The sequence below is a fragment of the Hemiscyllium ocellatum genome, chromosome 31, assembly GCF_020745735.1.
Source record: "Hemiscyllium ocellatum isolate sHemOce1 chromosome 31, sHemOce1.pat.X.cur, whole genome shotgun sequence".
Taxonomy (NCBI): Eukaryota; Metazoa; Chordata; class Chondrichthyes; order Orectolobiformes; family Hemiscylliidae; genus Hemiscyllium; species Hemiscyllium ocellatum.
This window is the reverse complement of record NC_083431.1, coordinates 29,509,656-29,581,744: the sequence shown is the minus strand read 5'-3', so window position 1 is coordinate 29,581,744 and position 72,089 is coordinate 29,509,656. Positions and strand designations below refer to the sequence as shown.

At 40.6% G+C, this 72,089-nt stretch overlaps 1 protein-coding gene across 1 annotated transcript; it reads right to left on the bottom strand.

The window, feature by feature from the left end:
- Positions 1 to 33,396: 33,396 nt before the first annotated feature.
- Positions 33,397 to 67,223, bottom strand: ca4a (carbonic anhydrase IV a). Its single transcript, XM_060848293.1, has 8 exons — positions 66,983 to 67,223; positions 53,643 to 53,678; positions 51,169 to 51,333; positions 48,864 to 49,009; positions 44,214 to 44,306; positions 43,375 to 43,441; positions 38,645 to 38,808; positions 33,397 to 35,167 (listed from the first exon to the last, which is right to left on the bottom strand). The coding sequence occupies exons 1-8, from the start codon at positions 67,041 to 67,043 to the stop codon at positions 34,988 to 34,990; spliced, it is 912 nt and encodes a 303-aa protein (XP_060704276.1). The 5' UTR covers positions 67,044 to 67,223; the 3' UTR covers positions 33,397 to 34,987.
- Positions 67,224 to 72,089: the final 4,866 nt, after the last annotated feature.

Here is a 72,089-nt window from a genome sequence, read left to right as displayed (position 1 = left end):
TTCCTTAAACAATATCATTCAGTTTTCTGCCACAAACTTTCTTTAGTTTCATTCTTTGTTAGGCTTGATTGCTTAATGAGCAATTCTCGGCATTCAAAATAATAAAATTATCATATATCAAAACCAAAATGTAGCTTGGGAGCGAATGAAAAGTACCATGTTGCATAAATACATTTCCAAATGCCATAATTTGTCAATATGACTCAGTGCTAAATTAGTAATGTTCTTCACACAGTGAAATTTAACCATAAATCACAGTGAAAGGAAAAAAAAACATATTTGAATTGGGAAGATGGTCAACCATATGCCTTAGATGACTCTCTGATTTAGATCCCAATAATGTTGTCAAATTGTCAAAGAACCTTTGGAAACACAGCACTTGTCAAATGGAACTGGGTTTATCAGATTAGAGAAATTGAAATATTTTAGTTAATGTAAAGATATAAACACTTCAGCAGTATTTGACAACATTTGGCTAAAGGAGGGCACATTCTGAATATCATGAGGTTTGTTAAAAAGTTGGCTGACCCTGGTTGGAAAACAACACTAGTGTTTAGTTTTATTGGCAACCTATGGAGAATTGATTGAGTTCCAAATGATGGGTCTGTGAGCTGTTTTGATTCTCAGCTAAATAAATGACCGAGATACTAATGCCAAATGCAAGATTGTCAAGGTTGCAAATCATTCTGAAATCCAGAACAATGCCTTCTCCCATCATCTCAGTAGCTGGCCAAGAACTCATATTACTCTGCATGCTTTTCTTTAATGCATAGCTTGTCAGCATAGAATTATCTTCTACCCATATGCTAAAGACACCTAGCTCTATCCTTGCTATTTGGCCTTACAAATGCCTCCATGTTGGAAGACTCCTACCTGACATGAAGTTTGGATAAGACAACAATGCAATTCCTATGCCATTGAATTCATGCTTATCTTTACTTGTTCCTTGGTGTTAGTCCGGGGGTATCTAGCCACAATATCCTAATTGAGCATGTGCTGGTCTTTGATCTTGACGTAATAGCAATTCCCCACGACCACAATTCCGTGCTTATAATTTTCAACTTTTATTTAATCTGCAGAAATGCTGTATTTCAATTCCACACCTTCATCACATGTACTTTCATTCTCTCCAATCTCTCCTTGCTGGGCTCCTGATTCCAATAGGTTCTAACTCCAGTCTTGTCCAACCTTTCCTAAGCCTCACATCCATGTGTTTGCTGAATTCTCCTGCTATAAATGCATGCAGATTTGTGAGAATTTTACTGAGACTGGAAGGTTTGAATTATAAGGAGAGGCTAGATGGGCCTGTAGGAGTTCAAGGGATGACTTTGTAGAGCTTTATAAAATCATGAGGATTATAGATAAGGTAAATAGCAATTTTCCCCAGGGTAGAGGTGTTCAGAACTTTAAGGTGAGAGGAGAAAGATTTAAAAGGGACCTGAGGTGTAACTTTTCGCACAGAGGGTGGCTCTGACGGGGAATGAGCTGCCAGAGGAGGACGGCGACACAGGTAAAGTTAAACCGTTTGAAAGATATTTGGGCAAGTACATGAGTAGGAAAAGTTTAGAGGGATATGGGCCAAGTGAAGGCAAATGGGACTGGTTTGGTTTGGGAAATTTGGTCAGCATGGATGAGTTGGACTGAAGGGTCTCTTTTCTTGCTGTTTGATTCTATAAGTAGATTATTCGCCTTTTCCACATTGCTTCATCGTGTAATAAAATAATGGCAAATTTGTTTAATTCTGAATTCCATAATGTCCATATTCCCATAATCTCCGAATTCCTTGTCTAATCAGAATCCATCCACTAAAATAAAACAAAGAACTGAGGAAGCTGGAGATCTGAAACAGAAACAGAATTGTTGGAGAAACTCAGCAGCTCTGGCTGCATCTGTGGAAAGAAAAACTGAATGAACATTTCAATTCTGATGAGGTAAAAACAATGACTGCAGATGCTGGAAACCAGATTCTGGATTAGTGGTGCTGGAAGAGCACAGCAGTTCAGGCAGCATCCAAAGTGCAGCAAAATCGACGTTTGAAACATCGATTTCGCTGCTCTTCCAGCACCACTAATCCAGATTACAATTATGATGACTGTTTTGTTTGTTGAAGAGTCAACAGACTTGAACTGTTCACTCTGTTTCTCTCTTCTCTGATGCTGCCAGACCTTCTGAGTTTCTCCAGCAATTTCTGCTTTTGTTTAAGAATCTATAACCTCTGTCTTAAAAAATATTTAATGACCCTCTCTTCATCACCTTCTAAGGCAAAGATTTCCAAATTCATACAAACCTCTGAAAGAAAGTTCTGATCTCTGCCCTTAAAAGGGGATCTTTAACTTCAAAACAATCCTTCTTAGTTCTCATACTGACCCGTGGATCTCATATACTTCAATCAACACACCCCTCAATCTTCTATGTTCTAATGGAAACAAATCCAAACTGTCCAATGTATCCTTATAAACAATCTACTCATTCTAGGTATAAGTCTAGTAGATCTCCTCTGAATTGAATTTAAAATTACTGTTCACATTTTTAGCTTCTTCTAAAGCCTAGAGCTCTGCAGTCTTACCTAACTTGACATATCTGTCTGAACTTCGCCTCAAGCTGGGTTCAATTCCAGCCTCGGGTGAGTATCAATGTGGTGTTTGCACATTCTTCTCACGTCTGCGTGGGTTTCTCTGGGTGCTCCAGTTTCCTCCCACAATCCAAAGATGTGCAAGTTAGGTGAATTGGCCATGCTCAATTGCCTATAGTGCTAGGTGCATTAGTCAGAGAGAAATGGGTCTGGGTGGGTTACTTGTTGGAGGGTCGGTGTGGACTGGTTGGGCCAAAGGGTCTGCTTCCACTCTGTAGGGAATCTAATCTAATCTAATCTAATCAAAGCTGTTTCATCCTTACTGCTTCCCCATCAGTGACAGAAATTGATACCTGTTCTCTCAAATTCCCTCTAAATCTAAAACCTGTGTATTTATCATCCCCTATTCTTTGAAGACCCTCTTAAATGTTGTCACTACCCAAGCTTCTGTCACCTCTCCTTCCTATCCACAAATAATTGATGTCATCCATTCTTTACTTCCTCTGTTAAGAATTTTGGAATATCTTCGACATCAAATGTTTTTGCTATGATACAAAACGCTTTCAGTGCCGTAAAATCTATGGAAAGGCTTGGAAATGAGAAATATTGCTGTGTATGCCGATGCTTGCTTAAGAGATATTATTTTCCCCAACCAGCCCACACTGGATTGACCAAACAAAGGCAGATGAAGGAAGATTTCACTGTAGGAATGGGTTACTATTTTGCTTGGATTCAAACCAATGGCTATTCACTAGCTATGTCCAGTCAATTGTTTAATTGTATACACATCATTACTTCTCCAAATTAAACTCCAAGCTGTGGTACTGCAGATGGTGAGGACAGAAGGATGACGGTACTAGCTCTCCAAAAGACAGTGACTGGCAACTGCTACATAAATTAGACAGAAGAGTAGTACTAAGCTTGAAAGATGTTTGTTGCCCTGAATAATTCAGCCAAAGTAAACCTACTCATTAGACTAAATGTATGGGCATGGCAAGTGTATGAGCAAGAATTCCTTACAGACATTGATCACTGCCAATTGTTGATGGTGATATTCGGCTTATGTTAATGGCCAATTGTTAATGGTCACAAACTGCACCCGCTCCATATATAAGGCCCTTTTAACAAGCCCCAAGACTTCCACTGTACATTAACTTCATCCAAAATCTAAATGTTAAATTTTTAAAATCCTCCAGGCCTCTTTTTCTCCAAACTACACACCATCCTGACTTGGAAATATATTGCTGTTTCTTTGTTATCACAAGATCAAAATTCAGGAACTTCCTCCCCAATGATATTCTGGGCCTATCCACACCTAATGGACTGCGGTGATTCAAGACGGCAGTTCAATTCTGCATTCTCTAGGGCAAATAGGAATGAGCAATAAGTTGTGGCCCAACCAGCAAAGTTCACATTCAGTGAATGAATAAAAATGCTATACGATATGTTCTTATCAGTTACATCATGGTACTTTTGTGTTAATACATGTGCATAGGATATTTCCAACATCTAAGCAATACAGTGGGAAGTCAAAGAGTTGACATATCTACTGTCAGGATTAGAGTTTGGGACACAAAACCCAAATGCACTGGTTTTCCAACCTGTTTAACTGGAGCACCCAAATTCCAGTCACAGTAGATAATGTTGTCTTCAAGAGCACACCAATTAAGCTTGACTTTTCAATCAACTCCATCAAGTGCAGAAAATTGCTGTTAACAATTACCAAGTCATGATTGCTGCTTGAAAAGCCAGTATTCATCAATCAGATTCTGCACCACCTGAATAACTCTGTACAGACGTTGCTGAATTCATCCAGTTGATGAATTATAACTAGAGGCCCTTAATTACCTTTTGGTGTTGGGGAGTCATAGAGTCATAGAGATGTACAGCATGGAAACAGACCCTTCAGTCCAACCCGTCCATGCCGATCAGATATCCCAACCCAAATTAGTCCCACCTGCCAGCACCCGGCCCATATCCCTCCAAACCCTTTCTATTCATATACCCATTCAAATGCCTCTTAAATGTTGCAATTGTACCAGCCTCCACCACATCCTCTGGCAGCTCATTCCATACATGTACCATCCTCTGCGTGAAAAAGTTGCCCCTTAGGTCTCTTTTATATCTTTCCCCCCTCACCCTAAACCTATGCTCTCTAGTTCTGGACTCCCCAACCCCAGGGAAAAGACTTTGTTTATTTATCCCACCCATGCCCCTCATAATTTTGTAAACCTCTATAAGGTCACCCTTCAGCCTCCGATGCTCCAGGGAAAACAGTCCCAGCCTGTTCAGCCTCTCCCTGTAGCTCAGATCCTCCAACCCTGGCAACTTCTTTGTAAATCTTTTCTGAACCATTCAAGTTTCACAACATCTTTCTGATAGGAAGGAGACCAGAATTGCACACAATATTCCAACAGTGGCCTTACCAATGTCCTGTACAGCCGCAACATGACCTCCCAACTCCTGTACACAATACTCTGACCAATAAAGGAAAGCATACCAAACACCTTCTTACACTATCCTACCCACCTGCGACTCCACTTTCAAGGTGCTATGAACCTGCACTCCAAGGTCTCTTTGTTCAGCAACACTCCCTCGGACCTTACCATTAAGTGCATAAGTCCTGCTAAGATTTGCTTGCTCAAAATGCAGGACCTTGCATTTATCTGAATTAAACTCCATCTGCCACTTCTCAGCCCATTGGCCCACCTGGTCCAGATCCTATTGTAATCTGAGGTAACCCCATTCGCTGTCCACTACACCTCCAATTTTGATGTCAGCTGCAAACTTACTAACTATACCTCTTATGTTTGCATCCAAATCATTTATATAAATGACAAAAAGTAGAGGACCCAGCACTGATCATTGTGGCACTCCACTGGTCATTGGCCTCCAGTCTGAAAAACAACCCTCTACAACCACCCTCTGTCTGCTACCTTTGAACCAGTTCTGTACCCAAATGGCTAGTTCTCTCTGTATTCAATGAGATCTAACTTTGCTCACCAGTCTCCCATGGGGAACCTTGTCGAACGCCTTACTGAAGTTCATATAGATCACATCTATCCCTCTGCCCTCATCAATCTTCTTTGTTACTTCTTGAAAAAACTCAATCAAGTTTGTGAGACATGATTTCCCACGCACAAAGCCATGTTGACTATCCCTATTCAGTCCTTGCCTTTCCAAATACATGTACATCCTGTCCCTCAAGATTCCCTCCAACTTGCCCACCACCGAGGTCAGGCTCACCGGTCTATAGTTCCCTAGCTTGTCTTTACCGCCCTTCTTAAACAGTGGCACCACGTTTGCCAACCTCCAGTCTTCCGGCACCTCACCTGTGACTATCGAAGATACAAATATATCAGCAAGAGGTCCAGCAATCACTTCTCTAGCTTCCCACAGAGTTCTCAGGTACACCTGATCAAATCCTGGGGATTTATCCAGCTTTACCCGTTTCAAGACATCCAGCACTTCCTCCTCTGTAATCTGGACATTTTGCAAGTCCTACATCCTGAGAGAATTTTGTTGCTTTCATATGAGGAGTTACTTATCTATTGGGAACATAAGCTGGTTCTTCTTAAATAAAGCCCAAGGTGGACTAAGGATTTAACAAAATGAGCCGAAGATTGATGTGGGAGGGAGAGCAGTTTCAGAGTCAGAGCCTAATAAAAGCAAAATTCTGCAGATGTTGGCAATCTGAAATAAACACAGAAAGTGCTGGAGCAACTCAATGGAACTGGCAGCATTTTTTCGGAGAGAAACAGAGTTAACGTTTTGAGTGCAGTATGAGTTTTCTTTATTAACAGTAAACAGTAAATAAGAATAGGTCATTTGGCCCTTTGAGCATGTTCCACTATTCACTATGACCATAGTTGCTCATCCAAGTCAATACCCTGTCCCTGCCCTCAGCCCTTATCCTTTGGTCCCTTTATCCCTAAGAACTATGTCTGACTCCTTCTTGAAAGCAGTGAATGCTTTGGCCTCAACCACTTTCTGTGGCAGAGATGTCCACAAGCTCAGCATTGTCTGGGTGAAGAAATTTCTCCTCATCTCAGTCCTAAGTGGTCTACCCTGTATTGTTATTCTGTGACCCTAGTTGTGGACTCCCCTGTCATCACATACATCCTTCCTGCGTTTTACCTGGTCTTGTCCTATTAGAATTTTTGAGGTTTCTATGCAATCTCCCCTCATTCTTCTCAACTCTGGTGAATAGTGTCCTCTTCAGTGTCTCTTCCTACATCAGCGCTGCCATCCCAGGAATTAGTCTGGTAAAACTATTGCTGCGCTCGATCCATGACCAGAACATCCTTCTTCAGATAAGGTGACCAAAATTACACACAACACTGCAGGTGTGGCCTCAACAAGGCCCTAAACAATTGCAGCATGACATCCCTGTTCCTGTACTCGAACCCTTTTGCTATGAAGGTCAATAAACTTTTTTGCCTATTTCACTGCCTGCTTGCATTCACGAGGACACCCAGGTTTTGTTGCTCTTCACTATTCCAAGTCTAACACTATTAGATAATTATCTGCTGGTCTGTTTTTGCGACCAAAGTGAACAACCTCGCTATCATCCACATTACATTTCATTTGCCAATGCTTTTTCCACTCACCGAACCTTTCCAAATCACACTCTAGCATTTCTTCATCCTCCTCACAGCGTGCCCTCTCGGCCTTTGGTTAAAACCAAATCTAACTTGTTTGCTCATTCTAAAAGAATGGCCTTTTTCTATCTTTTTAAACTTCTTTGGCAAATTTGTGAATTGTCTTCAAATCCCAGAACCTCTTTAGTAATTTGAAGAGCCACTTCTCTCACTTTTAATCTAATCAACCACAAGTCACTGAAAGTATAAAAATTGCCTCACCTAAGTTTTATTTAAAGATCCAGGACACTAACCTACAAGTGCCTAAATCTGCTGGAATTTTTTGTACCCCCAAATCTATTTAAATCTACCTAAACCAATTCAAATCCTGCACGGGTCCCCCAAACTGTTACAACATGGGGTAAACCCTGCTGCTTAATGTAAACCAGCAACACAGAAAGGATTTATCCCATGCAGTAATCTGTGACAATTCAAGAGGCCAAGAATTATTGAAAGTAAAAATGAACAACTTTATTGTTTATAGTATAACAGAGAACAATTAATTAATAACTACTTAAAACTCCTTCCTCTAATCTATCTTTTACTTTCCCTTCTATAATACTAGTCCGATAAAAGTCCTGATTAAGATTTACCAAAATTCAACTTTTCAAAACCAGCCAGGTTTCAAATCTTCTCGTGATGTCTTCCTCTGTCGTCTTTTCTTCTTAGGGATTTCTGCTTCACATCGATAAAGGTACCTTTAAGAGAGCTATTCTCCAGGCAGTCTGCAGATGCTGGTGGCTTGGCAGATCTCCTCCCAACTGTTCAAGTCTTCCCGGTCTTATACCACCTACCCCCCCCCCCCCCAAGCATTGGATTGTGCCATTGGCTTTTAAGATTGTCAATATGCTAAATTCAAACTGGGTTGGAGTTTGGTAATTTTTGGGGTATAATTTAAACTGATTGCCCAAAGTCAAATCTGTTTTGTCATCTCCAGGCAGCTAGCTAGTCGAGTTGTTCAACTAAATTTACATTATATCTTGTTCAGAATACTTGGTGCTTTGTCAGATATTTCTGCTAGCTTTTAATTCTCTTAAAGATATAGTACACCCACATCTGCATAATAAGGGCCTAAATGGAAAATGAAGAGTTGTTCCTCGAGCTTGCATTGTGCTTCATTGGAACGTTGCAGCAGGTCCAGGACAGAAATGTGACCGTGACAACAACATGGTTTATTGAAATGGTAAACAATTGTGAGGTCAGGGTCATTCCTACAGATAGAGGGAAGATGTTCCTCAAAGTGGTCACCCAGTCTCCATTTGGTCTTGCCAATGTACAAGAAACTGCACTGAGCAGTGAATGCAGTAGTAGACTGGGTTGAAATATGCACAAGTGAAATGCTGCCTCACTTGGAAGGTATATCTGGGGCCCAGGACAGTGAGGAGGGTACAGGTGAATGGGCAAGTGTTTCATCTTCTGTGAGAGTGTGGGAAGGTGTCATGGCTGAGTAAGTAGTGATAGGACCGAAGGAGAACAGGACCAGGGTCACCTGGAGGGAATGGTTCCTGCAGAATGCTGTCTATCGGGAAGAGAAGAAGATATGATAAGTGATGATGTCCTGTTGGAGGTGTTGGCAATGGCAAAGTAAAATAGGGACAACTTATATTCCACCCACTAGTCTCCACATTCGAAGGAGCACCGTTTTCAACATCAATTGATTTGATTGTGTCACGTGTGGTTTGTTCTGCTGCATTGGTGTTGCATGAGTCTCATGAACTGTGACTATATCTAGGTCTGTGTTTATTGGTACTCCTGCCACTGCTGGATAGTTGGTAACTAACAAGTAGAGGATTTAATGGAGCTAAGATAAACTTGTGTAATAAGACTGCAATATGATTCTGCTAATACACAGATTTGGTGATCCATTACACATTATAGATAATCTCTCCTAGTTTCTACATAGACTGTAACTTGCTAAGATACATGTCTTTCAGGATGCATATGGTATATGTTAGCACTGGCTCCTATGTTGATTTTAACTTTAAAAATGTGTGGTCTTGTATTTTTAGGACATATGATATTAACATGATGAAAGCTGATCAGCTTTTACTATCGATATGCTGCAGGAGGTAAACGAAGTTGACCACCGTCTGAGATTTACTTTCTGCTTCATTGCCATTGAATCTCATTAACGGTGTTAGCATTTTTGCAACTCCCTAACAATTTTGTTGCTGTTGATGTTGTGGTGCTGTAATGCCATGTTGCTCTCCCATGTTTTATTCTGGGCCTGACCTAGATGTTTGAGCCAGATTTCCTGCACAAGTCTGACATCCCTCGGTGCACATGCTTTACAGATATTGTATTAAACTTCACAGCTTTTGGGCAGTTGCAATAAACCACATTGATTGCTGATTTTGTTTATTGGGTGTGTTTTACTGGTCATAACAAGAGTGTTGGCTGCACATAAAGTATATAATTGTTCTTGGCCGACCGCCATGGCGTTGTACTTGTGGCCATCTTTAATCATCACCATCTCTTTCACTTGTGGCTCTTTTACTTATCCAAAAAAGCCTTCCTAAAGAACTAAATGGTACAATGGTAATGCCTTAATGAGCCGCTCTGACAGTTCCTCTTTACAAAAGTCACACTCAAGCCCTTCACTGATGAATCTTCCCGAAAGCTGGTCACAAAAGACTCTCTCTTTGCTGTCTATGTGACAATTTGGAATCTGTTAATCCCGAAGCAGGTCACTGGAGGCCCACTGATGATGAAAGCTAGCATGGTGACAAAACGCCTGATAATGAACCTTCCAGCTCAATGAGCAAACTTACATCTAGAACCTCAAGCTGAGCTACAAATCTTCTCAAAACTCACTAACATGGGGAGAACATGCAAACCCCACACAGACAGTCGCCTAAGCTGGAATGTTCATTTTCAGGTGTTTCATCACCATACTGGGTAACATTATCAATGAGCCTCCAGTGAAGCACTGGCGCTAGTGATCCACTTTATATTAATATGTCTAGGTTTCCTTGGGTTGGTGATGTAATTCCCTGCAGTGATGTCATTTCCTGTGATTATGTCATTTTTTTGTCATTTTTCTATGAAGGTGGTAAATGGGTTCCAAGTCGATGTGTCTTTTGGTAGAGTTCCACTTGGAATGTTATGCTTCTAGGAATTCTCGTGCATGTCTCTGGTTGGCTAATGCTAGGATGGATGTATTGCCTCAGTCAAATTGGTGTCCTTCCTCATCCAAATGTAAGGATACTAGTGAGAGTGGGTCATATCTTTTTGTGGCTAGTTGATGTTCATGTAGCCTGGTGGCTAGTTTTCTGCCTGTTTGTTGAATGCAGCATTTCTTACAGTTCTTGCAAGGCATTTTGTAAATCTCATTAGTTTTTCTTGTTGTCTGTATGGGGTCTTTCAAGTTCATTAGCTGCTGTTTTATTGTGTTGGTGGGTTGTGGGCTATCATGAGGCTAAGAGGTCTGAGATGTCTTTGATGTAGGGGAGAGTGGCTAGGGTTTCTGAATGTGTTTTGTCTGCTTTTTTGGGTTTGTTACTGAGAAAATGACAGACTGTGTACATCGGGTACACGTTCTTTTTGAAAAAGCTATCCCACTCTCACTAGTATCTTGACATACGGATGAGGTAGGACACTACTTCGACTGGCACAACACATCCATCCTAGCTCATGCCGAACAGAGACGCGCACAAGAATTCCTAGAAGCAAACAACCCCATTGACTTGGACCCCATTTACCACTGTCTGAGAAAAAGAACAGGAAATGACATCACCACAGAAAATTCCATCGCCACTGGAAATTACATCACCAACCAAAGGAAACCTAAGCACATAAATAGAAAGCAGGTCACTAACACCAGTGCTTCACCGAAGGCTCACTGAACACTTTACCTAGTATAGTGACAAAACATCTGTGTCTGGGCAGATTTCTTTCAGATATTCTGGGTCTCCTCCCATTGTCCAAAGATATGCAGGATAGGTGGATTTGTCATGATACATTGCACATAGTGTCCAGGGATATGTAGGCTAGATGGGTTAACCATGGGAAATGTGGAGTTATAGGGCTGGGATCAGGGTAGGATGCTCCTCAGAGGGTTGATGAAAACTTAGTGGGCCAAATGGCCTCTTTCTGTACTGCAGGGATTCTATGATTCTTCGATTCTATGATTATCAGATCAACCATGATCTCATTGAATACTAGAACAGAGTCAGTCCCTCTCTCCTATTCACCATATCAATGAAATCTTCTGCTTGAGTGAAGCTTCTGTACAGGAAAACAGCTATTGAATTTGCATTGCCTCCAGTCCAGAATGAAAACCACCTGAACCTCTGTCAGTGAGCTGCACTGCTCAGACAATGATTGCACACACTGAGGCCAGGCTCCAAGCTATTGTCAATGCATCCACCAAAGCATAAGATAATAGCCCTTGGGTAAAATACTTGCAAGAGAAAGGTCCTCCATCAGCTTGTTCCAATTAGATAGCATTGCTCCCTGCTATCAGGATCCTGGGCAAGCCATAGGGTGACACAGATCAGCTCTCATACCTTGGCAGCCTCCACTCAGTGAGGGCAGACACTAATGAAAAAATTCAACTCTGCCCTCAGTGTGCCTGTGCAACCTTTGACACTCTGTGCAGCAGACAAAAACCTCAAACCTAACATAAAGTTCATGGTCCACATGGCAGTACCTTCACATGCAATTCTGCTTGTATCAGAGACATCGACAATGTACAGTAAACACCTCAAATCCTAGAGAACTATCACCAGCAATGCCTCTGTAAATCCTATATGCTCTTGTATCCATGTCTTTCTCAGGTGAGTGACTCCAACATTGTAGCACTGGTTCCGGTCAATCAGCTGCGAAGGCGAGGGGGGAGCCACACATTCATGTGTCTGACAGAAGGTTTCCAGACTCTGTGCTGTGTCAAAGCAAGTGGTCACCAGGAGGGCAATGGAAACACTTCCACGAACATCAAGAATAAGTCCAATTTTGCCTTCCCTGATCTAATTCAGTCCAATTTAACCCTTTCTTGTTCTCTGGGCTTCCACTGAATCCCATACCACCTTCTCTTTCTCGTCCTCCTCTTGTCTCCCAAACTACAGCAGGAATACTGAAAGGTACATGGTACACAGATAACATGAGTGCACTGCATGATTTGAGATTTAAGCTGAGATGTTCCAGGGAAATTCATTACCATCTTCTGACTTTCTACGATAGGATCATAGAAACCCTACAGTGTGGAAACAGGCCCTTTGGCCCATCAAGTCCACACCGACTCTCCAAAGAGTAACCCACCCAGACCCATTCCCCTACCCAATTACTTTACGTTTGACCCTAACAAACACACCCCTGAACACATAGGAATTTTAGCATGGCCAATTCACCTAACCTGCAGACACGGGAGAATGTGCAAACTCCACACAGGTCGTCACCTGAGGCTGGCATCAAACCTTGGTCCCTGGCGCTGTGAGGCAGCAGGGCTAACCACTGAGCCACCATCTAGAAATTAAACAGTGCCTGTCTGTATTAACGGTCTCCTCACAAAGTGGGCAGCAGGTGAAATGTGACATCACTTTACCTGCTGACTTCGCAGCTCTAATTTCTGCCTGTGAGCATGATTCGAAAGGCAAAAATACCGCCCCAGCACTGCACTGAGTGCCCATGTTTTCCACCACACCTGCATTCAAATCAAATCTCGAGCTACCTTGCAAAGCATTGGAGCAGTTTCTCAGAAGGAGACTCAAATGTTTCTCGTGTGTACTCTGCTTGATTCTTGATTTATGATGAAATTATTAGCTGATAGTCAAAGTCCAAAATGACCAGCAATAAGTATGCAAACCTGTAAAAACAAGGTTTATTGGGCAGTACCTGAATATGGTATCTGGGGTAGATAGCCAATTGGATACAAAATTGGCTTTAAGTTAGGGGATAGGTGTGTTGTTAGAGGGTTGCTTTTTGCACTGGAGGCCTGTGACCACCAGCATGTGACAAGGATTGGTGCTGGGTTCACTGCCTTTCACTATTAATATAAATGATTTGGATGTGAATATAGGAGGTATGGTTGGTACATTTGCATTTGACAATAAAAAAGGTGATACAGTGGTCTATGAAGGAGATGACCTCAGAGTACAACAGCACTTTGATCAGACGAGCGAATGAGCTGAGGAGCAGAGGATGGAGTTTAATTTAGATAACCGTGTGGTGTTGCATTTTGGTAAGGCAAATGAGGGCAGGACCTTTACAGTCAATGGTAGGGTCCTGGGGAGTGTTGGCAAACAAAGAGACCAAAGAGCATGTTACCAGGGTTGGAGGGTTTCAGTGAAAGGGTGAGGCTGAATAGACTAGGACTTTTCTCCCTGGAGCATTGGAGGCTGAATGGTGACCTTATAGAGGTTTATAAAATCATGAGGGGCATGGATAGGGTCAATAGCAAACATCTTTTTCCTATGGTGGGGATGTTCAAAACTATAGGGCATAGTTTAAAATGAGAGGGGAGAGGTTTAAAAGGACCTGGGAGGTAACATGTTCACGCAGACGGTGGTGCATGTATGGAACGAGCTGCCACAGGAAGTGGTGGAAGGCTGGTACAATTGCAATATTTAAAAGGCATCTGGTGGGTACATGAACAGGAAGGGTTTAGAGGGATATGGGCCATGCCGGCAAATAGGACTAGGTCAGATTGGGATGTCTGGTCGGCATGGACGAATTGAACTGAAGGGCTTTCCCATTTTCTATGACTTTATGACTTTATGTGTCTAAATACAGAACAAGAAACGCCATCAGAGTTGATGAGTCCTAGAAGTTCCAAAATCTATTACATGGATCCTTAAGACCATTAGATTTATATCTTGCTGGAGCATATTGATTTCTGGAAACACAAAGCTAAAAAACTTCTGACTCTTTTTGTCTTTGTCCATTCGGCTGTGAAACATTTACAGTTGATGATAGTCATCCAACTAATTTCTGTTAAAACCATCAGCGGTGACAGTTTTGGCCTTTGGAGGACATCGAAGGTGAGAAGATATGACCAGACATGGAATCAAACCTGGGGCAAGAGAACAGCAAGTGTAAAGATCAAAGTGGAATCTGCAAGTGTGGAAAACATGTCAATATGAGGCATGGAGCTTTGATTGTAGGAGACAAGAGGGAGTGGGTCAGCTACAAAACACAATTTAAATCTACTCATCACGTTTACTTATGAAAGCGATGTAAAAATTCCAAGCACATTTGCAGGCTTTGTTCGATTTTTGAATGCCATTTGCTTCAAGTAATGTCAAAAAGGAGGAAGAAAAGTAGAGCCATGGTCTTACCAGGTCATAGGGCTGTTCTCCATTTACAGGTGGTGGTTTAACCTGAGGGTCACCAGGTTATGAGAGAAGAGGATGAGAAGGAGAGTGTTTCATGGTAACCTCAGTAAGAATGAAGAATATGGGCAACAACATTTTAGTTGATTGATGCTATGCTACTGATCCTGTGGTAACCTCCCACTATCACTCCCTGCAGCCATCTGCCTTCATCACTGCTACCGATAAGAGAAAGCAAAAATAGTGCCAATGAAGATGTTTAATTTTCATGGAACCCAGAAACTAGCATCCAGAAAATACAGGCAATTTTAGTCACTTATACTTCTGACCGATGGCTGGGAAAGTAGGCCTCAGGACCATTGAATTCATGAACGCAAACTTCAGGAGTAATCACAATAAAAACTCAGCCTAGGTAAACAGCTTTGTGATTCCTAAGTGACCAAAATTTCCTATAAACCAGCTGTGGAGTGCGGATGCAGGAAAACCTTTCCTATACGGTAATCCGCCTAATTCAGGAAGATAAGTCAGATATTGTAATGTGGATGTCCTTGTTGATGGAGCAGTTACAAAAGGACCAGTTGTTTTTTTTGAGGTGTGGGACAATCTGCTATTACTATATGTGAACAATGAGCTTCACTTAGAACACAAAAAAGCTTCAGGTCAGTTTGCAGCAGTACTGTTAGAAAAGTAAAGGCTCCATTTGGGTAAGTATTCAGTTCTTTCAGATTGTAACTTCACAATGCAGCTAAAAGTGTCTCCAAACCCCTCAATTTGTTCATTTTATATGGATGTGATATTCAATGTTTTTAATGCGCGAATGTAAATACGTTTGTAACTGCCATGCAGCATGGACAATGCAGGGGCAATGATTACCAAGAACTCAAATAACTTGGTAATCAACTTGACCAATAGTTTTATGATGATATCCAATTACTTCATGTGGGCACTTTATTCACTCAGATTATATAATACCCAATACAGAGGAATTTCCATTATCTGGCATTCGATTATTTGCTTTTTGGATTATCTGGACAAGATCGCAAGGTCCTGATGCTTGGCTAAACTGTGTTACCTGGCATTCAATTATCTGAACATCTGATTAACTGAACATTCAATTATCTGAACAAAATACTCCCTGCCTAAGATGTTCAGATGATTGAGGTTCCTCTGTATATTAGAACATAGAACATAGAATAGTACAGCACAGTACAGGTCCTTCAGACATCAATGTTGTGCTGACCTTTTATCCTGCTCTAAGATCAGACTAACCTACATACCCTTCGTGTTACTAACATCCATGTGCCTATGCAAGAGTTGCTCAAATCTCCCTAATGTATATGACTTTACTATCACTGCTGGCAGTGCATTTCACATACCCACCACTCTCTGTGTAAAGAACCTACCTCTGACATCTCTCCTAAACCTTTGTCCAATCTTCTTAAAATTATGCCCCCAGAGATCCAATATATCCTTGCCTCTCGTCATCCCGTATACCTCTATCAAATCATCTCTCATTCTTCTTCACTCCAATGAGAAAAGCCCTAGCTTCCTCAACCTCTCTTCATAAGACATGCGCTCCAGTCCAGGCAGCATCCTGGTAAATCTCCTCTGCACCCTCTTGAAAGCTTCCACATCCTTCCTATAATGGGGCGACCAGAACCGAACACTATATTCTAATGTGGTTTAACTGGGGCTCCCTAGAGCTGCAGCGTAACCTCATGGTTCTTAAACTCAATCTCCCTGCTAATGAAAGCCAACAAAACATACGCCTTCTTAACAACCCTATCAACTTTGAGGAATCTATTATTCTGCTTCAATACATTTGAACTGATTTTCTAGAGATAGCACTAACTATTAACATCAAGGGAGAACATATTCAAGCAATGGGCTTTGCCCTTATTCCCGTCTATTTCATTCAATCTGTGCTCAAAGGCAGGTTCATGGCTATTGTCAACTGAGGCCTGAACGTGAGTCATTTTTCTTGTCAGTTATTTTCATCAAAGGTGGTTTGTCATTGTCTTTCACTGCCAGAGACAAGTCCTGAGTCCATCTGAGCAGGAATGGGAATTGTACCCATAGTTGTCATTAATCTGAACTATATGCTAATCACTCAAATTAACCAGCTCCTTCTGCCCCACAGTGTTAGGTTGCTTCAGGTTAATATGAAAAATCACACAACACCAGGTTATAGTCCAACAGGTTTATTTGAAAGTACAAGCTTTCGGAGCGCTGCTCCTTCATCTGGTATCCAGAAAGAGAGAGACAGCTTAGTGTGTGACCACACTATGTCTTTTGTCCTGGTTTTTTTTTGTGAAGTGAGCTTGAGACATTGGTGTAGAGCTGTCTGTTCCATGTCAATAAAGTGAACAGCTTATGAGGCCTTGGGGTGTTTTGTTAAATTTGGAACAATAGAAGCAGCCTGAATATGTGAGGTCAAGCTCCCCAGAACCAGGATTTTAGTTTAATTTTCTGTTGTTGTTGGGGTCTTGAAGCTGGAAGTGGAAGCTTTTCTTCCTCTCTCTGTTACAGCTAAAAGCTGGGGTCTACAATTGCATGTGAGATAATCTATTTTACTGAATTTGCCTTTGCCAAGGGTCTGTTAATGGAATGTTATTATAATGGAATAGTTAAGTAGTAGTTAATAAATACTTAACTACTTTTTTATAAGACATTTCAATAGAGTTACAGTTAAATTAAGTATTTTAGTTTTATTTTGTCTGTATTTTAACTCGTGTAAAAATAAAGTATGCTTTGTTTAAAGCCAAGTAATTGACCAATTCATTTACATATGGACACCTTGCACTTATTTTTAAAATAAGAAAAAAGTTAGGGTATAAGCTATCTTCTTAATATGTGTTAAGGGGGGTGGGGGCGGGGTTGGTCTGATCTATAGCAAGTGGCATGGTGTAAAGGCAACAATCTCTCCCTCAATGTCAGCAAAGTGAAGGAGCTGGTCATTGACTTCAGGAAGCGACGTGGAGGACACACCCTTGTCTGCATCAGTGGTGCTGAGATGGAGATGGTTGACAGCTTCAAGTTCCCAGGAGTAAATATGATCAGCAATCTATCCTGGTCCATCCACATTGATGCTACAGTCAAGGTAGCACGCCAATATCTCTACTTCCTCAGGAGGCTAAGGAAATTCAGCATGTCCACAATGACCCTTACCAAGTTTTATAGATGTGCCACAGAAAGCACCCTGTGGAGATGTATCATAGCATGGTATGGCAACTGCTTTGCCCAAGACTGCCAAAAAATTACAGAGACTTGTGAACATAGCCTAGTTCATCACAAAAGCTAACCTTCCTTCCATTGACTCCATTTATACTTCCCACTGCCTTGGGAAATCAATCAACATAATCAAAGATCCCTCCCATCCAAGTTATACTCTCTTCTACCCTCTTCCATCAAGCAGAAGATACAGAAGTTTTAAAACACATACCAACAGATTCAAGAACAACTTTTTCCCTGCTGTTAACTGACTTATGAACGGACTTCTGATTAGAGTTGATCTTTCTCTGCACCTTCTCTGTAGCTGTAACACTATATTTTGTATTCCGTTTTGTTATCCTGTTATAATTATGTAAGGTGTGAATTGACTGGTTAATACATAGAACAATACTTTTCACTATATCTCCGTACTCGTGACAATAATAAATCAAATCAAATCGAAAATTCTTAAAAGAGACCTAAACTGTACTAATTACTATGTGTACCCATTTGTGCAACTACAGCAAAACATTTTTACTTTTATATTCCCTCTCCCTTGTAATAAATAACATTCCATTTGTCTTTGAATCACTTGTATTAACCAATTAGCTAACATTTTTGTGATTCATCTTAGAGGTCTGCCAAATCATTCTGTTTTGCAGAGTTCTGTAATATCTCTCCAGTTAAGTAATATGCTGCCTTTGTATTTTCCTACAAGAGGTCAGGATTACATTTTCCACATAATGTTCCATCTGTCAAATTTTTGTCCACACACTTAATTTCTATACAGACTCCTTATCATCTCTTCATACCTTACTTTCCCCTACCCTTGGTGTCATCAGGAAGGTTAGCTATCATATATTTGATCCCTTCCTCTGAGTGTTAAAATGGATTGCATATACAATAAACTTTTTATTATGCATCATGTATGGGATCAGGGAAAGTAACTAAGAATATTGATGAGGGCAGAGCAGTAGACTTTGGTAAGGCGTTCAACAAGGTTCCCCATGGGAGATTGGTTAGCAAAGTTAGACCTCATGGAATACAGGGAGAGCTAGCCATTTGGATACAAAATAGGCTCAAAGGTAGAAGACAGAGGGCGATGGTGAGGGTTGTTTTTCAGACTGGAGGCCTGTGACTAGTGCCACAAGGATTGGTGCTGAGTCCACTACTTTTCATCATTTATATAAATGCTTTGGATATGAACATAGGAGGTATATTTAGTAAGTTTGCAGATGACACCAAAATTGGAGGTGTAGTGGACAGCAAAGAAGGTTACCTCAGGTTACAATGGGATCTTGATCAGATGGAAATGTGTTGCTGGTTAAAGCACAGCAGGTTAGGCAGCATCCAAGGAACAGGAAATTCAACGTTTCGGGCCAGAGCCCTTCATCAGGATTGCGGAGATGAAGGGCTCTGGCCCGAAACGTCGAATTTCCTGTTCCTTGGATGCTGCCTAACCTGCTGTGTTTTAACCAGCAATACATTTTCAGCTCTGATCTCCAGCATCTGCAGACCTCACTTTTTACTCTTGAACAGATGGGCCAATGGGCTGAGGAGTGGCAGATGGAGTTTAAGTTAGGTGCTGTATTTTGGGAAAGCAAATCTTAGCAGGATTTATACACTTAATGATAAGGTCCTAGGGAATGTTGCTGAACAAAGAGACCTTGGAGTGCAGGTTCACAACTCCTTGAAAGTGGAGTCACAGGTGGATAGGATAGTGAAGAAGACGATTGGTTCGCTTTCCTTGATTGGTCAGAGTATTGAGTATAGGAGTTGGGAGGTCATTTCCCCCTTTACAGGATGTTGGTTAGGTCACTGTTGGAATATTGCGTGCAATTCTGGTCTCCTTCCTATCAGAAGGATGTTGTGAAACTTGAAAGGGTTCAGAAAAGATTTACAAGGATGATGCCAGGGTCAGAGGATTCGAGCTATAAGGGGAGGTTGAATAGGCTGGGGCTATTTTCCCTGGTGCATCGAAGGCTGAGAGGTGACCTCATAGAGGTTTATAAGATCATGAGGGGCATGGATAGGGTAAATAGACAAGAACTTTTCCCCTGGGGTGCAGGAGTCCACAACTGGAGGGCATAGGCTTAGGGTGAGAGGGAAAAGATATGAAAGGTATTTAAGGGGCAACTTTTGCATGCAGAGGGTGGTCTGTGTTAATGGAATGAGCTACCAGCAGAAGTGAGGGAGGCTGGTACACTTACAACATTTAAAAGGCATCTGGAGAGGTATATGGATAGTATGAATTTCGAGGAATATGGGCCAGGTGCTGGCAAATAGGATTAGATTAGGTTGGGGATTAGGTTGCGATATCTGGTCAGCATGGATGAGTTTGACCGAAGTGTTTCTGCGCTGTACATCTCTATGATTCTATGACTCTATGAGGGATGTGCCATTTGATAAATATTCCATATAATTAAGAGGTCACAGAATCAATGTAAAAATGCACACAAAGTAATAGAAATGTAATGCAAGGGATAGGCACATCACTGTTATACCTAATTTGCAGCATAATTCTTGTAAATAATAATGCAACTTTACCTTAACCTTTCTCGAAACTAAAACTTACTGGCACTCTTGACAAACTAGCAAAAATTATATATCTCAATTACCAAGTCATTTGCTGTATTATTCTGACTAGTTATTGCAGTGTTTTTATTCATTTATCTCAATGTAAATATACTTGTTGTTAAATTGAATGGCTATATGAAATACAACAGTTGATTCAAATTTGAGACAATTCTCCTCAAATACCATGATCTACCGGGATGTCCGAGTCATCAGTTGAGGGTCTGAGTGAGCAGAGAGCCTTCTGAGATAAATTAATAAAAAAACTATCATTACTGGACAGAATAATATAGTAAACTTCTTGGTAGTTGAGATATATAATTTTTGCCAGTATATCAAGAGTGCCAGTTAAAACAAAGTTTGCTGTAATGGAGACCCCAGCACTGATCCGTGTGCTACTCCACTTGTTGCATCATTCTAAGTCAAAAATGTCAAGGTGATGTTGACTCTTTGTTTCCTAAGAGCTAAACGATCTTCTATTCATGTTAATGCATTACCTTCCTCATCATGTGCTCTTATTTTCTGAATTAACCTCTGACACAACACCTTATCAATTGGACCACATTTCATAGAATCATGGAATCCCTACAAGTATGGAAGCAGGCCATTTGATCCATCGAGTCCACATCAACCTTCCATTCCACTCAGACCCACTCCCCCTATTCTATCCCGGTGTTAGACTGGGGTGTACAAAGTAAAAAAATCACACAACACCAGGTTATAATCCAACAGGTTTAATTGGAAGCACACTAACTCTCAGAGCGACGCTCCTTCACCTGATGAAGGAGCGTCGCTCTGAAAGCTAGTGTGCTTCCAATTACACCTGTTGGTCTATAACCTGGTGTTGTTTGATTTTTAACTTTAGACTATCCCTGTACACCATGGATTCTCCATGGCTATCCACCTATCCTGCACATCCCTGGACATTGTGGGCAACTTATCATGGCCAGGCCTGCTAACCTGCACATCTTTGGATTGTGGGAGGAAACCAGGGCAACTGAAGGAAACTCACACAGATGCAGAGAGAACGTGCAAACTCCACACAGACAGTCACCTGAGAGTGAAATCCAGCATTGGTTTATGTTAGCTGTCAGCTACCTGTTTTTAACAGGTAGTGGGCGGCACGGTGGCGCAGTGGGCGGCACGGTGGCACAGTGGTTAGCACTGCTGCCTCACAGCGCCTGGAGACCCGGGTTCAATTCCCGACTCAGGCAACTGACTGTGTGGAGTTTGCACGTTCTCCCCGTGTCTGCGTGGGTTTCCTCCGGGTGCTCCGGTTTCCTCCCACAGTCCAAAGATGTGCAGGTCAGGTGAATTGGCCATTCTAAATTGCCCATAGTGGTAAGGGTTGCAAATGTGTTGCTGGTCAAAGCACAGCAGGTTAGGCAGCATCTCAGGAATAGAGAATTCGACGTTTCGAGCATAAGCCCTTCATCAGGAATGTGATGAAGGGCTTATGCTCGAAACGTCGAATTCTCTATTCCTGAGATGCTGCCTAACCTGCTGTGCTTTGACCAGCAACACATTTGCAGCTGTGATCTCCAGCATCTGCAGACCTCATTTTTTACTCATAGTGGTAAGGGGTAAGGGGTAAATGTAGGGGTATGGGTGGGTTGCGCTTCGGCGGGTCGGTGTGGACTTGTTGGGCCGAAGGGCCTGTTTCCACACTGTAAGTAATCTAAAAAAAAACTTTCTCGAAGGTCTCTAAAATAAATGTCTAGATTAGAGTGGTGCTGAAAAAGCACAGCAGGTCAGGCAACATCCTAGAAGCAGGAAAATTGACATTTCAGGCAAAAGCCCTTCATCAGGATTAGAGGCCGGGTGTCTGCAGGGCGGCTTCTCTCCACTCTGCAACCTTCCGGCCTCTATTCCTGATGAAGGGCTGTTGCCCGAAACGTCGATTTTCCTGCTCCTCAGATGCTGCCTGACCTGCTGTGCTTTTCCAGCACCACTCTAATCTAGACTCTGGTTTCCAGCATCTGCAGTCCTTGTTTTTATCCTTTTTATCTAAAATAAATGTGTCAAATGCTATTTCTCTTTCATAAGACCATGTTTAATTGCATTGAGGTTTTCTAAATGCCCTGCTTTAACATCCTTAATAATAAGATTCCAGCATTTTCCCATGACAGTTGTTACCTACTGGCCAGAGGGTTTCTGCTTCCTGCCTCTCTCCTTTCTGGAACACAGAAGTTACATGTGATACTCTGTAATCTAATGGAACTTTCCAGTACAGAACTACCTATCTCAGATTTTAAAATTCGTCAGTACATCTGTTGCCACTTTATCTATTGGACTCTTATTTTGTTAATGTGTGCAAGAGATTGCTTCACTTATGACTGTCAAATCATAAATATCATTGTTTGGAATGCAATTTCCTCCACTGTCATGTTTGAAATATACTATTTATTGTCATCTCGTTGTGTCATCACAGGCAGCACTTTGTACAGATCATTCATTGTAGAATAAGTTTTGAAATGTTTGTTGGGGAGTAGACTAACTAAGCTCCACTTTATTTGAAATTCGAAATAGATTCCTCTCGAACAAAGTACAGGTCATAAAACAAAAACACAAGTTGCTGGTGAAACTTAGCAGTTCGGGCAGCATCTGTTTCAGGGTGGGAGGTGGGGTTGGAAACTGTGTTGGCATTTCAGTCAACATGCCGTCATTCTTCATCATGCAGTCACCAGATGCAAAACATTAACTCTGGTTCTCCCCACAGTCCCCTGCTGAGTTTTGCCAGCAGTTTCCGTTTTGGGGTCCAATCTCCAGCGTCCACAGTTCTTTGTTTTATGCTAAGGCACAAGTCATAGTTAGACAGTTAATTTGAAATTAAGCACATTCACCCAGAAGGGGATGTTAACTTACAACATAAAAGAAAATCAAGTTAATTATCCTCACAACAGCAACAGCAACCTTTGGCAATTTGAACTGTCAACCTCATTTTAATGCAGCTTGTCATTGCCTTCCTCTTGCCTAAGTGCCGGAGGTCTAAGATGAACCATGTCTGCAGGGACATCATGTACAAAGCTATGGGTAAAATGTGGAAGAACGTACTCAATGTTGCCCTCATCCTGATGACCACCTTTGTGCATGGCTTCATCACGCTGTGCGTAAACCCTTGGTATGTGAAGACCAGTGTCACTACAAACAGTAGTACTACCTGTCCCCAATGTTGCGAAGGATGGGACTGGCCTCGTTGCCGTTGAATGCTCCAAGTGGTTGGACTATTTGGTATCATTTGTCTATCATGGAGAAATAAAAAAAACAACTTTGACCACAAGTCCATCAGGAAGTGGTCAGCAAGCAGCGTCCTCCTGAACCCTATGTGAAAAGGAAAGAGTGAATTTGCGGTTGTGCCCTAAACAGACCATAACCAGAACCTTCCAACAAACCGGTCCAGAGAAGGACGTTACTTGTGAGATCATCCATGTACACCCAGACTCTCTGCAACACTGCAAACTGTGCTCGAAGTGGTTGTGAGGGAGGGGAGGGACTGTCACACTGCTCCTTCTGGAATGTGCCTTGGCAAAGGAAGTCTGGAGGGAAATGCAGTTGAGGTTCATCCCCAGCAGCTCTGTGACTGCACTTGGAGGACCATCAATGGTAAAAGATGCACTTTGATCTGCCTAAAACGTATTGGTCTTTCAGAGCGAGGAATTGAGTTTGACCTTGGAGACTGGCACATTCAGGTCCAGGCCTAGGTGCTGAGGGACCCAATAAAGCCTGGGGCAGCTGCTTCCAAGGTGCAGTGAGGAAAGACCATTGTTTGAGATTGTTTAATTTTCGTATTACCCCACCCCCACTGCTGTTTGAAATATATATAAATATAGTCGTGTACAAGTAAGAAATAACTTTGGGTTTTTTTCTGGATAGAGCCAAACTCTACTGTTTGTTCTTTTTTAGAAAGCATCCCTACAGTGTGGATCCCTACAGGCCTTTCGGTCCAACAAGTCCACATCAATCCTCCAAACAGTAATCCACTCAGACCTATTCCCCTACCCCATACTTACCCCTGACATAACCTACGCATCCCGGGACACTATGGGCAATGTATCATGGTCAATTCACCCAACCTGCACATCTTTTGGACTGTGGAAGGAAACCAGAGGAAACCCACACAGACATGAGGAGAATGTGTAAACTCCACACAGAGAGTTGCCCGTGGCTGAAATCGAACCCGAGTCCCTGGCACTGTGAGGCAGCAGTACTACCCACTAAGCCACCATGCCACCCACACTGAGCCACCCTGCCATCCACACTGAGCCACTATGCCACCCACACTGAGCCACCGTGCCACCCACACTGAGCCACTGTGCCACTCACGCTGAGCCACTGTGCCACCCACACTGAACCACCGTGCCACCCACACTGAGCCACTGTGCCACCCATGCTGAGCCACTGTGCCACTCACACTGAGGCACCATGTTTCCCACACTGAGCCACTGTGCCACCCACGCTGAGCCACTGTGCCACCCACGCTGAGCCACTGTGCCACCCACGCTGAGCCACCATGCCACCCACACTGAGGCACCATGTTAGCCACCGTGCCACCCACACTGAGCCACTGTGCCACCCACACTGAGGCACCATGTTGCGCACACTGAGCCACCATTTTGCCCACTGAGCCACCATGCCACCCACACTGAGGCACCATGTTAGCCACCGTGTTGCCCATACTGAGCCACCGTGCTGCCCACACTGAGCCACTGTGCCACCCACTGTGTTTATTTCTTCATATGCTACTGTACAGGACCAAATGCTTTAGTGACCAGGGATGTACATCAAGATATTTTATGAATAAAGTATAGTTTTGAAATAAAATAAGGGAGTGGGTTTCAGGGCTGGCTTGCCTGAGGGAAGCAGGGCAATCCCTGGGTCAGGTGAAGCCATGATTTTCCCAGTGGGTGGTTGCTGTGCACTCTCACAGAGGAGGTCTGTTGAGATGCTTTCGACTTGCTTGCCCGTCCCAGCAGCTGCATACACGCTACCAGCTGGTGGAAAAGGTCTGGTGTTTCTTTGCTTTCATCAGGATTACTCGATCACGACATCACTGCAAGCCTGTTTGTAAACAAGGGACCTTCCCCCCTGTGTAAAATGGCTGAAATATTATCACCAGTATATTCAGAAACGTAATGTCACAGCATAATTCTGAAATATCCAATTGAACAATTGTTAGCCCACACGTATAAAACTTCACTAGATCAGCATCTTCAACAAATGGTACAGCATTCCCTGAAGTAAAAAAAAACATAAAAACAGTCCAACGATGTGCAGGTCAGGTGAATTGGCCATACTAAATTGCCCATAGTGTTAGGTTCATTAGTCAGAGGGAAATGGGTCTGGTGGGTTACTTTTTGGAGGGTTGGTGTGGACTGGTTGGGCTGAAGGGCCTGTTTCCACACTGTAGGGAATCTAATCTAATCTAAAATACAAGTTATCATCTCTTTAAAATGTCTTGCCTTGCAGGTATGCTGGGTAAAAGTTTTGATATCTGCCTTGTGCTCATTCTCTGAAGTTTTCCTCAGAACCCTTCAATGAATTTGGTAAATCAGTGCCTGATCAATACCTTCTCAGATGCAAGTTGACAGGTGATTGCAACATGATCAGCAATAACCACATCAGGAATATCGTCAACCTCCAAAACTAACAGACCGTTGAGAACAATACGCACACATTTGGTGAAATTTGCAGTATTGCAATGAGTGATTCCTCGAGAAAATCCAGAAAGAGAAGATTTTTTTCTCTCTCTCCCTTCTTTTTCCAGGAAATTCATACAGCACACAAATTCAACAATTCAATAATTTATCAAAATGTGACAGTCAGCAGCTTTGTTAGTAACTGGTGATCACAGCTCAATGGCAGTCATTTCAGCTCAGAATCAGATAGTTGTGGGTTTAAATCAAACTCTAGACACGAGCACACTTCCAGGAAATGTGTAGTACTAAAGAAGTACTGCACTAATGAAATGCTTACCTTTTTGATGAAATGTTAAACTCTCAAGTGATATGTATATTCCAGAGAATCATAGAAATGGTTTACTCTTAGGCGATATATATATTCCAGAGAATCATAGAAATCCTACAGTGCTGATAGAGACCATTCAGCCCATTGAGTCTTCACCAATCATCCGAAGAGCATCCAACCCATCCCTGTAACCTCACATTTAGCATAGTTCACCCACCTAGCTTGCACTAAGGGAAGTTTAGCATGACAAATCCACCTAAACTGCATATTTTTGGACCAACTCCAATTTCATATGTACTGTTTTGTAAAAAGGACAGAGTGGTTCTCTCATAGTCTTGACCAAAGTTTAATTATTGAACAGCAAGAGTTCAAGTATACAGGCGGGAAAATGGGGCTGGAGAGGGCATCCTATCTCACCTTCATCCATGTTCAGGCTCAATGTGTTGAAAAGCTTACTCCTGTTCCTACATTCATCCGTAGAGAGCTATAATCCACAAACAAAGTTGTTGGTGGAGGTTGTGTTTTCTTCTCTACATTTTGGATGGTAGAAGAGAATGGCACAATAGTTTGGGTGAGATTTTAACAGCCTCACATATATTGTTGTTAACCAGCAATTTCCAGAAAGTCCCAGCACTGTGAGACTGTGCTTTTGTTGTGACCCACTTATTCCGTGGTAATGGGTCTGGACACTACAGTAGGCAACAAAGATTTGACAGGTTCTTTACACTTCCAGAGTTCTACTTGTTACTAACAATCAGTGCAAAGAATGAGGCAAAAGTTGTTCCTTGTATCTCTTGCTCCCATTAAAAGTTATATGGTTTCATTGAATTTTTATCAAATGCATTAAATGCAGTCTTATGGCAGATTTAATGAACTTTTATTGGGATGCAATTGTTTGTTGCTTAATAAACCATACATTATCATACTTTGTGTTTTATATTCTTTGTTTACTTGTAATGACTGCTTCTTTATGACCAAATGCTTGTGACTATGTTTACGGTCATTACCTTGACTGGATTGCGGCACATTTCTTTAAAGAAAATTACTGCCAAGTGACAAATGGAGATCGCCATTAATCTGGAGGTGGAGTAGGGAGATTTTTTTGACTGTAAATGGGGTTGCAAGCTTAGATGCAGATGAAACAGAAAAAAGATTGCAAAGAATCATTCAGCCTGAGACAACAGCTTGTTGAGGTGAATCAAACAAATATTGTAAAGTATAAAGTTTGTAATAAGGTCTAATTCTTGAACCCAGGCATTGTTGATGAGTGACAAAAACATATGCAAAATTTATTCAAATACACGGGTGGAAAACTTCAGGTCTTGGAGACTTGTTTAAATTAAGCTGATAATTTTCTCTAAGTGACATCTTTTCACTTCGAATAAGCAGTAAGATTTTTCCGTTAGCTTTAATGTTTCTTTGTATTGCAGAAATTTGTCTTCCTCCATTGAGAAAAGTACTTATCCACCTTCTCCCATTTCATTATTATCGATCACAGTCTCTTCTGCTCCCATTTTTAGAAGGTTCATATCCTCCTTCCATAGGACCATAAGACATAGGAGCAGAAGTTAGGCCATTTGGCCCATCAAATCTGCTCTGCTATTAAATCATGGCTGATATGTTTCTCAACCCCATCCTCCTGCCTACTCCCCCTAACCTTTGATTCCCTTATCAATTAAGAATCTATCTCTCCCTGCCTTAAATATGTCAATGACCTAGTCACCACAGCCCTCTGTGTAATGTGTTCCATAGCTTCATCATTGTCAGGATGAAGAAGTTTCTATTCATCACTGTTCCAAACAGTCTTCCCTTTACTCTAAGGCTGTGCACTCAAGTCCTAGTCTCAGCTGCTAATGAAAACATCTTCTCAATGTCCACTCTATCCAGGCCTTTCAGTATTCTGTAAGTTTCAATTAGATTCACCCACATCCTTCTAAACTCTACTGAATATAGACCTCAATAGAGTCCTCGAACATTCCTCATGTTAAACTTTTCATTCCTGGGATCATTCTTGTGAACCTCTTCTGGACCTACTCCAGGACCAGTACATTCCTACTGAGAAATGGGGCCCAAAATTGCAGACAATACTCTAAATGTGGTCTGACCAGAGCCAGAGAAAGCCTCAGAAGTACATCCCTGCTTTTATATTCTAGTCCTCTCAAAATAAATGTCAACATTGTATTTACCTTCCTAAATACTGGCTGAACCTGCAAGTTTATCTTCAGACAATCCTGGACAAGAAGTCCCAATTTCCTTTGTACTTCAGATTTCTGAATTTTCTCCCCATTTAGAAAATAATCTAAGCCTCTATTCTTCCTATCAAAATGCATGACCTCACACTTTCCTACATTGTATTCCACCTGCCACTTCTTTGCCCACTCTCCTTGATCTTTCTGCAGCCTCCCCACCTCCTCAATACTGCTGTTGCTTCCCCCATCTTTGTATCATGTGCAAATTTAGCCAGAATGCCCTCAGTTCCTTCATCCAGATCATTAATGTATAAAGTGAAAAGTTGTGGTCCCAACACTGAGCCTTGCGGAACTCCACTAGTCATCAGCTACCATCCTGAGAGGGACCCTTTTATCCCCACTCTCTGCTTCCTGCCAGACAGCCACTTGTCTATCCATGCTAGTACCTGGTCTCTAACTCCATGGGTCCTTATCTTACTCAGCAGCTTCCTGTTCGGCACGTTGTCAAAGGCTTTCTTGAAGTCCAAGTTGATGACATCCATCGACTCTCCTTTGTCCAAACTGTTCGTTACCTCCTCAAAGAATTCTAACATTTGTCAGGCATGATCTTCCCTTGATGAAACCGTGCTGACTTTGCTCTCTCACTCTCAAAATAACAGCACACCTTAAATATTACTGTGCTAATACTTGCAAGTTTCAGAGTTATAGGGCCAGGTTTTCGAAGGGCTGAGAAATTGAGACCTGTGAGATTGAAAGATTCTTATCATGGAGATCATCTTGGGATCCTCATTTCTTTGGGACACTTTCAAATTTTCAAAACACCGGTTGTTTGATTGTGGGGAGGAGTGGGGGTAAGTTGTGTGGTGGGTGGGGCATGTAGAGAGAAATTGATGACTGCTATTGGTGACCCCTTCAACCTTCTGTGAAGATTGTTAAGGGGCTGAAATAAAAACCAAAAGAACTGTGGATGTTGTAAATCAGAGACAAAAATAGAAATTGTTGGAAAAGCTCAGCAGGTCTGGTAGCATCTGTGGAGAGAAATCAGTGTTATCGTTTTGGGACAAGCGACCCTTCCTCGTTCGGAATGACCTACTGAACTTTCCCAGCAATTTCTTTGTTTGTTAAGGGGCCGGTCCATTCAGGTATCATATTTTTTTGGAGGGGGAGGGGTTTCCCAGTGAGCCAAAGCTGCACAGTGACTGTCTGTTTTCCATTGCACCCAAGCATATTTTTTGGATTGGCTCTAAAATTTGATGTCAGGCTTAAATCCAGACCACATAATTCCTAACTTTCTCTTCCATGACTATATTCTAATTCCAACTTCATAGCCTCCGAAGAGCTATGAAGTGCAAATTGCAAGGCAGCAGCAGACCCCAGCAAGGGCGAATAAGTGGGAAAAAAAACATGCCATTACTATATTTCCATTCCCATTATCTACTTGGGGGAAAGCATTTACTTTTAATTTTACATTTAATGAGAAGTATTGCCAGAACTTAGTTACTCTTCAGACATATTTCAAAATGGTAAGTTAGCCTGACTGGCCAAGGGGTTCTGGAATATAGTCCATCCAACAAATGACTAAAAGAATTAGATTGCACATTCCTTTATTGTTCGAAGTCACAAAATGAACTGGAAAAATATCTGGTTCCAAAAGGTTTCTGTTTTACAAAATATTTTTTCATTTACATATCAATGGCAATATTCCAGTTCTCTCAGTACTGCCATGATATATTCATATTGTTAACAAAATTACAAATCCCCAGTGAACTTTATTTACATGTTTGCATTAAATACAATTGAAAATGTACAGAAATATTACAGGATTTCTTTACTGAATACAGATTATAGAGTCCAACGGTTTGTAATTGCTATTATCTTCCCATGAACATACAACATCAAAAGATTTTAACAACAATATTTTCCTCTAACATTACATTGCTAATGCAATCTATGTCTTATAACAAAAATAACTTGGTCAAATGGAAGCAAACAAAGAAGCAGCTGCGTCTGCTCAAAGGAGCCTTTGTTCAATGGTCTCAACAGTGGAACATCTCTGGTATTTAGCTTTGTTGTCACTTCACTTAAGGTAGAATACACAACTATAAGAAACTAACTGTTCACAAATACATACTCTCCACCAGTATCAAGTATACTAGAACTCTGTATGAATTTATTTTTGAGGTTATTTTACTTTGCAATGTTTTGTTATTCCTAATGCTCTGTTCGCCTTGAGGCCATCTGAAACCACACAGCCAAATTATAACACTGCACAGCCCAGGGAAAAATATATCCTTCACCATCTGACCTGATATCATTTACATTTATACAGGTGCATGGAATTATCAACTGGTCAGCATTACAAAGATTTTGTAAATTAATACTTTTGTCTCATTTTTCCCTCAATTCTGTGTGTATTTTATATGCTCGCAAAGACACATACATATTAAACGGGAGACAACTTTCTGCTTGTACAAAAATATATATACAGTGGCATACTAAACTGTCATAACCACTATGGCACCTGAGGCTTTTTAATATCCACTTTTGTTTCAGATTCTAAATTGCCAAGTTTGTGTTACTGAGGACTGCGTTTAATAATTTTAATCTAAAACTAACATTTAGGGGAAGATACTACTCACATCCATGTTACATGTAATTTTCTGCCATCTCTTAGCTCTGTATATTCACCATTCACTGCAGATGGTGACAAGGGCCTTAGTCCCTGCCAACATAACTGTGTATCTAACTGCTATAAGATATGTGTGGGTCAACAATTCTCCCTTCCTCTGAGAATTGCCACATACGCAGCCTTGCTCAGTGCCTCTCCCTGATGACCTATCTGAAATTTAAAACTCAGCCCAAGGAAACATGAATACAAAGGTCAGTGCAGCACTAACATTGCCTGGCTCAAACCATTAGAATGTTAATAAGTTCTGCCAAAGGACAATATAATTAGTTTAATTAAAAAAAACACTGATCTAGACTGAAATAAACAAACATAATTAAACAATAGAAGTACACTGAATAAATGCAGGCGGTTAACAATGGGAAATTGCAATACATTTAATAATCCTCCAAAATTGATGGTCAACATTGAATAGTTGTTTCAATTTATGAAGGGAGATGCACGTTTCCTCTTTAAAGACACATGACCAATATCTTTAAATCATCCAATTAATTAATTGCACTGGAAAACAAATTTAAGGACAAAGAAAGTCTAGTCAGCCTCTATCTATTCACACCTTTTTTGCTCTAACTTGCATATTCCTGTTTTTTATAAAATCCATCGCACATACCAATGCAAATGGTCAATACCATGAATGTCTTAAAGAATGGAGTTAAACATGTGTTTTTCAAGCAAGAGAGCAGAGATCTGATCTCTGAGTACAAGGTCAGCACCCATGGATAGAGGTGGCAACTCACCATCTCTCCCTCATTATAGCAAGTCAGGCTAACACTGTGGTGAGATAAAGGTAGACGCTGACATGAAAATAACTCATGGATCAATTTGCTGGATGTAAGAGGCTGGAGGAAGGGTTGTTATGCATGTCATTTTGCATGGAAGAAAGGAATTCTATCACTCCAGTTTGCAATTCAGAAGCAGACCGGTGATCTTCAAATAGTCTTGATGGCATCATTGTCAGCACAGACATGATAAGCTGGAGGACCTTTTCCTGTGCTGTACCATTCTATGTAACTGTTAAGTTGTAAAGTGTTTGTATGAAACATGGCACTGATTATTGAAAGAAAAATAAAGAACTGCAGATGTTAGAAATCTGAAACAAAAACAGAAAGCGTTAGAAAAACTCAGCAGATCTGGCTGCATCTTTGGAGAGACACACAAATATTTCAAATCCAAGGGTCATTGGACTCAAAATGGACTCTGTTTCTCTCTCCACAGATGAGTTTCTCCAGCATTTTCTGTTTTTCTTATGGCACTGATCACTGACTGCTGAAGTCCGTATGTGGAGCGGACCACCATCCTTTACTCTCTAATTAATGTATATATTTGCTTTGTTTAATTGGAGGTCGACAGCAAAACATTACATTCTACTTCTGTATATAATCCCTGAAACCTGTTTACTTCTTCATAAAATTGTACAACTTATCCCTTAGAATTTTGGATACTGGATTGTATTGCAAGATAACAAATTTTTTTTCACGAGCAACTGAAAGTGCTGTGTATTAGTAATTAATGCATTTATATGAAATTCTTTCCCAACTTTAACTGTGTTTACCTGTATACTTCAGCTCCCTTGTTGGTAATACTGCAGTGTGATTTCAAGTACTTCAGCATACTTAGGTGGAGAAAGTTCAGCTTTTCACAGGGCAATTTGCTCACACGTTTGAGTCAGTTTGGACCACCATAAAATTTACCAGCTGACAATGAGGCAATGTTTCAGATTTATGTTTCAGAGTAATTAGAAAAAGGAATCTATTCAGAAATATGCCAACTAAAATAATTGTGCTTAAGTTAGGTATTAGCTGTTATTGTGTTATTAAACATCAATTTCGTTGTGGTTCTGTTCGCCGAGCTGGGAGTTTTTCTTGCAAACGTTTCGTCCCCTTTCTAGGTGACATCTTCAGTGCTTGGGAGCCTCCTGTGAAGCGCTTCTGTGCTGATTCCTCCGGCATTTATACTGATTTGAATCTGCCGCTTCCGGTTGTCAGTAGCTGTCCGCTGCAGTGGCCGGTACATAGGGTCTAGGTCGATGTGTCTGTCGATCGAATTCGTGGATGAGTGCCATGCTTCTAGGAATTCCCTGGCTGTTCTCTGTTTGGCCTGTCCTATAATAGTGGTGTTGTCCCAATCAAATTCATGTTGGGACAACACCACTATTATAGGGCAGGCCAAATGGAGAACAGCCAGGGAATTCCTAGAAGCATGGCACTCATCCACGAATTCGATCGACAGACACATCGACCTAGACCCTATATACCGGCCACTGCAGCGGACAGCTACTGACAACCGGAAGCGGCAGATTCAAATCAGTATAAATGCCGGAGGAATCAGCACAGAAGCGCTTCACAGGAGGCTCCCAAGCACCGAAGATGTCACCTAGAAAAGGGGATGAAACGTTTGCAAGAAAAACTCCCAGCTCGGCGAACAGAACCACAACAACGAGCACCCAAGCTACAAATCTTCTCACAAACTTTGAAAACATCAATTTCATATGTACTATCCAGTAAAATAACTGCAACCAGCTTCATTCTGATAGGATTTAACTGCAAAATGAAAATGTACAAAATCAAATAATTTACCTGATCCTTCAATACATCTTTGTTAACACCATAAGCCTAAACAAATGTGAAGTGGATCTATTTTAAAGGGAAACCTTGGGAAAGCAACTCGAGAAGCTTTTGATTTAAATTTCATTTTGACATATTAAGAAATTGTTATCAGTATTTGAATTGGCAGATAACGATGAGATGGATCTGAGCATAGCTCATTCCATCCGGATATATTTGTTAGACTGTAATTTTATGCATAACACTGGAATTTAGGTACAGTGGCAGTAAAATTCACCCAGTGATTTACCTGACAATGTTCCACCTGGATCTCACATCCTCACTTTAAACCAGGTCTTCCAATTCATTGGCAAGGCACCCAACTCATCCCGCAGATGTTAATTACAATTCTAATCCTCACCAGACTGCAACAACTTGCTATGTTAAAATAAATCATCTTCAACTCCCTTTTGATTAACTTGCCTATTATTTGAATCATTCTACTTTATTAAAACCCCACATAGCTTGAACAGCTTTATTAAATCGCCCCTTAACATTCGCTATGCTGAGGTGAATTCCAGCTTCTTCAGTCTCCTTACATAAACTAGTACTTCACCCTTTGTAGAATTCTAGCAAATCTCCTTTGTACTCTCTGCAAAGCCTTATCAAAATTGTTTCCACAGGGCAGTGGTTAAAATCACTAATGTTCTCATTCTGCCACGCATGGGTGGGAGCCTAATTTAAAACGACTGGTGCTTGAAATCATCCCTCCCACTATTTTTAAGTTTATTGTGATGAAATGATGCCAGTTAGATGGACCTGGGGAGAAAGCTACTTAAGATAAAAGAGAGAGCTTTCTGGGTGCTTCTTGTTTCAGCAACCAATTGTGGTCACTCTATTTTTGGCAGGTTGTGTTTGCAAGTTCAAGGGCTTCAATTTTCTTTCATTTGTAATATTCTAATCTATTATTATTAAAAACCACAGTCCAGTATTGTACAGCATGTGTGAAAACTAGACTTCGGTTGTGAAGGACAATTCATAATTTGTTCAAACCATGTTCTATTGAGATTTTACCTTGAAACAATCTTTACTGTACCAGTGCACAAATACACTAAAAATTATAAACTACTACAGAAATACCACCCATCTGCTAAGTGTGCTGGTAGACTGAAGTGATAACAAGACAGTGTTTGTTTTGTTTCTTTTTCATTCCAGGACTTCTCAAAATGAGAAGAAGAATGTTAATTATTATTAATTAGTACAGACTGAGATATTTATACCACTAGAGGTTCCTTTTATACCTGCTGGACAGAAGAAGAAAGTCTGCTTCACTTAGGTTGCTCAGTTGAAGAATATAGATGTCCAGATTGCAAGTATTACTGACAGCCATACTGCATTGAAAAGCCTCATAGCTGAATCTGAAACATAGACTGGACGATCGTTTAGTTTTTGAACGGGTCTGAAGTTTAATTTCATAGGTTCTGAATCATTGTAGAAGAGACTGGCAGAAAAACTGTTGAGCTGAAACAACAAATATAAAACGCGTTAAATTTCCAGATGACAATATTTCCTATCCAATGTATCATTTCTGTGGAATAGTCACAATAAACAAAAATAATGCAGTAAGCAATGTATAGTTGTACAGTTTAATTTCAAACTGACATTGTAAAGGCAATGAAAGAAGGATAAGGAATGTACTATATAAAAAAAATCCCTGACCTCATTCAAAAAAAAAAGTGCCTAAAGCACAATTTATCAACTTATAAACGTGGAGAGATTGGTTAACAGCACTTTCAGTGATGGTGAAAAATGAACAATGTTGAATTGGCTGAGCATTATACATTGCAATTCTACTGAACAATCAGTCAGTGTGGAGAAGGGTCACCAATTTGATGTTGTCCACTTCACATTGCTGTTGAAGCTGAAATCTCAGATGAATGATTATTCAACTGAAACAAATCATATTTGGTTGAGTGATTTGCATTTTTCTGCCAATTACCTGTTCACATGACTATTTCCCTGATTTTGACTAAAAGCAGAGAGAGGCTGTGAATTGAGAGCACCTCTAATGCCACTGTGACAACCTAATAAAAAACACACTGAGGCAGGACAGGTAGTCTGTTTTCCTTCCTGCCTGCAGATGAAACACACAACAGTATTGCAAAGAAATCGTATTAAATTTCAAATGTTCATCACTTCTGGCTCTAAGACAGTTGTAACATGACTAGAACATAGAACAGTACAGTGCAGAATGGGACCATCAGCCCTTGACGGTGCACCAACCTGTGAACTGATCTAAGCCCATCCCCCTACATCATCCCATTGTCATCTATGTGGTTATCCAAGGATTGTTTAAATCTCCCTCATGTGGCTGATTTAATTGGCAGGCAAGGCATTCTACTTCCTTACCACTCTCGGAGTAAAGAACCTGCCTCTGACATCTGTCTTAAATCTAACATCCCTCAATTTGTAGCTATGCTCCCTCGTACAAGCTGACATCATCAGCCTAGGAAAATGACTTTCACTGTCTACCCTATCTAATCATCTGATCATTTTGTAAAACTCTTAAATCTATTTGCTTGTTGAAGTAGGCATTTAAAATTGCTAGGAAGTGATTTATAATTTTTGAACAATTTTTCTTTCATTGATGTATATTTAATTATGGCAGAACAGTATACTTTTATAGTATATGTGCTCACATCAATATGCCTGCAGTGTTGCTGAAACATTAGCTTGGTCAAATCGATATTTGTTATGACACATCTTTGGAAAGATGTGAAACGTGAACATTGGTCTTCTGATTTAGAGATAGGGATACAACCATTGCATCATCTTGAACAAGTCCATATTTTCTTATCAATCTGTTCAGAGATGTTATGACACACTATAACAGGTGGGACTTGAACTCAGGCCTCTTGGCGCAGAGGTAGGGACACCACCACTGAGTCACAACAGCCCAAAAGTGAGCACTTTGAAATTTTTAATCAAATTGTTCAAATTTGGTATAACAGGCCCCTAAACCTCTGCAAAACTGGCTCTAGCTGTTCTGAACGAATTCAAAGCATTCAAACTTAAGGGTGGGGGGCACTTGTGGAATGTGGTTCAAGTCCCCATCTGCTCCATAGGTGTGAATTATAATTAATGAGCAGGTTGATTAGGAAGAAATAACCTCAAAGCTATTTAACAAAGTGTCATAAGATGTATTCTGGGGTTTTTCCACTGGTCTTTTGCATCATGAATTCAAAACAATAACTTGATGATATAATGGTGAGAGAATGCAAGCACTACAGGTTCCAAACACAACAACATGAAGAATGCCATCAATTTCAGGTGCTGCAAAGTTCACCATTGTTCATTGTTATCTCATGCCATTGCTATCTCCAGACACAACCTACCCCAATGCATTCCTGGCCAGTTTCCCATGTTCCACAGTCAGTAAATCCGAGGTTTTACCAACACTCTGCTGACAATATCCAAACTCACACCATGCCTTGTTCATATACTATCTGTGCCTGCATTCATTAACTTGCTTTGATTCCTGATTTGGCAATGAGTCAGTATAAAAATTATCATGTTGTCAAATTGCCCCACACCCCTGTAAACTCCACCAATTTTACAATGCTTTCCTTAAATGTTGACCACTTGTGCAAGTTAAAATTTTCTAATTGTTCTACTGGAAGGTGTACTTTCAGCTGGCCAGGTCTTAAGCTCTGAAATTTTGTCCCCAAAACTCTGCACATCTCCACCTCCTTTAAGTTGCAATTTTAAACCTACTGCATTCACCAAGCTTTTGATCACGTATTCCAACATCTCTTTGTGGCACGGTATCAAACATTCTCGCATAACGTCCCTGTGCTGCACCTAAGGATGTTTACACATTAAAATGTGATATATAAATGCAAGCTGTTCTTAACTGACAAGATTCTTAATTGAGGAACTTTAGCTGCAAAGAGTCATACTCAGAGGTTGACTATGCAATCTGCTCAGGTGAAAGGCTGGTAATGGACAAAGCTTCAACTTTCATCAACTGTTTACACAAGTTCATGTAAGTTCACAGGCCAGATGTGGGCAAGAGGAAGACCTCCCGTTGCACGCATTAGAGTTCTGCACCATAAATAAGAGCTATTTGGTGATGCATTATACATTGAACTTAAACCTGCACTGGAGGTTTGATGGCATTGAAATGTCCTTTGCTATTTCTCAGTGATCCCCCAGACAATGCCAAGACTGAAGCATTATAACCAATTGAGTCAGGTGCCATTGGGTTTCCAATAAATATCTTCAAGGTTCTCCCTTTGCATCTGGAAAACAAAGTACCATATTTTTGGCACCTGGTGCCAAACTCATTGTTCCAGTTAGAGATGGAGCTGAACAGATTTGCACACAACACCAGCAATCGTTGTCTTATCCATGGGACTCCAAGATTGATTCCATCCAAGGCTGACGAGTTAGAAAAGTGAGCAACTCTATTGAAGAAGCTTCTTTTACAACCTCACAATGCCAAACAAAATTATTTTATGTGTTTACCTTCACAATGCGAGACAGGTCAAATTTGCATACAGCAACGTGATAATGAACAGAGAAGATATCTCTTGATGTTTAGCTGAGAGTTAAATATTGACCTGGAACATGGAGTGAGCCCACTTGCCCTGTTAGAAACACAAGCTGCTATCTGTTTGATGTGGCCCTCAATGCAATGTAGGATCTTAAAATTAGCACCTCAGATGGTGCAGCATTCCTCAGTACTATTTCGAAATTCCTGTCCAGATTTTGTGTTCAATTCTCTGAAGTCTTTCTTTCCTGCTTAGAAACTATATGCAATGAATTTGTGCAGTCTCAAACCAGTCACTGTTGTACAACATAAACCTGCTCCCTTTTTTATTACGTTATGCAGATAGAAAGTGCAGGAAAAGAAAGTAGATGTTTTTCCAAAATAAGTTCTACCAATAGCTTAGTCTCCAATGCACTTTACCCATGTCCTTCACACATAATCTTTACCTGGTTTTTGCTGATAGGAATGAGTTCTGCAAATACTGTCCAGATTACTGCCTCATCACAGCCAGGTGTAGTCAATGAGCCTTGGTAGCGGTAGTATTTCTTAAGCTTCTCACGGTCTGGAATAAGTTTATTCAGTGCAAATGATTTTAACTGACCGCTGTCACCTAAAATAAACAGTTTCAGTATTAACTGAAGCGAACTGATATTCAAATACATTTTGTAGATTACAGCCTGGACAATGTATTCAAACTCTAATGTTTGTCCAAAGTGGTTTATGTTATAATTTGTTTGTTCAGTATTTTAATAAAGCTGTTTAGCTGAATGCTTTAATGATTTCACTTATAGGAGGTAACAAAGAAATTTGCTCTGAACATGCAGCGGGTCATTTCCATAAGACATTATTTCAATGTCATGATTTTTATCTGATATATATAGTGTGAACTCGGAGGCTCATTTTAGCCTCAAAAAGTGCTCAGGTTTTGTTTGATCAAGAGACTCCATTGATAATTTACAACAAGACACCTGACCAATACTTCCATCATGCACTGCAGTCAAGCTGAATTCAAAGTGCCAGTGTGTTTGTAGAACAAGGAGGTCAGCATATGTGATTGTTTGCAAAACAAAACATTCAGAAAGAACAAACTGTGAAAACAGCTAACAGATCTGAGGAGGTTGAACCAATGGTTAAGAGTTGCAAACAAAAACCAGCTTGACAGAGCTGGAGTGCCTGGAACTTTACTACCGCTTTGGGGTCAGATTCCAAGAATTGCTGTATAATCGTAGACCAGAGCTTCTCTCTCACCCCATCTAAATAACTAATTACAGGCCTGAAGAACTGCAGTGACCTTGCTGCGGTTGTAAAGTTGCTATAGTCCCAGAGGACCATAGGGCTGCTTTCTCATTTTAGAGAGACAGCTGGTGGTGATTTAACCTGAGGGTCAGCACACCGTGGGTGAGGGGAAAGGTTGAGACAGAGTCCTTCATGGTAACATCAGCTGATGCAGAAATTAAACCCACGCTGTTGGTCTCACAAACTAGCTGTCCACCCAACTGAGTTAGTGGCATAGTATTAAACACTACTGAGTTAGCAATCCAGATGCTCAGATATGAATAGGAAGAGTTTGGAGGGATATGGGCCAGGTGATAGCAGGTGGGATTAGATTGGGTTGGGATATCTGGTCAGCACGGACATGTTGGACCGAAGGGTCTGTTTCTGTGCTATACATCTCTATGACTCTATGACTGACAAACTGAGGAGAAGGGTTTTGATTCCATCATAGAAACTTGTCCAATTTAAATCCAATGAAATATGGAGTTTAAAGCAAGTCCTAGTAATAGAAATAGTTACCATGCATCAACCATTGTAAAAGCTTAACTGTTCAGCAATGTCCTTTAGGAAAGGATAATAACCAATTTCCTATCTGGAATACACGTGACTCTAGTCACAGCAATGTGGTTCCCTCTTAAAAGGCCTAGGACACTCAGTTCAAGGTCAATTACAAAATAGGTAAAAGATGTTGCACTCAACATCCACATCCCATTAAAAAACCTAGCTTTCCTGAATGCTCAGAATCCTGACAGCTAAAGCTGTGGAAATTGCTTCATGGATTGGTTGAGAACTTTTAATAGCACTCTGTAGGGCCAGTGACAACTTCTGAGAATCCAAAACCCTCACCACTCTGAAAAGGAAATCAGCCCCTTAATCGGACTACCACCAGAATCAAAGATAAAACACCCCCCAGCATTAGGGACTCCCCCGCCCATCCCAGAAACGGCCCCGCTGCTCCCCATCCCCTGCCACCTGAGTGTCCCTCATCTGACTGGAGGCTAATGCTCAGACTGGCCTCTAGGTAATAAACATGCATTAAAAGAAAAATAGGACATAACATCATCCATTAAAACTCTGTCAAAGGATTCCCAGTCAACATTCCTCCTAGCTGCTCACAAGATCTGCCAAGGTAAACACCTGTAACTCTGTAGCAAGTGACAGAAACAGGAGTCATCATATTCACTGCAGCCTTGTTACTAGAGCAGGGTTCTAGGATTTCAGGTAAAAGACAGAGAGAATGTCTCTTTGAAAATAATATGCCTTCTCAGCAACTCAGCTCTCTTGATAATACTATTTCAAGACAAAATGATACCAGTGAGTTCAGCAGAGAGAAACTGCTGCAAATCTCAACACTTGGACTTTTCTCTTGCATAACTCTTTTGTTGATCCACTGAAAAGCAGAAGGGAGAAGAAAGAAGTTCATCTTATTCTCCTCAATGAACAAACATTTCTCCCACATTGTTCTCCCCTTTGTCTCCCGAAAATGCTGGCTGTTGTATCCTTTTTAAAATCAACAGCCAGATTGTCGCAAAGGCAAAGATGTTCACAGATAGCCAGGTTGGCAACTATTTTTGGATGACAGGTTTGAGAGATTAAATTATCTTGAAGAATGAGAGCATAGAAGAGTCATGGCAAAGACGAAAAGCAATGGTAGAAAGTGAGCAGCATGGATGAAGTTTTAACAAATAATTTCCAATTTGATGATGCAGGTTGGGAATAAAAACAGGAAATACTACAAATGCTCAGCAGGTCAGAAAGTGCGTGCAAGTAGAGAAACAGTTCCAGACCAATGACTAACTGTTCAATATCAAACATTAGGCAGAATTTAATCCAGCCAAGAATGAGCTCATTAACCAGCAGTACAGCCAGACAGAAACCTACGTCATCTGCTTTCGGGAAGGCTCCTCAGTTTAAATTTCAGCCATCCAACCTAGCCAGCAGTGGCCCTGCTTTTTTGTCCAGAACACTGTCAATTTCTCATCCTGCTTTCTAACATCCAAAGAAGTGAGTGCAACTTCCCAATTGTTCCTTTAATAAAAGTGACTGCTGAACACCCAAAGATTCCCTGTCTAAATTTTCTCTCAGCTGGTTTCCAACTGAAACCTGATTTTCCTCATTACTCAACTAACCAGAATGAAGAGAAATAGATGTGACATCTTGAAAAATGTCCATATTACAAAGGAGGAGGTGCTGGATGTCTCGAAAGGTGGATAAAGGTGGATAAATCATCAGGACCTGATCAGGTCTACCCTAGAACTCAGTGGGAAGCGATTGCTGGGCCTTTGCTGAGATATTTGTATCATCGATAGCCACAGGTGAGGTGCTGGAAGACTGGAGGTTGGCCAACGTGGTGCCACTATTTAAGAAAGGTGGTAAGGACAAGCCAGGGAACTATAGACCAGTCAGCCTGTCTTTGGAGGTGGGCAAGTTGTTAGAGGGAATCCTGAGGGACAGGATTTACATGTATTTGGAAAGGCAAGGATTGATTAGGGATAGTCAACATGGCTTTGTGCATGGGAAATCATGTCTCACAAACTTGATTAATTTGAGGATTGTTGAGGGCAGAGTGGTGGACGTGATCTATATGGACTTCAGTAAGGCATTTGACAAGGTTTCCCATAGGAGACTGGTTAACAAGGTTAGATCTAATGGAATACAGGGATAACTAGCTTTTAGGATACAGAACTGGCTCATATATAGAAGACAGAGGGTGGTTGTGGAGGATTGTTTTTCAGACTGGAGGCCTGTGACCAGTGGAGTGCCACAAGGATCGGTGCTGGGGCTACTACTTTTCATCATTTATATAAATGATTTGGATGTGAACTTAGGAGGTATAGTTACTAAGTTTGCAGATGACACCAAAATTGATGGTGTAGTGGATAGCCAAGAGGGTTACCTCAGATTACAATGGTATCTTGATCAGATGGGTGAATAGGCTGATGAGTGGCAGATGGAATTTAATTTAGATAAACGTGAGGTGTTGTATTTTGGGAAATCAAATCTTAGCAGGACTTATATACTTAATGGTAAGGTCCAAGGGAGTGTTACTGAACAAAGAGACCTTGGAGTTAAGGTTCATAGTTCCTTGAAATTAGAGTCACAGGTAAACAGGATAGTGAAGACGACGTTTGATATGCTTTCCTTTATTGGTCAGAGCATTGAGTATAGGAGTTGGGAGGTCATGCTGAGGCTGTACAGGACAGTAGTTGGGCCACATTTGGAATATTGCGCACAATTCTGGTCTCCTTACTATCAGAAGGATGTTATGAAACCTGAAATGGTTCAGAAATGATTTACAAGGATGTTGCCAGGGTTGGAAGATTTGAGTTAAAGGGAGAGGCTGAATAGGCTGGGGAAATCAGTTCATCAGCTCTTTGTTACGTTTGTGAGTCCATGCACATAGGACAGTATATTAACTGTAAGAAACAAAAGGAAAGGTAGAGCTCCCTCTAGACTGTCCAAAGAGGATCTCCTTTGGTAAGGTCATGCAATAAATGATCAAAGCTGCACTGGAAGCTCCAAGGCAGGTTATTTGGAAACAAGGACCAACCCACAATAGGATGGCAGTCCAATTAGCAGTCACTTTAAATAGCTGCTTTCAGCAAAATGCAGTACAGGATCTAACTACCACTGAAGGTACTTTAGGTAACTAAAAGTAGTCCCCACCTTTGGTACAGCAGCAAAATTGGTGCCATTTTCACAGAATTCCAGCCAGATGCAGCCAGACAGATTGGAGAGGAAAATATCAAGAATGAGAGTCAACAAGTGAATGAAAAATCAGAGCCATAAATAATTTGGGGTTGCTAAAATCAAAGCAAAAAACAAGAGGCAATTGGAGGGATTGGAAAATAGAAATAGAGAGAGAAATAGCTGAAATGTTTTTGCTGGTTTTAGTACTTACCAGATTTTGAAACAGATTTCAGCGCTTGGATGAAGAGATTCATTCCTTCATTATTTTCATTTGATTTCTGTCGGACGACAGAGAAAAAAATCTAAGCCGTCATGAAAAGGAAAAAAAATCTAAGGCACACTGTTAAAAGGAGAGGTTGGTATGGGATGTGCAGGGGAAGCAGTCCTGTTACTGCTGGTCCACAAGTGAATCTCTTTAAGATACATGCTTTCACCCCAAATACCTTCACATCAGCCTGACGCCTGAAATATCCATCCACTCACTGATAAAGCAGGATGCTGCCAGCCTCATTAAATACTTATCTCACTAATCCAGCTGACAGGTCAGGTTGGTTACCCTCCCTCTACTAAACCTAGAGGTGGATGAGTAGCAAATGGGTTCCTGATGCATGCAGAATTTGACCTGATTTAGCCAATCACCCTGCCACTCACCAATATTAATATTTCTCTTAAAGTGAGTAGGAAATTGGGCCCTTGATGTCTAGGCATAAACATGAAGAATGACCACTTGAGAAAATATCAATGAAAGGCTAGTGCCCTTTCGAACACCTCATTTTGTGTTCCATTGGCTTCAGGAGCATGCATATACCAACATCTCCATTATAATTTCAACTGTTGGCTAGGCTATCATTAAAGCTTTATATTTAATAAGTAATATATGCATTATCAATAACTTGGCTTCCATTCTGATTTCTTTGAAACTATTACCAAACATTACATGTCGTTCCACAGTACTACTGCAGTGAAAATGTTTCAGCTGTGATACTTTGTCAGAGCTTGCTGATGTAACCCTAAACAATGCCAGTGTAACTACTGAGAAACAATACTCGCCTCAAATAGAAATCCCAGCACAGCCACACCATCAGGACGGTTGAGAGCATTTTCCAAGGAACCATATTTTTCATTATAGTGGACAATATGCATCTGCAGGTGACAGATTCAGGATAGTTACAAGTAAATCATTTGAACATTGCATAGTAATTACATTATTATATTATTCTTGAAAAGCTTGCACCAGAATTATAGGGCAGAATCTAACAGCCTCTGAATGACACTGGCATTGCAGAGTCAGTTGGGAAACTATCATGCGATTGGAAAAACGAGATTCTCGACTTTGAGAAACAAGGAGTCCAATTCTGCAACTACGTTTGGAATAGCAAGACAGGAAACTGACTAGTAAGTGGTGAGAGGCCTATTTGTATCTATTTGCACACATTTAGTGTCTAATATCACCTCATTAATCTACTTTCTATTTCTCCTACACACTAGAAACAGTTGCCTGCATGAAAGTCAGTGTGGGTATCAATTAATTCTAGGTCAATGCTTGCTCTTCTCCCAACATCTCAAGGCAAACATGATGGGCAGTTCACTGCCTGCACCCTCCATCCACAGACACTGGTGTCGGAGATGTTCCAGCCTTAAATGCCTTCATCTCCAAACCACTGGCAGTGAGCAGCACATCAGCAACTATCATTGTAATGCTACTGTCAGGACACTTTAGACAGAGGGACAAATCTCCAAAACCATGCATTGGACTGCGGCACAATGTTCCACACTTGCAATCTTAGTGCTCACTCATTTTGTGCTTTGGAGGCTCTCTGCATTTCAGCCAAAGCCTAATGTCTCATAGTACTTGTGTCTTACCTTGCCCTCAGCACAGTCACAGAGCTAGATAGCATGTTATGGTGGCCAGCGGTGACCAGTCAAGGGGGTGGATATATTGTTGTACAGCACTGTTCAATGTCAATCTCACACCTGCAACATGTTCCAGCAGCATAGGCAGCAAACACACTGCATGTGCTTCAAGCGAAGTCTAAGGGAAACAGCCTTCAGGATATCAACAGATCGCAGTCTGGATCAGTCAGCAGCGGATCGGGGGTCAGTATCACTACAGTGTGGTTATAGCAACGTAAGAACATAATAGAAGTAGGAGTTAACCATTTAGCCTCTTAAGCCTGTGCTGCCATTCACAACATCATTGCTCCACATAGCCCTCAACTCCTCGATATTACAAAGATGTACTTATCTCATCTTTAAATACTTTCAGTGATCACAAACTTCCCCAATTCTTCAGAGTTGAGATTTCTTTTGCATCTCAGTTTCAAATCAGTATCTATTTATTCTACTAATGTGCCCCCTAGCTCAAGATTCCTGAATTTGTTCAGTCATTCTGGATAAGCCAACCCTCTCATCCCAGGCACCAGCTTAGCGAAACTCCTTTGACCTGCCTCCAATATCAACATATCCTTTCTTAAATATGAGGATTAAAACAGTACACAGTTCATGGAGTTAGGCCAGGTTGGCCTCAACAACAGCCCATAAAGCAGTAACAATACTTCACTATTTTTAACCTCTAATTCTCGAGCAATAAAGGCCAAAATTCCATTTTCTTCTTAATTACTTGCTACACCTGAATGCTAACTTCATGTACAAGAACATCCAAATCCCTCTGCGCTGCAATTTGTTGGAATCCTCTCCATTTAAACAATCGCCGATTTTTTGATTCTTCCTACCAAAGTGAATGTCTTCATGCTTTGCTCCATAAACTCTTTCTGCTAAGCTTTTGCTCAATTACTGAGCCTACCTACAGATTCCTATGTCTTCATCACAACATTCTCTCCCACCTATTTTGGATCATCAGTAAATTTGAAAACATTACATTCTGTCCTTTCCTTGAGTCATTAGCATAGGTAGTGAATAATTAAGGTCCCAGGACTGTAGCAATCTGCTATGTTTTTCCAATCTGAAAAAGATCCTGTAATATTGACTTTCTTGTCTTTTTATTATCCGATCCTTAATCCATGCTAATATATTACCCCCAAAACTGTGAGTTTCTATTTCATGCTGTAACCTTTTATGTGAAACCTTGTTGATTGCCTTGTAGAAATCTAAATACATTGCGTCTACTGGTTCCCTTTATCAACCCTGCTTGCTATGTCCTCAAATCTGTCAAAAATAATTTCACTGTTACAGAACTATGTTGACTTTTATTTGATTATATTAAGCTTTTCAAAAATGTCCTGCTTTTTTCCATGCATTCTAGCATTTTCCCAATGATAGATCTTTGGTTAATTGGTCTATAATTCCTTGCTTTCTGTGTCCCTTTCTTCTTGAGCAGACTCCATCTTATTGGGAGTTTTCTTTCCACTGGAATTCTCCAAAAATCCAGTAAATTCTTGAGTATTTCAATTAATGCCTCCACTATTTGCAGCCTCTTCCTTGGATGCAAGCCATCAAGTCCTCATGGCTTGTTTGCCTTCAGTCCTATTAGTTTACCCAATAATTTTTCCTTTGTGTTTGAGACAGTTGCAAGACCTTCCTCCCATTTGCATCCTCTCTGATATCTTTGAAATGTTGTTAGTGTACTCCACTGTGAAGACTGATATAGAATATCAGTTTAAATTACTGGTATAACATTTCCTCATTTGCCATTATCAATTCCCCAGTGTGTCCTCTAAGAGTTCTACACTCACTTTAGCTACTCTCTTCCTTTTTATGTACCTACAGAAGCTCTTGCTGCTTGCTCTTAAATTTCTTGATAATTTCCTTTCAAAATCAAATTTCTCCTTTCTTTATTAGCTTTTTAACGATCCACTCTTGGTTCCTAAAATAATTTTTAATCCTATGGCATACCATTACATTTTACCACTTTATATGCCTTAATTTCTGATTAGATCCCCTCCTTGATCACCACTGTTAACCACAGGAGATTCATTTTTCTCACTGAGTCCTTCTTTTGACCAGAATAACCTTTTAATGAATATTACAAAATATGTGCTTAAATGTTTGCATTGGTCAATAACCGACCTCTCCCTCTGTCCCCAACAGAAACTCTCACAGACATGGGGAGAATGTGCAAACTCCACACAGACAGTCACCCATGGCCTGGATCGGACCCAAGAGCCTGGTGCTGTGAGGCAGCAGTGCTAACCATTGAGCCACTGTGCCCACCAATCACACATTGGTGAAATGGACTTTAAAAATGAGAGGCCTGAAGGAGCAAGTGGCAAGCTACGATGCCGGGTAACCACCCAAATATCATGTTGGGAATTGGGGCCAACTTGCTTCTCTGGGGAGCTACATAGAAAACAGGAGAGACTCAAAGATCAGTGTCATAAAGTCATTACAACATGGAAACAGATCCTTCAGTCCAACCATGTTTCCAGATTAAATTAGTCCCACCTGCCTGCGCTTTGGCTCATATCCCTCCAAACATTTCTTATTCATGTACTTAGCTAAATGTCTTTTAAACATTACAACTATACCTGCATCCACCACTTCCTCAGGCAGTTGATTCCACACATGAACCACTCTGTAAAAATGTTGCCCCTTTTGTCTTTTTTTAAAATCTTTAGAGTCATAGAGATATATAGAATGGAAACAGATCAATAGGTCCAACTCATCCATGCCCACCAGATATCCTAACCTAATCTAGACCCATTTGCCAACACATGGCCCTTATCCCTCCAAACTCATTCTATTCATATACCCATCCAGGTGCCTTTTAAATAATACAATTGTACCAGCCTCCACCACTTCCTCTGGCAGCTCATTCCATACACGCACACCCTCTGTGTGAAAAAGTTGCCCCTTAGGTCCCTTTTACATCTTTCCCCTCTCACCCTAAACCTATGCTCTCTAGTTCTGGACTCCCTCCTCCCAGGGAAAAGACTGTCTATTTATGCTATTCATGACCCTCAATTTTATAAACCTCTATAAAGGTCACCACACAGTCTCTGCCATTCCAGGGAAAATAGTTCCAGCCTATTCAGTCTCTCCCTGTAGCTCAAATCCTCCAAACCTGGCAACATCCTTGTAAATCTTTTTCTGAACCCTTTCAAATTTCACATTTTCTGCTAGGAAGGAGATCAGAATTGTATGCAATATTCCAAAAGTGTCCTAACCAACATCCTGTACAACCGTAACATGACCTCCCAACTCCTATATTCAATGCTCTGACCAATAAAGGAAAGCATAGTCCTCTCACCTTAAAAATGTGTCCCCTAGTCTTGAAATCCCCTCAGGAAAAGACACCTTCATGATTGTATGAACATCTATAAGGCCAACCCTCAACTTGCTCTGCTCCAGTGAAAAATATCCCAGCCTCTCCCCATAACTCAAATCTTCCATTCCAACCAACATGCTGGTATAACTTTTCTGAACCCTATATTAGTTATTAATTAAACAAAAATACATAGAAATAAGGAAATCACTGCTCATTAATGAGATTCAGAATTCGTCTTTTAAAAACTTTTCAGAAATTTGTTTCTCTATGTTAAGAATCAGATTTTTCCATTCCACCAGAGGCAAATCAATTCACGTTAAACACCATTAACAACGTTCAAAGAAGGAAAGGAAAACAAAAGCAATTGAGATCAATTAATTTTAAAATTAAAAAAGCTACATTGCAGTGCAAACCTGGATCCTGATCTGTTTTTATTGACTGGATATTCACTTAAATTGGAGGTTGACATGTCTTACCTCCATGGGATACTGTTCCCCATCTATTGTATGCTCTGATCCAGGATCAGTATCTGTTCCCCAATGATAATGGAACTGTGCTGCTTTGTATGTATGCGGAAGGTTTCCACCTTTGATGGTAATGCCTTCGTTTAATGTCACAGTAACTATACATAAGAAGCAATAACGACAAAATTAATGGAAAGTCAACCAAAATTATAATTGACAACTGAACACTAGTCTTTGCTAAAGTTCTTCAACTTCCCCAACACCTTTCACCCCGATATCAAATTCACCTGGACCACCTCGGACACCTACCTCTCCACCTTCACCTCCGGCGACCAACTAATCACACACATCTACCTCAAACTCACCAACTCCCACAGCTACCTCGACTAACCTCCCCCTGCCCTATCTCCTATAAAAACACCATCTCTTATTCCCAATTCCTTCGCCTCTGCCACATCTGTTCGCAGGATGACCAATTCCACCTTAGAAAATCCCAGATGGCCTCCTTTTTCTAAGATTGCAATTTCCCCTCCCATGTGGTCGATGATGCCCTCCAGCACATTTCCTCCATTTCCCGCACCACCGCCCTTGAACCCTACCCCTCCCAACGCAACAAGGGCAGAACTCCCATGGTCCTCACCTTCCACCCCATCAAACTCCGCATTCATCACATCATTCTCTGCCACCTACAAATGGACCCCACCACCAGAGATATATTTCATCCCCACCCCTAAAAACATATCATTCGCTCCGCAACTCTCGTCAGGTTCACGCCCCCCACTAGCCCACGCCTCACTCCCAGCACTTTCCCCTGTCACCGCAGCAAGTGCAAAACCTGCGCCACACCACTCCCCTCACCTCTATCCAAGGCCCAAAGGGATCCTTCCACATCCGACAGAAATTTACCTGTAACTCCACCAATGTCATCTCTGCATCCATTGCACCCAATGTGGCCTCCTCTACATGAGGGAAATAGGAGGCCTACTTGCGGATCATTTCAGAGAACGTCTCTGGGACACCCACACCCACCAACACCACTGCTCTGTGGCTGAACAATTCAAGTCCCCTTTCTACTCTGTCAAGGACATGAAGGTCCTGGGCCTCCTCCACCGCCAAACAGTTACCACCCAAAGCCTGGAGAAAGAACGGCCTCATATTCTCTGCAACTACATGGGATAAATGTAGATTTTAAAATTTTCCTAATTTCCCCTCCACCTGTATTATCTCAGTCCCAACTCGGCACCACCCTCCTCACCTGTCCATCAGCTTTCCCATTTATCCGCTCCACCCCCCTCTCCGACCTATCACCTTCTCCCTCGCCTTCACCTACCTATTGCATTCTCAGCTGTCTTTGCCCTACCCCACCGCCTCCCATTTATCTCTCAGCCCCCCAGCCCACAAGCCTCATTCCTGATGAAAGACTTATGCCTGAAACGTCAATTCTCCTGCTCCTCAGATGCTGCCTGGCCTGGTGTGCCTTTCCAGCACTGCACTCTCAATTCTGATTTCCAGCATCTGCAGTCCTCACTTTCTCCTACTGTGTTTCATGTCTGTTGTTTACAAGAATAGGAGTCTGAAAGAGTTAGTATTGAGAAGTGCATTAAGCACCACCCAATATGATGACATCACAATCTCTGGCAGGGGAGCAGTTTTCGACTTCAAAAGAGTACGACCTAATATCAATATCACCTTCATTGTCACGAAGCCTACATCTATCACACTAGAGTAATTTAGAGCTAGTGTGGCATTCTGTTTAAGGCAACAGTTTCTTCTTGTTAGACTGTTAAGTGTTTATCCTCTGCCACACTCGACGAAGCAGGCCCTCTAGAACCTTTCCTGTAAAGGATACTGGCAGAGAATCTATCCAATAGATCTTACAACATAGTGAACTATGGACTTATAAGCTTTGACATTTTGCTTTATACACTCAATTCCATCATTAACATAAATCAAAAACAGCAGATAATAATAATAACAATCTGTAAGGATATCACAGTATACTTTCCTCCAGTCTGATAAAGAACGGTTTTTCATCTACAGTCTACTTTCTCTCACTTCACCTATTTCATTTTAACTTTCATCATACGAGCTTCATTTTTGCTCTTTTAAGTAGTAGTTTATCAGAACACCTTTTTTAAAGTACCTAAACACATCAGTCATACTACCTTCATTTCCCATTGTCATTTGTTTGAAGAACCAATTAGTTAGCCTCAATTTATTATTAACAAATCATCCTCATTCATGATTAGTCCTGCAGTACTACCTTATCCTCCACTGTAGCAAACAACAGATGCTGGAATGAATGTGCAGAACTTACCTGTGTGACCATTGTTTCCGATGGACCAGTGATCAACATGATCATAGCCATGAAAGATAAAGGGAGTCAAGTTTTCATCAAATTTAGCTTTCTTGGTTACAATGTTGATGGGAGACTGCTTGTTCAGCCCACACTTTGCATAATCATTCTTCCAGGTGGCGGGTCCTAAAAGGATGTTACAGATCAGTTAGCCTTGCACAAGGTGTAACAGTAGTTAATGTTAGTATTGCTCAGACATATATTCTATCATCACTACATAAGGAAGCTGCAAATTCAAATCCAAGATTGAATTACCAAATCTAAGTTGACTCCTCAGTAAAGTAAAGAACAGGGAGCCAGACGTGTTGTCTTTTGACAAGATATTAAACTTTCTTGAAATCCAAAGATAAAAGCATGGAATCTAGATGAACATTTATCAACCCATCTGAAACAGATTTTTTTGGGTCATTTATCTCATTGCTATTTGTAGAACTTTGTTCTATACAAATTGGCTCCAGAATTTCCTGACAAAACAAGTGATTGGACTCCATAACAGTAATTAAATTACTGAAGAGCAGTCTTGGGTATTTAGTGCTACTTATTCATTCAAGAAAGTTTGAGAATGAGTTTGCAAGAATAATTGTGAAGGAGGAGTTAGTTAAGAATTGAAAATAAACATTGAGGATTCAAGAAGAGGAAGAAATTGGAACTCAATCATTTGGAACTAGAAATGGAACAGGCAATTGTACAAATGTGAGGGGGCAAAATTCTTTCTACATTTTGATTATTCAAAATCAAATCATTGAACACCCATTAGCTACAGCATTAGAAGATTAAATTCCCAACTAAAATACATGATAACATTAGCAAAATAGACAAAGATGTACAAAAATGTATCATAATCAATGACAATGGTATCACAGAAGCTTTAACATGACTGTGCTGGAGGTAGAATTTTAAATTTTGTTCATTACTGCCTACAGATGACATGATCTTGAATATTACCTTGAAATCCATTAGCCTGGAAATGGCTTGATATATAACCAGTGCATTTTTAGTGAATTCTGAAATCATTCAGATGAGCAACTAGTCTGAGTGTTAACGTCACTCACGCACAATGAAAGGATATTCCTACATACGCTATTAGAAGGACCCAAGACTAGGAACCACCTTGGGCACTAGGCAGAGTAGAGAAGATCGAAAACTGAGTTGATTTTAATTTGGCTAATGCAAATAACTGGTAGAAAGAGAAGTTTGATTGTAGCACACATTATTTCTACACTGACATTGCTCACAATAATTTCCAGGCTGCCAATACATACCAGAAATTAGAAAAAATATTGAAGAAAATAAATGATTACAACGGGGCGGCACAGTAGCTCAGTGGTTAGCACTGTTACCTCACAGCATCAGGGGCCCTGGTTTGATTCCATCCTTAGGCAACTGTCTGTGTGGAGTTTGCACATTCTCCCCATATCTGCGTGGGTTTCCTCCGGGTGCTCCGGTTTCCTCCCACAATCCAAAGATGTGCAGATCAAGTGAATTGGCCATGCTAAATTTCCCATAGTCTTAGGTGCATTTGTCAGAGGGAAATGAGTCTGGATAGGTTACTCTTCGGAGGGTCAGTATGGACTGGTTGGGCCGAAGGGCCTGTTTCCACACTGTAAGGAATCTAATCTAAACTGCAAGTTCAGCCAAACTGAGAAGCCAAGTTGAGTTTGAACTGAAAATCCTTATTGTACATCCCAATGATGATAACTTGCCTACAAAGTGTAATTGTTTGTCTTGTAACTTCACAAGATACTTGAATATTAGTAAGATATCTTTATATTTTCTCCTGACTCTAGCATCCATTCAATGAATCACCTACCCTATCTCCCTCAGCTTTACTTGTTCTCCAATTATGTGCCTTGTGAAGCATTCCAGGATGTTTTCCAAATTTGAAGGCACTATATAAATGTAATACATTGTTGCTGTAAACAGCTGAAAGGCAGCCTAGAGCTGAAATACTAATCTGGGTAAATTTGACTGCATTATTGTTAACAGAATCTTGTGACAACACAAAATATACACGAGCCGGAGTTACACAGAGTAAACTGGGAAGAGAAGAAGTGAATCTCAACTTTTGTAGAACTAGTCAAGCAGAACACTTTCTAAAATAAAACTAACATTGATGTGCATATCATAACCTTTCATAAAAGCTTCTTCAATTAATGAAATCAAGATTTTGTTTTCCTATTCATGAATTTTTGCTTAATTCAAATCAAACAATAGCATCTGACTAAGGGAGTTTTCTAATGTAAACTCACATCATATAAAATACAGTTCAAACCCTGACATCCCCTTGCCTTGAAGATGTTATTATCAATTTCCTTACACTATTTGTCTCTTTGTTTTTGAAGCAAAAAAAACTAAACATTTCTGGGCAATGTGTTACTGTGTATTTTATAACACCCTTAGGCAGGCTACCACGAATAGTTACTTTAAATCCTTACCACAGTCGACGTTCTGAATGTCGTAGCACCATTGACCTGGACAAAAGCAAAACAAAGTTGATTTATTTCTTAAAAAACCTTAATTAGTTTTGAAAGATTCTACAGCTAATAAACCTAAGACCACAAGCACCCATTCGAAACTTCCACGTCTTTACAACAATTTTCATATAAAGTGTAATTTCAGGAACATTTTCATTTAATTAAAAACAAACACACAGAACCTTGTCCATTTATGCTTATTCTTCCATATTTTAAAGAAGAGGAGTGTTGTGGTTATTCATTCATTTTATGAGATTTAAGTTTTATCATTATTTCCCCTAATTAACTTGTTCAGAGATGTTAGTACACACCACTGGAGTAGATGGGACTTGGACTCAAGTCTACCTGGTCTAGGAGTACAGATGCTAACAGAATGCCACAAGAGGGTCCCTCAGATGTTAGATGCATCATTTCTATATAAAAATACTAACAAAAAAAGCATGAAAGGTAGTATTTACACTCATGGTGTAAAGGGCCAAATCACTTTCGATGTTTTCTTTGTTGATATAAAGCAGCTTTTGTTTGAACTGATATTAAGAATTAAGTTCAGAGTTCAGGCTAATTTAACTCTTGGCTGATGCAGCATGAGACTCATTTCAAAGTTTCACTTCTTTTTTGTCAGTTATCAATTCAGGGTTAAGAGAAATAAAATATCTATATAAAGTAGTGGGAATTAGCCATTCAAGACCTCTACTTAAAAATCCTCATGCCAGAGGGATTATTTTATCACTCGTATCAAAATCTCTCACCATTTTTAAAACACCTCATAGGGGTGCCCTCTGATTTTTTTTCTGTTCTAAAAGATAACAGTTCAAGTTTTTCAAAGCTCTCCTCATCACTTAAGTTACTCATGCTTGATATCAGCTTCATAAATCTTTTTGATGCCCTCTCAAATGTATTCCATCTTTTCTAAAACTTCTGTACCCATTTTATTTAATAATGGGTAAGCCAGAATTTTTCAAAAAATACCAAGGATGGCTTTCACCCAGAATTCTTTTCACTCGTGCGGAGACAATGGACATGTTGCTCCTGCAAATTTCAAAGGCACCTCAAGTGAATACCTCAAGTCATCCGTCAAAGCAGGAAAGGATGGTTGCTGCTGAGGCAAGGCACAGTCAGGAGGAAACCTTATTTCTTTTTGAGAGAGAGGATAAAATGTAGTTTCCTGCAATTAGACTCTGACAGGGTCTTCCCCCACGTAACTGCAGCAAAATGCTGGCAAAACACCTAAACAGCCTTAAGCATTCAAATTGGCTACAAACTTGCATGTCAGTCTGCCTCATGAAAACCTCCCCGGCAGCAGGACGCATCCTGAAGTGGCTTCAGCCCACTATTTTCCCAGCCCCCAGCCCCATCCTCCACTCCCACCATCACAAAGAGTCAGCAAAGCTGTGGAAAAGTCTGCCTGAGCTATCAGCAGCACGCTAACAATGTACTGTTTGCCAAAATCCACACAGTTCCTTTGTTAACTCTCCAGCAAGCAAAGATTGAACCCGGAGAGGTTGGATCTCCCTGTGTTACTTTTACGAGCCATTCCTATCACTGATCAGTTACAACCAGCAGAATTGTCAACTTGTGTTGTTGCGAGATTTACAAGCAATTGTTCAAAGCTTCCCAATTTTAAATGAGGAAATGGTAAATAACAGGATTCAAAAGATTTATTTCAATCTGAGCCAAAATACAAATGACCCAGCTCTGATTAGCAAGCACTTTTCTAAAAATGTTACGGTCAGGTAATTGTGGGTGTGTCACACATTATACCACACACAACTAGATTGGGTGAAGAATTCTGGATCAGAAGTTCACATTATTTGTAAATTACTACTTTAATCTGGTAACTCTTGCTTTCCTTTTTCTTATTGCCTTTTAGTTCTACCAAGCTCTTCTACTTTTATTGCTTGCTCTTTCAGTTTTTATGAGTCCATACTCTGCCTACATAGCCATTAAATAATTTGACTTACACTGTATTAAAGGAACATTCTTCCAGATGTCTGCAAAGTAGGCTTGCTCAATATTTCTTGGTGAACAGAAAAAAAAGCTGGATGGTAATGAAAGATGACCAGGCAGCTTTTATTACACAATATCTAGAATAAGCTGCACCAACAAAATAAAGACAGAAAATATAGAAATAAAACAGCTATAATTAAAAAAAAACTGGCTTGTTGAGTTTGGCCAAGTTCCCTTATAAACTGGGTCAAGTGTGGTTCCCGCTCATGAATACAAACATGGCATTAATTTATAATTTGAAAGTTCAGTTTCTCAAAAGAGGTACTGAATAATGCAAATCAGAAAGAGAATCTCACTCTCCCAGCTTGAAATCGCATCCCTCTGAGGTTTCATACAACTGAGCCTTTCAGCTAACGTGCAGTAATTGAATTCCACAGCACTCTTCAAGAAATCCTCAATTGTCCACAGCAACAAAAAAAAATCCAGTTTTCCTTTTCAAAGGTATGATCAAAATATGAGATAGTGCATCATGTACATCCCAATCAATAACATACTCAGATGGAAAAAAAACTTGATTAAAGTTGACCACACGGATACAAATATGTACACATTCACGCACAATGTTGTCTGGCAGTGGTTCTGATAGCTGCAACAAAGAATTGAAAATGATTCTAAATCAAAGTACTCAAGTGTCTAAACAATTTCTTCCTCACTGTAAAACACAGATCAGCTTTACATAAGAACAATACTTTTTTTGTATGAACTATTTCTAACCAAGGACTATCATAGACATGAAAGATAATCTGGCAAACAGTATCAGTTATTAAGGCTATCACACTTTCCATGTTCTGGCTAACTTTCACATTATGTTTGGATTTAGCTGAACACATACATGTGTTGCTTAATTGTTTCAATTTAACTCTAACTCATGCATTACTATTCATCACTGATCAAAGTAAAGGTGGACAAAAATAGAACTTGGGTAGGATTGGCATGGAATATGAAGACTACTTAAACAATTCTCTAATTTATTTTCTGTGCTACAGAGAAAAAAGGAAATTTTGAAAGTTCAATCAATCAAGGAATTGATTTTTTTCTTCATTTCTTCGCGGGATGTTCTTTACATCACCATTTATTCACCAGGCCACCATTTATTGCACCAAGTGGATGGCTGTGGGCTCAGGAGTCACATGTAGACCAGACAAAGACATGAGTGAACTGTGTGGGTTTTTACAACAATTGACAGCAATTACATGGTCACCATTAGGCTACTATTCCAAATTTATTTTATCGAATTCAAATTTCACCATCTGCTATGGCAGGATTCAAACACATCACCAGAATATTAGCTTGAGGTTCCGTATTATCAGCCCACTACCAACACACTGGAAACCACCACCCCCCACCCACCCACCCACCCCCTCCCCGCCTCCTCCCACATAGCAATGATTGGAAAGATCTCTCCAATAGATAGTGGAGTGTACAATCAGAATCATGCTATAATCAAATTAGAGTTTAATCATTGCTCATTGTAGTTACCAATCTATTCAGACAACTGCTTACTTTCAGTTTTTAACTGCTTATCTTTTCTGTATGTCTTGTTAGGATTTATCTCCATGAAGATAGTACTTCAGTAGCTCATTCAAGTGATTATTCTTGTGCACAGATAGCACAGCTGCAAACACTGAGGACACAGTCCATATATGTATTTGCCATAAGTTTTGCCCATTCTTTTGCCCTGCTGAAATATGAAGACATTACCATCTTTTTCTTATATTTGATTTGATTTGATTTATTAGGTTTATAAAGTCATGAGGGGCATGGATAGGGTCTTTTTTCCCTGGGGTGGGGGAATCCAGAACTAGAGGATATAGGTTTAGGGTGAGAGGGGATTAATTTAAAGGGATCTAAGGGGCAACGTCTTCATGCAGAGGCTGGTGTGTGTATGGAATGAGCTGCCAGAGGAAGTGGTGGAGACTAGTAGTATTACAATATTTTAAAGGCATCTAGAAGGGTGTACGAATAGGAAAGGTTTAGAGGAATATGGGCCAAGTGCTGGCAAATGGGACGAGATTAATTTAAAATATCTGATCGGCATGAATGAGTTGCACTGAAGGGTCTGTTTCCATGCTGGAAATCTCTATGACTCTATGTACCAAGATATTAGATTAGATTAGACTTACAGTGTGGAAACAGGCCCTTCGGCTCAACAAGTCCACACCGACCCGCCGAAGTGCAACCCACCCATACCCCTACATTTACCCCTTAACTAACACTACGGGCAATTTAGCATGGCCAACTCACCTGACCCGCACATCTTTGGACTGTGGGAGGAAACCGGAGCACCCGGAGGAAACCCACACAGACACGGGGAGAACGTGCAAACTCCACACAGTCAATTGAACCCGGGTCTCAGGCGCTGTGAGGCAGCAGTGCTAACCACTGTGCCACCGTGCCGCCCATGGTGAAAGGTTTTCTGTGCTAACCAGACATATTATACCTTACTCTAGTACACCAGGGTAATACAACAGAATGCAGAACATAGTGCCATAGCTACAGGGAGTGTGCTGACAAAGATAATTTCTTCAAGCTGGAAGCTTTTAAAGCCTAGCCCTATTCTGCATGCACCAATATCTACAAATAACAATACCTTAATTTATGATGTACTTTTAAAGTAATGAAATATCTCAAGGTGCTTCTCAAGTGCATTATAAAACAAAATGACTTGGTCAAAGAGGTAGGTTTTAAGAAATGACTTAGAGGAGGAATGCAAGCTGAAGAGGCCATGAGATTTAGAGGGATTTTTTTTGTTCATTGGATGTAGGTATTGCTGGTATTTATTGCCCATCCTTAGTTGCTTTTGAGAAGTCGGTAATAAGCAGCCTTCCTAAACTACCGCAGTGCATTTAGTGCAGGTAAACACACAATGCCATTAGGTAGGAATCATCAGAATTTCACCCAATGGCAGTGAAGGAATGGCAATATATTTCCAAATCAGGATTGTGTGCAGCTTGGAGAGGAATAGCAAGTGGTGGTGGTGTTCCAATGTAACTCCTGTTCTTCTCTTTCTAGTGATCCTTGGAAGATGCTGTCTAAGGAGCTTTGGTGCATTTCTGCAATGCATCTAATTAGCATTGATGATAGAGGGGGTATATGTGTGGACACAGAATCAATCAAGCAGTCTGATTTGTCCTGGACGGTGTCAAGCTTCTTGAGTGTTATTGGAGATAAGTTGGGAGTATTCCAACCTATTAATGACTTATGGCTTGTAGATAATGGACAGTCTTTGGGGAGGCAGGAGGAGGAGTTACTCACCTCTGACCTCATAGCCATTTAAGTTATAAATGGTTTCTGGTCAATGGTAACCCTATGGATGCTGATACTGAGGGTGTGGGGGGAATGCTGCAATGCTAATGCCATTGAATGTGAGGTTTTGATACTTAAATCCTCTTTTGCTCAAGGGAGTCATTGTCTGACAGTCGTGTAGCTCGAACAGCACTTGCTATTTGTCAACCCAAACCTGGATATTGTCCAGGCCTTGCTGGTGTACTTGAGGAGTCACAAACAGAGCTGAATTTTATGTAATCAACAAACATTCCCATTTTGATGGATGGATGGTCATTGATGAAGCAGCTAAAGATGTTAGGGCTTAGGACACCTCCTGAGGGCATTAGTGAAATAGATGGGCATTCACGTTAATAGACAATCATCATCATTAGACATTTAATTTCAGATCTTTACAGATTTAAAATGTCAGCATCTTCCATTGTGGGATTTGAACTCCAGACCAATACCTGGACCTCTGAATTACGAAACAAAAACCACAATTGCTGGAGAAACTCAGCAGGGCCAGCAGCATCTGTGGAGAGAAAGTAGAGCTAATGTTTCAAGTCCGGTGACCCTCTCTCACAACTTCAGAGATGTGCAGGGACGAGGTCATAAAAACAAGAATGAAGAGGAGACTGTGCTCACCTGGGAGCCTGGGTAAGTCAGTGAGCACACGGGGATGAGTGAACAGGATTTTATATGAAGACACAGGTAAAATATTGGATGACCTCAATTTGATAAGAGGTTAGAATATGGAAGAGGAATGTCAGAGGTCAGCCAGGATCATGTCAGAGTAGTTTAGACTAGAGGTAATGTAGGCACACTAAAAAGGCACAGAATAGGATGGAGTGAAGGCAGAAAACATCACACTTGCTTTTTTTTCAGCTGAAGAAATTGAACAGCAGTTAGGATCTGAAATCCTCAGTGATTTTCCCTCTCCCTTACTCACTCCTCAGACCAATGGTAATGCCCATCTTAGTCTCTTTCTGGGTCCAGGATACCATTTCAATATGTTCCTTTATGTTCCTCCTTTACATAATGTAACTATTACTTTATCCACTGATGCTTCATCTTACATTGGGTTCTGTATCTCCAAGATGCACCCATAGACATTCTGCCAATTTTCAGTTGCTGACAGCAATATATTAACCTTTTCTGAAACATGACACCCTTCCTTTCCTTTACTATCCTTCCTAAAGGAAAGAAAGTCTGAAGTTGTGTTGGCCAATCACAACCATCCCCTCCCAACACTCTACTTTTCTTTACCAAAGCAAAACACTACAAATACTAGAGATCTGAAATAAAAGCAGAAAATGCTGAAGAAATGCACCAGCATCTGTGGAGAAAGAAACCGAGTTGATGTTAACTCTTTACAATGTGACTGTTCTTGTGACTGAAGAAGACTCTCCTCAGTTCCAAAGAATTGCCAAATTGGATTTAAAATGTTAACTCTTTTTCCCTCCACGGAGGCTACCACACATTTCCTTCAGACAGGTTTCTAACTACTGTGATATCCAGTAGCTCTCAATTTACCATTACGCATCATTTGTATCTCATGTTTTGGCTTCATATTAATTGACCTTAAACATGTGTGTTGGCCTCCTTCTCTCTGTGTTGTAATCAGATGGATCCTTTCTGATAATTGGTCCACAAATTCAATCAATATTTTTCACCCAACTGGTCAGGCAGATTAGCAGCAACATTAAATAACCGTGAGCAAGCGATATGAAGTCACTTGTGCTGGTAGGGTTCCTGGTGTTTACTGATTGTCACATTTAGTGAGCCACAGGAAATTGAAACAATAATGCAGAATGCCCTGCTGTAATGTCTGTGTGCCTTTGTATTTTCAAAGTAAGTGTTCAGTTCTTTGCCAAGCTAGCAGCAAAGTCTTGTCAACACTAAGTGCAGCCTAAATCATAAAGATGGTTGTATTCAAATTGTGCAACCCTGGAAGAACCTACCTTTGATTTGCACCAGCTAAATTTGATGTCAGCTTTAGCATTTTTAATTGATGGTAGGTTATCAAAAGTGCTATAAAGGGGAAATTTATCTTTGGTCTTCCCAGAACAAACACCCTCCACCTAGGCTCATTGTGATGGAATTTGACATTAAACAATTGACCTTTGTCTACATTCCCTGAAATTCCAATTGTATGCTTTTGCTTAAAGCTTATTTTGCAAAATCCCTGTCCAATGCATGGCCAAAGATTCACAATGCATCTCATTTCTTGTATAACAGAGCTGTTCTGTGGTTTATACTGTTTATTCTGCCCAAACTGCAGGAAATGTTTGCCAATCCTAAAATAACTGTGCATTCAGAATTGCTCAAAAGTCACATTCATTCTAATTGGAGATGTCAGCTTTGGCTCAATGGCATCACTGTTGGTTCTGAGTCAAAGGGTTGTGGGTTTATTCCAGAGACTCAAACACTGATTTAGGCTGACATTTCAGCGTAATACTGATGGGTTTGCGTATTTCAGATCAGACATTAAACTGAGGCCACATCTGTCCTGCAACATCACTTAAAAGAATCCATTATGTTACTTTGCACAGAATTTGAAGAGCAGAGGAGCTTACTCCAGTGACCTGGACAATATTTATCTTTCAAACAACATCAGTAAAAAAAAAGATTGACTCATTTTCTCAATGATGTTTGAGAGATCTTATTGTTCAAATTGGCTGTCAACATTTCCATCATTATAACTATGACTAGACTTCAAATGTCTTTAACTGTGATACAGGGCTTTGGAATGTCCAGAAAGCATTAAAAGGTCTAGTTGTTCTTTTTTCCTTTTTTTAAACAAGATTTCCCTTGAAATTATTCCTGGAGAGGGTGCATATAATCTCATATTGTTTATACTACCACAGTGCTGAAGTTTAAATAATATGGCCTGAAACTCAGACAATTTAGTTAGTTATCAGAACCTACAAGAACTTGGAGAAATAATGTAGGAACTTAACAGAAGGATTCTTTTACTCTGGCCAGACCCCAGCATCAAGTAGCCACTGCAAATGTCAGAGTGACCTATAACATTAAAAATTAACATTTAGATAAGAGAAAGAGGGAGGTGGCACTTTTTAACAGTTCATAAATAGATTAAAAAAATGTCCTTGCAAATATTTATAAGAATGAAAACTCACGACAACCTATAAACCAAAGTAAATCTGCAAAATTAAATCAGAAACACTACCTGAAAATGATCCCCATAATTCAGATATATTCAATAAAGAAAGACTCCCAGAGAAATTGATGGTAAAAATTAGATCAATTAAACAAAATAAGACTTACATAGAATTTGAAGCACAAAAACAAACAGTTCAGCCTAAAACTTCTATACCACAGGGTGTCCATCCTATGCACTTCCTCCCAGCATGGCAATAAAATTTCAGTTGCTTTAAGCCCCTCATTTATTTTCCACCTTCCCGTTAAATGTACTTATGCTGTTTGCCGCAACCATGATAAGGTATCAAGTTTCAAATTCCCACCACTGACTTAGTAAAAAGCTCTTTTTCTTGAATTACTTATTATGTTTATTCGTTTGCACACAATGGCCCCTTGTACTCCTGTACAAGGGAAAATATCTTTTCTGTCTACCCTATCAAATCGCTTCAGAGTTTTATAAACTTCTGAATCAAAGCTCAAGATTGAGGAAACAGGATAAACTGATCTCACAAATTTTTAAAAAGGCAGAAAGCAAATGGGAAAAAAACCCAGGAAAAAGAGTCTACAGATTCCAATAAAAAGTAGCCATTACCAGGTATAAAAGAATGGATTACAGATGAGAGATTAGCAGCAATGATCAAACGAGGAACACTGAAGTTTGATGAAATTGTAAAGAAAATACAACTAGCCAGATCTAGAGAGAAATAGTTAATGAGATGTGTGGGGAAGTATTGGAGCTGGAAATAAATTACAAAATGAGAATTATGTGCCACAAGGTGACAATCTTTGACAGAAAGAAAGGGTTGACAACAGATAGCACAATAGATAAAGATGATATTTTATTGTTTGGAAGGGGCACACAAGCAAAAATATGGATGGAATATTCAATGATTTAATTGTAGAATATTCTAAATTGAGAGAATCCTGAAGACAGAGAGGCAAATTAAAAGACTGAACATTATGATATCAAAGATATATAATGCTATGGAAACTGATGAGCATGAGAAAAGATCTAGGCATATGTAATCTAGAACACTTAAAAACCCTTTGGAGAGACAGAATAGCATAAGAAACATGATCAAATTTATGCCAGACGCCTGAGATAGTCATTCTTCAGTAAGACGGCCAAGATACCTTAAGCAATGAATTGCAATCATTTTAAATTTAAGCTTAATGAGTCATCTTTTAAAATGATCTTGAACATTATAACTGAAAGAAAGAGTAATGTATGTGAAGCAGAAATTGGTGGAATAGGCTGAACTTAAACCTGGAAATAGGAACAACAGTAGCAATACTTAACCCAAGAACAAACTTTGATAAATATCTAGGAGCAAACAAAAACATTTACATGTGCTTCATTGATTATGAAAAAGTGTTTGATGTTGCTTATCACTAAAAATTAATAGATGTGTTTCTGAAACCTAATATTGATACTGCAAAGATGTAAGATTTTTCCTTGGCATGTATTGGGACCACATACTGAGTATCAAGCTAAAAAGGTGGACAATCTAACAAGTTTCAAGTGAAGTGAGCAGAAGTGTTGTCATTCAAAGTCTTAAATCTGGACACAACAAACATTCAGAGCAACAAAAATATTTCCAGGGGTTAAAATTAGAGAAAAGAATGTGACAAGCTTGCAATATACCAATATTCAGTGCTTGTGGAATCAGAAGTTGCCTTGAAAGATATCCTAGACCAAATGAAATGTAGAAATTAAGAATGTGGACTGAGTATGAATACCAAAATGATTAAAAGCAACAGAGTTAGAAGGAATAGATTAGAAGTAACTAAAGCACCCACTGGAACAAGAAGGTACTTTTGTCTGTTTGGGATAAATAACAACAGAAGGTGGCAAATGGAATGCCAAAATTAGGAGTAGGATGAAGATAACCAGAAGTGAATTTGAGAAGGTGAAGGACGTGTTAACAACAAGAAATTTCAAGATTGTAACGGGGAGAAAAACGTTACATTTTAACGACTTTCCAGTAAGCCTCAGCAACCTGGGCAATAATTGAAGATCTGCAGAAGAAAGAGGACTTTGAAATATGGATATTAAGACAATTAATTAAAATTCTGTAAGTAAAACAAAGACATACTTGAAATTACAAGAGATAAAAAAGAACCACAAAGAGTGATAGCCAGAAAGCATCAGTACTTCAGCTATTGAATCAGGGCTGAAGAGTTACAGAGATCTCTTCTAGAAGGCAGAGTGGAAGGCAGCAGAGAGAAAGGTCAACCGGAATGTAATTTGATGGTATGTATCACAAAGCAGTTGCAGACCATCCACAGTGAATGTGAGAGTGGTGCAGGTCAGGAGAGTATGGCATCATGACAGTACAATCCTCTTAGTATAATAATTCCATGTAGCAACAGCAGAACTCAAGCCTGTTCAACCTTTACTGACAGTTTTGCAATTGGGAGAAAGTGAGGACTGCAGATGCTGGAGATCAGAGCTGAAAAATGTGTTGCTGGAAAAGCGCAGCAGGTCAGGCAGCAAAGGAGCAGGAGAATCGGCGTTTCGGGCATAAGCCCTTCTTCAGGAATGCCTGAAGAAGGGCTTATGCCCGAAACGTCGATTCTCCTGCTCCTTTGATGCTGCCTGACCTGCTGCACTTTTCCAGCAACACATTTTTCAGTTTTACAATTGGAACTGGTGCCATCCTTCAAAAGCATTGTTGAACTTTCTGCAGCACTTCTACAGTAATATGTTTTTACATGTAATATGGAGACCAGACTGCGTACAGGACCCAGCTTTCATTTTATATATATTTCATTTTATAGCACCTTGTTATACTTCAAATATTTCATGTATAATTAGAGACTCTGTGTATCTGAAATATGTGTAGCTTATTTCACTGAGTGCATTAGTGCTAACAGATCCTTGAAACTCAGTGATGCTGAGTGTCAACATATAACTTTGTCATGGAAATGAAGGTGAACTGCTCTGGATCAGTGTCACACAACTTCTCCAGGTTGGTTCCAGTTGACTGACTGCAATCACTCTATCAGACATGAAGGTGTTCCAACAGTACTAAAGCCCAAAACAAAGTTGGTACAGTCCCACTGCCCCATTATAGGGAAAAACAACGGATGGTGGGTTAATCAGGGGTCACCATGCCTCAGGTGAGGAGAAAAGTTGAGAAGTCCTGGACAATAATCTCAGCCTGGATAGGAACTGAACACGCGCTAAACTCTTCATCGCAAGCCAACCATTCAGCCAACTGAGCTAACCTATTCCCAAGAGAACAAAACAGGACAACAAATGTTGTTTTCGACTCTAATGATATCCTGGCAAGCTGCAGATGAGTGAACAAAGATTAAGAACCGTGCAACTTCATTGTTGAGTAGGTTTGGTTCCAGGTTTCGCTTAACCCTGCATCTTGATATAGAGGTAGAAGACTAAATCAATCCTAGGAAAGCCACAGCCTTGGGTTACTGTGGCCAGTGTCAGAACAAAGCCACGAGGCAGCGGGAAATGGGCTGATGGAACTTCTGATAACCGACATGGATCCCGAGGCATATCCCTTCACGCCGTTTGGCTGCTGAAGTGAAGCAGCAAGTGAGAATCTCTGCTATAAACACGAGAAGTTCTGTCTGCATGGGCCCGCTGCAGAGTCAGGCAACACCGAGCGCGGTGCCAGCAGAACCTGGGCAAGGGAGAGAAGGCAGGAGGCGCTATAGAGTCCAGGCTGCAGCAGCAGCAGCCCCTGAAGTCCTGGGAACTACAGTGCACTGACCGAGTTATTATCCTGGGTGCAGTGATAGCCACCGTCAGAGCAGATATCTAACACAGTCGCTGTATAGTTTCTTAAAGTGACAAGAAAACTCAACAGTTAAAAAAATCAGAATCAAAAACAGAAATCACTGGAAAAGTTCAGCAGCCCAGTTCTGAAGAAAGGACACTGGACCCGAAACGTTAATTCTGATTTCTCTCTACAGAGGCTGCCAGACCTACTGAGCAATTTCTGTTTTGGTTTCTGCTTTCCAGCATCCTCAGCTCTTTCGGTTTTTAAAATAAAATCAGCTGGTTTAACATGAAGGAACTTGACCAACTGCTTTCTACATTGCCTGTGGGAGATTACATTTAGGTTATTCACACTCACACAAAATGGTACTTAATGATTAAATGCATGATAACTCTTGTTAATTCGGTACAAATGCGCAAAATTGTTTGGACAGAAATGTCATCGTTATGCTGTATAAGCGCCTGCTGAAGTTATAAGGATATTGAGATGTTTCTTATTGGGAGCGGGGGGATGAGTACCCGGCCAGTCGTCTCGCTGTACATCAACATTAAAAACACCGAATGGACAGATCCCAGAGACTGAACTCGGCGCCAATCCGCAGCTCCGAGCATCCGCAACGATGACCCATGACCAGGGAGAGTTACCCCAGAATGAAATGACCGCTCACTTAAACAGAGCACGTCATGTCTAACGGCGGGAAAGTGAGCGGCTCTGAGCTTCGGGATTTCAGTCATCGATTCCCTTTGGTGATTCTTGGCGATCTGAACACGTACATTAAACCAATGAATCTAAAGTCCCGGAGATTAAAAAAAAGCGAAGTTCAAACAGAGAGCGTGATGGAGCGCGAAGTGGGGGAGGGAACTAGCACTGGTATTTCAGCCCCAGTGAAGGGGCCAGGAGCTGAGCACATTGAGCTGCCCCTCTCTCACTCCGGCCCACGCTACTGCAGCCACTTCCAGCTTCACCCGAAAATGCTCAGCGCCAGGGCTCCCCAACAAAGGTGGCTCCATCTCTCTCCTCTCGCACACACATACACTGGGACATTTTGTTTTACAAACAAAAAAACACTACGATGGAAACTGTCTCCAACTGAAACATCACCCCGGATTGGAGACTTACCTGTTCCCAAACTGGAGTAGGGCAAACAAAAGCTCAGGACCAACAAGAGAAGGGAGTACATTCTCTCGCCCCTTTCCCCTTCTCGGCAAGTTCCTCCTGTGTCAAAAGTGAGGGATGCAGTGGATTTGCAGGAGCTGAGGGCTGGCTCTCGCCTGGGGCTCTTTAATATCTGGCCCAGTACAGTCAGAGCTGCCACAGGATGCCGAGCTCCTCCTCCCTGGATCCACCTCTCAGCAGATTCCTTCCAGATAGAGCCGGCGGGAGGGGTGAGTGTTTTCAGTTCCGGTACTGGGGCTACATTGATGGCATTTCACATTCAGCACCACCCCCCACCCCCCTCCTCCCCCAGTGGGATGGTCCTTTCCTCAGTTCCCAGGTGTGTGAGTGAGCTCTGGTAGGGGATTGCAAAAGGCACCTGTTTAAACAGGAGAGCGGGTATGAGATACAAATTGCATTGAGATTACAAATTACTCTTTCACAATGAAGAGAGGTCTGATTGATTAGATTAATTACAGTGTGGAAACAAGTCCACACCAACCCGCAACCCACCCAGACCCATTCTCCTACATTTACCCCTGCACCTAACACTATGGGCAATTTAGCATGGTCAATTCACCTAACCTGCACATTTTTGGACTGTGGGAGGAAACCGGAGCACCCGGAGGAAACCCACACAGACATTTGCAAACTCCAGACAGTTGCCTGAGGCGGGAATTGAACCCGAGTCTCTGGCGCTGTGAGGCAGCAGTGCTAACCACTGTGCCACCCACATAAGTTCACACCGACCCTCTAAAGAGTAACCCATCCAGACCCATTCCCCAATCCTATTATCCTAAATTTACTCCAGTCTAATGCACCTAACATACACATCCTTGAACACTATGGGCAATTTAGCATGGCCAACTCACCTAGCCTGCACAACTTTGGATTGTGGGAGGAATCCCGCTCAGACACAGGGAGAATGTGCAAACTCCACACAGGTCATTAAAAGCTATCTTGATCTGTGAAAATACGTGCAAATCCAAAAGCCATGATCTCAGTGTTTGCTTACAATCCCTGCAGAGGGAGAGGGGCTCGATGGGTATCAGCTGGAAAATGGAACCGCGCACAGCGGGGAAGACTGTCTATTCTTTGCTGCTTATTCCATTCCCGTCTGGACTCTGACTTCGATACCATAATTGTTGGGTTTCTATACTTTGGGATTTTCCCTTGAAATTTCAGAGAAAAATCTGGCTGATCCAATCAATCGACACAAGTTGAACTTACACACAACATGTTTCACTTGAAACAATGAAATAACATTTAAGACTCAGAATTTTTTTAAAAAAACTGTTCAAGCACACTTGCAGCCCAGGATGGAACGTGCATGCAGACCTAATGAGTTCAGGGACATTGCACCTCGAGACGTTTTTTAGAAGCAACTTGTTCCGAAATGTTCGACACCCCTTGAAGCAGGTGGGACGTGGACCCTAGACCTCCTGGTTTAGAAGTAGGGACACACACTACAGCCCTTTCATGTACAACATTTAAACCACTAGATTAAGCGCCTCCTGATGTGAATGGCTCCTTCAGCGTGTGAGATTCTATCTTTAGGTGGGAAATGAGAGACAGAATCCAAAGAAAGCTATGGGGAATTATTAATATTCTCGCTAACAAACTGCAGCAGTTCAGCTCTGTGAATTGTGCTGGCAGTAATTAAGTGCAAAACCGCACACTCCCAATCCGATTTCTCATCCTTACACTTTTTAACCTGTCGTTAGCGAGGGCTAAATATCACCAGGAGTGTGTCAGCTAAGTGTTTCCGCATAGGTGTCAGAGGTGAGAGTGAGTTTTGATCTTGGAAGTAGCGTGCTCCAATTAAATACCTTTGTTCAAAAGAGATGTGACATTACTGAGGTTATCACCCGTTATTGGAACCATAAGGAGACAGATCCTGGTTATATGAGCGGTGTGTTGAGCATGGAGTCGAGAGAGTGGTACTGGAAAAGCACAGCAGGTCAGGCAGCATCCCAGGGTTGAACATTAGGTAAAAAACAAATGACTGCAGATGCTGGAAACCAGATTCTGGATTAGCGGTGCTGGAAGAGCACAGCAGTTCAGGCAGCATCCGAGGAGCAGTAAAATCGACGTTTCCTTGTGCTCTTCCAACACCACTAATCCAGAACAGGGTTGAGCATTGTCGAGCCACAATGCTGACTTGCTAAAACTATGAAAGGATTGTGTTCTGAAGCATTCAATGTAATCGTGTGTTTCAGAACTATTATGTCACTTCTTTAAATTCAGAGGCAGTGTTTATGTTGTACACCTGGACTTTCTGAAACGAAGGGAAAACTATTTGTTCACAAACTTTATATACCTGTAGAATAACTTCATTTAGGGTCAGAGTTGTTCATTTTATCCAGCACCGCACATGTCACTAAAAATTATAAATTGGAGATCCACAGTATTGCTTTCATCATTGTAGACAATGTGTAAGGTGTATAAAGACTTCCCTCAAGTAACATTTTTTTCGAGTGACTTGATATTTCTCTCTTCACATTTTATCAACATAGGGGTTTAAAATCTAAGTTAACCAAAACTGTTGAAACACCCCGTTTTCAAAAAAAGTTTAATTCATGAAATGCGCCAATTGATCAGAAATATTTATTTTTAAAAAGAATAAAATTACGTAGAGAATTTTTTCACTAATTAGAAGCTCAGTTCCAGTGTTGAGGCGGTTAAACCTAACAAAGATACATAGCGACCTCTAGAGACCGATTGTAACTGTGGGTCCAAAACATTTAACAACAATTTTTATACCACTTCTCACACAACAGACTGTTCTAAAGGGTTTCCACTGCTACTAAGATTGTTTTGCTTGGGAGATTCTTCTCGACAAGATACATAAACAAGAAACTTTGATTTATTATATCACCTCCCAGTCTTCTCTAACTAAGTAGTAGCAGACAGTATTGCCAATTTAAAGAATGCACAGACTCATGTGTTTCACATATGAACACGAAGCTACATAACGTAGTGCCTTTCCAGATCATGGTGTGTGATTCTTCACAACGAATGATGCACTTTTAAAGTAAAGCCATTGCTGTACTATAAAGAAAGTCTGATAACTAAATTAGCGAAAACATCGGGAATTGGATGATTTGTAATTTAGTTAGAAAATGTATTTAGAAACAACTCCTTAATTTGTTGTCATTATTTTTCATACTTAAAAATCATACATTTAAAATCCTGTCATTAATTTTCATATTTAAAATCATACATTGCTGCCAAACAGTCCAGTTGTTACAGTCCTACTTGACATCTGGCATTTTCTGTCCTTTGACATTATCAGATGTCATGATTTTTAAAGGACTTTAAAAATTTTCTACACTTGGAGATAGCTGGATATTTTTAATCAATGCTTTATTAACAGCAAATAATTGTCTGGAATTCACATAAACTAATAAATAAACAAGGGCATATTATATTTCATTGATATTGTGCACCCATGGAAGAGTGAATGCTAAGCTAGTGGAACAAATAATCCAAAACTTTAATTCACAAAATAATGTGAACATACATGAAACCAGCATTATGTTTAGAATATGGCAACTTGTATTTCATACCAGCTGAAGGTGTGCATTTATTTGCATATTTTGAAAGCTATATTATATTTAACTTTGTTAAGAAATAATTTCTTATGCCTAAAACCGGCCATTGCTTTGAGATTTGTTCCTTTTATACATTTTTTCCTGTTTACTGAAAACAAAAGATCACTATTGCAGTTTGAAATGAAAAGGCCACATGATGATGAAACTTTTGGGGTAATAGTAGCTGAGTGTTATGATTCATTTTCCCTGAAGACGTTCGTTATACCAGTTTACTATTTTTGTGATGGTTTACATTATGCCCGATGGTTATTTAATATAATATTTGCTAATCACAAGCCAGATACAAAGCAAGGAGATAACTCGCACACATTTAGTCATCCATTCAGTATTTTAAAAGATGATTTTCATTCACAACTATGCATGAGTTTACAGAGTAAGTTGAAAAGTTTATTTATAAATAAAACAAACACATTGCATGCTTCTAATTGGCTATGGGGAGAGTGCAGATTTCTCACCTAGTAGGTAACTGGAACAACTGCAAGTCAAAAAGAATCCAGGGTTATCTCAGTCTATGTTAATTTATACAATCTAGGAAAAGGTAAAAGGTACTTTATAATAGCCTGAGATTATAAAGTACTCAGGCTTTATAATCAGTAAACCCGAGTAAGAAAAGACAAATTCAAGGAATCTACTTCAATCAGAGGGCACACATGATCAGCAACATCCTATTAATACTGTTCCAGGTCCACAGATGAAGAAAGTATTCCCAGGCTGCTGTTACTAATGAGGAGGTCATGTGGTGCATTGGGCAGCATCACTGTCTTTGAGTCAGAAGATCTGGGTTGGAGGTTCACTTCAAGCCTTGATGCCATGAGATGGTGTATTCAGGATACAGCCACACAGATATCATACAAATTCATGCTACAGCCATACATATATCATATAGGTTCATAATATAGCCATACAGATTCATTATCAACCTACAGATTTCTCCAAAATATCTATGGCAGGTGATAGAATCTCCCAGGCAGCCATTTTTAGTGCAATTTAGTCTCCCTTATACTACAGCCTCTGGGGAAAAGTCAGCTTCCTGTTCCAGGGAAAAGAAAAATCACAAAGGAACCAGACATAATCAGTTACTTTGTCTACCTCATAATCCACTAAGCACAAGAAGAGACCAGTTACTAATCCCTCAACAAGGAAGGTATAGCAGGCACAGGAAAATGGGGAGAAAAAGAACATTAATGCTCCAAATTCCTCTGTTTAGCAGTAGATTACATTTACACAACATTCATCATTTAGCCCATTGAAAGGAGGATGCACTCAGCATGCAATAAAGGACACATGCAATAAAAGGAAAATTGGGTATAAAGATCTAAGAGGCAGGACAGCTTTAAAAGTATGGAGAGAGATATCATTATGAAATGCATTTGAAAAATAATTGCTGACAACACAAGGACTGAAATGTTTAAAAACCACAACAATGATGAAAGTGTGTGCATATCTGCATCTTGGTG

Bases quoted from the DNA above. Each gene is read 5' to 3' on its own strand.
- ca4a (XM_060848293.1), bottom strand. From the start codon at position 67,043: ATGTACTCCCTTCTCTTGTTGGTCCTGAGCTTTTGTTTGCCCTACTCC. The intron at 49,010-51,168 runs GTAAGTTCTGCA...TCTTATGTATAG, and splicing joins CGGAAACAATGGTCACACAG to TTACTGTGACATTAAACGAA. The intron at 35,168-38,644 runs GTAAAGATTATG...TTGTTGTTTCAG, and splicing joins TTCCTATCAGCAAAAACCAG to CTCAACAGTTTTTCTGCCAG.